The sequence below is a fragment of the Gopherus evgoodei genome, chromosome 21 (genome assembly GCF_007399415.2).
Source record: "Gopherus evgoodei ecotype Sinaloan lineage chromosome 21, rGopEvg1_v1.p, whole genome shotgun sequence".
In the NCBI taxonomy this organism is placed as follows: domain Eukaryota; kingdom Metazoa; phylum Chordata; order Testudines; family Testudinidae; genus Gopherus; species Gopherus evgoodei.
The window spans coordinates 10,243,368-10,296,502 of NC_044342.1; the positions used below are offsets into that span (position 1 = coordinate 10,243,368).

The window sequence follows — 53,135 nt, forward strand, 5'->3', positions numbered from 1 at the left end:
TCCTTCATATGGGAACATATGATACAGCTAGATTCTCACTAAAATGTATCAAGGGAGACTATGCCAGACTGGGGAAGATACTAAAGGAAATCGAAACTCAGGTGATCTACAGTGGGATTCCACCTGTTCCTAGAGAAGGGCAACAAAGGTGTGACAAGATTATGGCGCTCAAGCAGTGGCGCTATAAGGAGGGCTTTGGGATGTAGGGCCACTGGGAAGTATTCATGGACAGAGGACTGTTCTCTTGGGATGGACTTCACCTGAGTAAGGAGGGAAATGGGCTTCTAGGATGGAGGCTGGCACAACTGATTAAGAGAGCTTTAAACTAGGAATTTGGGGGAGATGGTTGGGAGATGTCCAGGTGATCTCCATGCCGGAATTTAACATTGAGAGGGAAGAAAACAAAGTAACAAAGGATACAGCCGTGGATATGAGAATGGACATAAGGAGGAAGGGTAGTGTAGATACCAGTCTAATAGGTGATACTGGTGGTAGAATGTCTGTGCCTAATCTGGTAAAGAATGTGAGAGAAGCCAAACAGCAAAAATTAAGATGTTTGTACACTAATGCGAGGAGCCTAGGTCATAAAATGGAGGAACTAGAGCTACTGGTGCAGGAAGTGAAACCAGATATTATAGGGATAACAGAAACATGGTGGAATAGTAGTCATGACTGCAGTACAGGTATTGAAGGCTATGTGCTCTTTAGGAAAGATAGAAATAAAGGGAAAGGTGGTGGTATAGCATTATATATCAATGAAGAGGTAGAATGTAAAGAAATAAGAAGTGGTGGAATGGATAAGACAGAGTCTGTCTGGGCAAAAATCACATTGGGAAAGAAAACTACTGGAGCCTCCCCTGGAACAGTGCTTGGGGTTTGCTACAGACCGCTGGGATCCGAATTGGATATGGATAGAGAGCTCTTTAATGTTTTTAATGAAGTAAATACTAATGGGAATTGTGTGATTATGGGAGACTTTAACTTCCCAGATATAGACTGGAGGACAAGTGCTAGTAATAATAATAGGGCTCAGATTTTCCTGGATGCGATAGCTGATGGATTCCTTCACCAAGTAGTTGAAGAACCAACAAGAGGGGATGTCATTTTAGATTTGGTTTTGGTGGGTAGTGAGGACCTCATAGAAGAAATAGTTGTAGGGAACAACCTTGGTTCGAGTGATCATGAGCTAATTCAGTTCAAACTAGATGGAAGGATAAACAAAAATAGATCTGGGACTAGGGTTTTTTATTTCAAAAGGGCTAACTTTAAAGAATGAAGAAAATTAGTTAGGAAAGTGGATTGGACTGAAGAACTTGTAGATCTAAAGGTAGAGGAGGCCTGGAATTACTTCAAGTCAAGGTTGCAGAAACTATCAGAAGCCTGGATCCCAAGAAAGGGGAAAAAATTGATAGGCAGGACTTGTAGACCAAGCAGGATGACTAATCCTGAATAATGGTAGGATGACAAATGGGAGGAAGATATTACCACATCTGAGGTAGAAGCCAAATTCAAACAGCTTAATGGGACTAAATCAGGGGGACCAGATAATCTTCATCCAAGAATATTAAAGGGACTGGCACATGAAATTGCAAGCCCATTAGCAAGAATTTTTAAAGAATCTATAAACTCAGGAGTTGTGCTGTATGACTAGAGAATTGCTAACATAGTTCCTATATTTAAGAAAGGGGGAAAAAGGGGATCCGGGCAACTACTGGCCTATTAGTTTGACATCTGTAGTGTGCAAGATCTTGGAACAATGTTTGAAGGAGAAAGTAGTTAAGGACATTGAGATCCACTTTTCACTATTAAATTTCATCCTATTACTACTATTCCAGTTTACAAGGTCATCCAGATCTTCCTGTATGATATATGGTCCTTCTCTGAATGGCAATACCTCCCAGCTTTGTGTCATCTGCAAAGTTTATTAGCACATTCTCACTTTTTGTGCCAAGGTCAGTAACAAAAAGATTAAATAAGATTGCTCCCAAAACTTATCCCTGGGGAATTCCACTAGTAACCTCCTTCCAGCCTAAGAGTTCACCTTTCAGCATGACACATTGTAGTTTCCCCTTTAACCAGTTCCTTATCCACCTTTCAGTTTTCATATTGATCCCCATCTTTTACAATTAGCTAATAATTCCCCATGTGGAATTGTATCAAATGCCTTACTGAAATCAAGGCAAATTAGATCTACTACATTTCCTTTGTCTAAAAAATCTGTTACCTTCTCAAAGAAAGAGATCGGGTTGGTTTGGCACAATCTACCTTTTGTAAAGCCATGTTGTATTTTGTCCCAATTACCATTGACCTGAATGTCCTTAACTACTTTCTCCTTCAATTTTTTTCCCAAGACCTTGCATATGGGTTTCAGGTAGGCAAAAAGGCAAGTGAAAATAAACAAAGAGGCCACAGTGAGATGAGGGATGCAGGTGAAGAAGGCTTTATGACATCCTTGCTCCGAGGGGATTCTTAGTACAGTTTTTGAAGAATTGAACATATGAGACAATTATAAAAACAAAGCAGCTTACAGTTAAACACCCACTAAAGGCAATAACCTCAACTTCTCTAAAGCTAGAATCGTCTGTCAAGTAAATGTAAATGTGAAGTAATTTCATTGAAAGCAGTGGAAGTACTCTGCATTTACATTGTTGTACATGGAAGTAGCATCTACCTCAAAGGTGAAAGGGCTCACTCATGGTTACACAATGACCCAGCTATAGAGTTGGGAACACAACCTAGGAGGAGTCCCAAATCCCAGTTGGCTGTTCTAGTCATGACCAATCACTCACAATAAAAAAACAGAATAAAAGTTTCCCAGGATTCTGAGTGCTTTCACACTTCTCTATCCCAGTAGACCCCACTACTCTCCAAGAGCTGGGACCAGAACTCAGCAACACGGGTGCTGTACTTTCCCCTAATTACTGAGTGTGACATTATTGACATGAACTGTGACCATATAGATCATTGTTGCAACCAGGGACCTATGGTTGCACTAGGTCTTGTAGAGAGGAGGTGAAGTGGGGTGTCTATGGAAAGGTTGTCGTTTGCTGGTTATGATTATGCTGTTTGTCTGTATGTATCATTTCTGTATTCAAAGTTATGAATATTGGCTATGTACTTGTATGTCAGTGAGTTTGATTCTAAATAGCCTGAGGAAAGCTTTTGGTCAGCTTCTTGAGAAAGGACCATGCTCAGTAGGTGTCCAGTCAAGAAACAACTGAAAATGGACTTTGGGAGATGACAATCCACATCTAAGCTTTCCTGGGAACGTTCAAACTAATATATAAACAATGGCGTCTGCCTGCAGAAGGCTGAATCATTCATGGATATGTGGTTTGCCCAGGTGACTATAAACTCCATAATGTTGCTATGATTTGCACAGAGAATGAACAGGTTTCTGCCCACAAGAGAAAGAATATAAAAGGCCCTGGAAATCCCTCCGTTTTGTCGTCAGCTGACTCAGGAGATGGCCTCTCCACCAGCAAAGGATGCCTGAAAGAAACTGGAACAAAGGACAGTAACTATGGGAGTATGAGTGATTGCTGGACCCAGACTAGGAAGGAGTCCAGTCTGTGAAAGAAGCTTATTGGAACATCTCTGGTGGTGAGATTTTATCTGTAATCAGTTTTCTTACTGTATTAGGTTAGACATGCATGTTTTATATTATTTTTCTTGGTAATTCACTTTGTTCTGTCTGCTACTACTTGGAACCACTTGAATTCTACTTTCTGTATTTGATAAAATCATTTTTTACTTATTAATTAACCTGGAATATGCATTAATACCTGAGGTGGGGGAAACAGCTGCGCCTGCCTCTCTATCAGTGTTATAGAGGGCGAACAATTTATGAGTTTATTTGGGTTTTAGACCTCATTGGGAATTGGGCATCTGAGTGTTAAAGACAAGAACACTTCTGTAAGCTGCTTTCAGTTAAGCCTGCAGCTGTTTGGAGTAAGAATTCAGACCATGGATCTGTGCTGGAGCACTCGGGTGTGTCTGGCTCAGCAAGAAGGGATGCTGGGGTCCCGAGCTGGCAGGGGAAGCCAGTGGAAGAAGTAGTCTTGGCACATCACTTGGCAATTCCCAAGTGAGTTTCTGTGATCCAATCCATCACACATGCCATGAAAGGTATCGTGGGAAAGGCTCTGATCTACTGAAATCCATTGTTCTATCTACATACGTATACCATTAGTGCATATGAAGTTACGAGACTATGTTTTATGGCTGTGTGACAAAGTTCCTCCTCTACCGTGGTGGGTCCTGAGCTTATTGGCGGATTTGCTCACCTCACAGATTCACCCTGTAAGTCGGTAAGCAGCCCAGAGACCTTCCCCTCTGGTAGAAGCCACAGTCCAGGTCAATTCCTCCTATGTTTGATCAGGAGTTGGGAAGTTCGGGGGGGACCCGGGCCAGACCTCTACTCCAGGTTCCAGCCCAGGGCCCTGTGGACCGCAGCTATCTAGAGTGCCTCCTGGTACAGTTGAGTGACAGCTACAACTTCCTGGGCTACTTCCCCATGGCCTCCTCCCACCACCTTCTTTGTCCTCACCACCAGACCTTCCTCCTGATGTCTGATAATGCTTGTACTCCTCAGTCCTCCAGTATGCCTACTCATTCTCAGCGTCCTGCATGCCTCTTGCTGCCAGTTCCTCACATGCACTTCCTCTCCTGTGGCTCCGTCTTGCCTGACTGGAGTGAGCCCTTTTATAGCATCAGAGAGGCTTCAGAGTGAGGTGCTTAACTGTCTCACCTGACTCTTAGCAGGTTAATTGGAGTCAGGTATTCTCATTAGCCTGGAACAGCCCCTGCTCTGGTCACTCAGGGAACAGATGCTTGCTTCTCCAGTGGCCAGTATATCTCCCCTTTACTACTCTGCTGTTCCCAACTGGCCTGGGGCTATCATAGTTGTCATTAAAATATGTTGCGAGTTGGGAAATGCACCCAGATATTAGATACCCAGAGAAGAAAATAAGAGAGATAACCAACACCCAGGCGGGTGTCCAACAACCATCAACTGCCATTGTCCAGCAAAGGCATTACAATTTAATGATTCACCTGGACAAGGCCAGACCAGGGGAATTGCTCAATCTTGCCTGATGGCTCTGCAATGCCCACCAGACATGTCTGGACTTATGTTCTCTAAGCACATGGACTAAGGGTATAAAACAGAACACAGTGGCCTCACACTTCATCCTTTCTCTTTTCTCCCATCTACACTGAAGGCAACGAGAATGCTGGAGCTGAAGAGACAGGTCCCGAAGTTAGGAGGGAAAAGCCTGCATATAAAAGACAGTGACCAATCTGCAGTATCCAGTGGGATGAGAAAAACTGTTTAATATAGATGTTGTCCAGTCTAATATGGTTGAGAATTTAGACTGTGTGCTCATATTATATATTCTTTCAGTAACCACTCTGACTTTTTGCCTATCACTTATAATCACTCAACTCTATCTTTTGTAATCAATAAACTTGTTTTACTGTTCATCAGCGAGTTTGCCTGAAGTGGTAAATCTGCTCAGGTCACAAACTCTTATGTATGCCTACTTTCCACTGATGAAGTGGTGAACCAATTTATAAACTTGTACTGCTCAAGAAAGGGTCTTGAGCTGTGCCAGACAATATATTCCTGTGGTACAAGGCTGGGAGCTGGGGGAATTTGGTTGGTGCCTTTCTGTGTATGATTCCTGAGAGACTCTGAAAGCATTCACATAATCTAGCTGGGTGTGGGGTTCCTCGTGCGGCAGTATGGAGTGTTAGACGCCCCTGGAGCGTTTTGCTGCTTGTTACCAGGAAGGCATTGTGAGACACAAACCAGATTAAGGAGTTAAGGAGGCACAGCAGTCTCCAAGTTGCACCTAGGGGATCCCATCACAACATTCATGGAGGATAGGGCCATCAATGGCTCTTAGCCCAGTTGGGCAGGGATACAACCGCATGGTCCAGGTGTCTCTAAACCTCTGTCTGTCAAGTGCTGGGACTGGACAACAGGGGATGGCTCTTTCAATGCCTAATAGGTCAAGCACAGCACCTGAATTCCCACACTGACATTACTAGGCAGCTAGGGTAGAGCCCCTCAGGTGAGTGCCCTAAGCAGTGGAATGTAGAGTGGGTTTCATTCTTTCTATAGCCCGATGCATATTGAATTATTTATTTAATACAAAATGGACCTGCCTCAATGGGATGCTCTGAGAGAGACCCCAACACTGGTCAGGGCAGTCACCACAGAGATAACAGATCCTTATTCAAATCCCTTGAGGATTTCTTTTTCTTCTAATTATTATTATTAGGCTGGGATTTTCAAAGGATCCCAAGGGGGTTAGGTACCTACTGCCATTGCTGTTCATAGAATCATAAAATATCAGGGTTAGAAGGGACCTCAGGAGGTCATCTTGTACAACCCCCTGCTCAAAGCAGGACCAATCCCCAACTAAATCATAGCAGCCAGGGCTTTGTCAAATCTGACCTTAAAAACCTCCAAGGAAGAAGGTTCCACCACCTCCATAGGTAACCCATTCCAGTGCTTCACCACCCTCCTAGTGAATTTTTTTCCCTAATATCCAACCTAAACCTCCCCCACTGCAACTTGAGACCATTACTCCTTGTTCTGTCATCTCCTACCACTGAAAACAGTCTACATCCATCCTCTTTGGAAACCCCTTTCAGGTAGTTGAAAGCAGCTATCAAATCCCCCCTCATTCTTCTCTTCTACAGACTAAACAATCCTGATTCCCTCAGCTTCTCCTCATAAGTCATGTGCTCCAGACCTCTAATCATTTTTGTTGCCCTCCACTGGACTCTTTCCAATTTTTCCACATCATTCTTCTAATGTGGGGCTCAAAACTGGACACAGTACTCCAGATGAGGCCTCACCAATGTCGAATAGAGGGGAATGATCACATCCCTCGATTTGCTGGCAATGCCCCTACTTATAAAGCCCAAAATACCGTTAGCCTTCTTGGCAACCAGGGCACACTGTTGACTCATATCCAGCTTCTCATCCACTATAACCCCTAGGTCCTTTTCTGTAGAACTGCTTCCTAACCATTCGGTCCCTAGTCTGTAACAGTGAATGGGATTCTTCCATCCTAAGTGCAGGACTCTGCACTTGTCCTTGTTAAACCTCATCAGGTTTCTTTTGGCCCAATCCTCAAATTTGTTTAGGTCCCTCTGTATCCTATTCCCACCCTCCAGCATACCTGTCACTCCTGCCAGTTTAGTGTCATCTGCAAACTTGCTGAGAGTGCAGTCCACGCCATCCTCCAGATCATTAATGAAGATATTGAACAAAACCTGCCCAAGGACCGACCCTTGGGGTGCTCCGCTTGAAACTGGCTGCCAACTAGACATGGAACCGTTGATCAGTACTCGTTGAGCCCGACAATCTAGCCAGCTTTCTATCCAACTTATAGTCCATTCATCCAGCCCATACTTCTTTAACTTGCTGGCAAGAATACTGTGGGAGACCGTATCAAAAGCTTTGCTAAAGTCAAGATATATCACATCCACTGCTTTCCCCTCATCCACAGACCCAGTTATCTCCTCATAGAAGGCAATTAAGTTAGTCAGGCATGACTTGCCCTTGGTGAATCCATGCTGACTGTTCCTGATCACTTTTCTCTCCTCCAAGTACTTCAGAATTGATTCCTTGAGGACCTGCTCCATGATTTTTCCAGGGACTGAGATGAAGCTGACTGGCCTGTAGTTCCCCAGATCCTCCTTCTTCCCTTTTTTTAAAGATGGGCACTACATTAGCCTTTTTCCAGTCATCCGGGACCTCCCCCAATCACTATGAGTTTTCAGAGATAATGGTCAATGGCTCTGCAGTCACGTCCGCTAACTCCTTTAGCACCCTTGGATGCAGTACATCTGCTCATCCACTTTTTCTAAATAGTCCCAATCCAATTCTTTCTCCACAGAGGGCTGGTCACCTTCTCCCCATATTGTGCTTCCAAGTGCAGCAGTCTGGGTGCTGACCTTGTTTGTGACGACAGAGGCAAAAAAAATCATTGAGTACATTAGCTTTTTCCACATGCTCTCTCACTAGGTTGCCTCCCTCATTCAGTAAGGGGCTCACACTTTCCTTGACTTTCTTCTTGTTGCTAACATACCTGAAGAAACCCTAATTGTTACTGTTAACATCTCTTGCTAGCTGCAACTCCAAGTGTGATTTGACCTTCCTGATTTCACTCCTGTATGCCTGAATATTTTTATACTCCTCCCTGGTCATTTGTCCAATCTTCCACTTCTTATAAGCTTCTTTTTTGCATTTAAGATTAGCAAGGATTTCACTGTTAAGCCAAGCTGATCGCCTGCCTTATTTACTATTCTTTCTATACATCAGGATGGTTTGTTCCTGCAACCTCAATAAGGATTTTTTAAAATACAGCCAGCTCTCCTGGACTCCTTTCCCCCTCATGTTATTCTCCCAGGAGATCCTGGCCATCAGTTCCTTGAGGGAGTCAAAGTCTGCTTTTCTGAAATTCAGGGTCTGTATTCTGCAGCTCTCCTTTCTTCCTTGTGTCAGAATCCTGAACTCAACCATCTCATGGTCACTGCCTTCCAGGTTCCCATCCACTTTTGCTTCCCCTATTAATTCTTCCCAGTTTGTGAGCAGCAGGTCAAGAAGAGCTCTGCCCCTAGTTGGTTCCTCCAGCACTTGCGCTTGGAAATTGTCCCCTACACTTTCCAAAAACTTCCTGGATTATCCGTGCACCACTGTATTGCTCTCTTAGCAGGTATCAGGGTGATGAAAGTCTTCCATGAGAACCAGGGCCTGCGATCTATTAACTTCTGCTAGTTGCCAGAAGAAAGCCTTGTCCACCTCATTCCCCTGCTCTGGTGGTCTATAGCAGATTCCCACCATGACATCACCCTTGTTACTCACACTTCTAAACTTAATCCACAGACTCTCAGGTTTTTCTGCAGTTTCATACTGGAACTCTGAGCAGTCATACTGCTCTCTTACATACAATGCAACTCCCCCACCTTTTCTGCCCTGCCTGTCCTTCCTGAACAGTTTACATCCATCCATGACAGTACTCCAGTCATGTGAGTTATCCCACCAAGTCTCTGTTATTCCAATCATGTCATAGTTCCTTGACTGAGCCAGGACTTCCAGTTCTCCCTGCTTGTTTCCCAGGCTTCTTGCATTTGTGTATAGGCACTTAAGATAACTCGCTGATTGTCCTGCTTTCTCAGTCTGAGACAGGAGTCCTCCCCTCTTGCACTCTCCTGCTTGTGCTTCCTCCCAGTATCCCATTTCCCCACTTACCTCAGGGCTTTGGTCTCCTTCCCCTAGTGAACCTAGTTTAAAGCCCTCCACACTAGGTTAGCCAGTCTGCTTGCGAAGATGTTCTTACGTTTCTTCATTAGGTCGAGCCCATCTCTGCCTAGCACTCCTCCTTCTTGGAACACCATCCCATGGTCGAAGAATCCAAAGCTGCCTCTTCAACACCACCTGCATAGCCATCATTAACTTCCACATTTCGACGGTCTCTACCCAGGCCTTTTCCCTGCAAAGGGAGGATGGACGAGAACACCACTTGCGCCTCAAGCTCCTTTATCCTTCTTCCTAGAGTCATGTAGTCTGCAGTGATCTGCTCAAGGTCACTCTTGGCATTATCATTGGTGCCCACATGGCAGGAAGGGGTAGCAATCTGAGGGCTTGTTGGGTCTTGGTAGTCTCTCCCTCACATCATGAATTCTAGCTCCTGGCAAGCAGAAGACCTCTCAGCAGATAGATGACTCAGTCGCCCTGAGGAGAGAATATCCACCACCACCCGCCACCCACCTTGAGGTATAAAAAGGAGCCTCTAAAGGAATGTTTTTTGTCCAGCTTAGGGAGAAACAGAAAGTCCCACCATTCACCAAGTCATGTCCATTGTCACAGGCATACATGTGTTAATGTACCCGTAAGCATATATCACGTTGGTAGATGTGCAGGTGAACGAACCCCTGATGGTGTGGCTGATGTGATTAGGTCCTATGATGGTTATTATAACTGATTATAACTCATCTTAATTAATTAGCCTTTAGAGGTGGTATGGCTACTCCCACCTTTTCATGTTCTGTCTGTATATATATAGTCTTACTATATGTTCCATTCTATGCATCTGATGAAATGGGCTGTAGCCCACAAAATCTTATGCTCAAATAAATGTGTTAGTCTCTAAGGTGCCATAAGTACTCCTGCATTCTAAGTCATTGTAGTCCTTGAAATGTAAAAAGTACCATTTAGTTCTTCATGTAATTATTATCAGAGGTAAAGAAAAGGAAGTCTGCACCTGACCAAAAAAGCCAATGGGAAGGCAGAACTTTTTAAAATTGGGAAAGTAACTTTCCCTGTGTCTATGGTTCTCTGGGCTGCACCGGCACTGAATAGAAATGCTATAAGCAGAAATGCTGTGTAAGGTTTGAACTATGTATGAAAAAGTATTTTCCAAACTTAGAAGAAATAATTTGGATTGGGAATGTTGAGTTAGACGCTATCAGGTTTATATTTTATTTTGGCTTTTGCATCTCCTCTGTGCTAACCCCTGATGCTTTTGTTTCCTTGTAATCTTTTAGCTGAACCCCCAAGAAAGCTATTTGGGGTGCTTAATTTTTGTAATTTTTTTTAAATCTAACAAAAACCCTAAGTATTTTTTCTCTTTTTGTTTTTAATAAAATTTACCTTTTTTAAGAACAGGATTGGATTTTTGGTGTTCGAAGAGGTTTGTGCATGTTGTCTGATTAGCTGGAAGCTACAGCTAATTTCCTTTGTTTTCTTTATCAGCTCTTCCTTGGAGGGGTGGTAAAAGGGCTTGAGAGTACCCATAGGGAGGAATTCCCAAGTGCTCCTTCCTGGGTTCTAAGGTTGTTTTTTTTTGTTTTTTTTTGTTTTTTTTGCATTGGGTGGTGGCAGCATTTACCAAGCCAAGATCAGAGAAAACTTGTAACCTTGGGAGTTTATTACAAACCTGGAGTGGCAAGTGTTCATTTTTAGAATCCTTGTCTGCACGCAGAGGCAGCATGAGGATTTAGCCTTGACAACACCGAGTCTCAGAGCCTGAGGCAATAGACTAGTGCCAGCAGGGCTCAGGCTAAGGGGCTCAATATAGCCATGTAGAGGTCTGGGCTTGGGCTGCAGCCTGGGCTCTGAGATGCACCCTCACTGCAGGGTTACAGAGTCTGGGCTTCACCCAAATGTCTACCCTGCCATTTTTACCCCTGTGGCCTAAATCCCCCCAAGTTCAAGACAGATAACTTGGGCTAGCCACAGCTTTGCCTTGGGTCTTTTATTTCAATGTAGATGATCCCCCTGACTGCCCAAGTCTGGATGTGGGTTCCATTGGCTAGAATGGCGCTAGAAGCAAGGCATTGAAATGTCTAAGTCGCTTTGTAGATCCAGCTTTAAGTCACTATTTTACATGCAGACTTTGTTTTAGTCTATGGAATTCATTAAAATAGTATCTACCCACCTTCAGCAAGGAAAATACAGCACAGTTTTATTCCAAACACAAAGATCCTCATTCTAATTGATCTTACAGATAAATCTTTGCACACCCTTCATATGTTATAAACTCACAGTTCCAAACACCTGGCATGAAATAATGGGCTACACAAGATTTAAGCATTAAACTGTAAATCAGCTGCACTCATTATTGTTTTGTCTTGCAAAAACTACACTAGCAATTCTGTAGTCTTCTAAAATCTACACATTTTTCTCTGTGCCTCTTTCACCTCTGTGTTTCTCAGGCTGTATATGAAGGGATTGGCCAGAGGAGTCAGAAATGTGTAGCAGGCAGAGAACACTTTGTTGAGGTCTCTGAGTGTATTGTTTTTTGGTAGCAGATACACAATGATCGGAGTCCCATAGAAAATTGTCACCACGATCAGGTGAGAGGAGCAGGTGGAAAAGGCCTTCTGCCTTCCAGTGTTGGAAGGTATTCGCAGGATGGTGGAGATGATACAAATATAGGACATCACAGTTAAAGCAAATGGGGGCAATGTGAATAAAGGAGACATAATGGTAAGTACAAGTTCCAAATGGTAAATATCAATGCAGCAGTGATTTATTATTTGTGTAACTTCACAGAAGAAATGATCAATTTCATTGGGACCGCAGAAAGTTAATTGTAATAACATACCTGTTACTATGCAACTAGCCAATAACCCACTTACCTAAGACCCAGCTGCTAGCTGGAGGCAGAAACTGCCATTCATAAGGGCTGCATAATTCAGTGGTTTGCATATTGCTAGATATCGGTCATAAGACATCACTGCTAGGAGATAACTCTCAGTGGCTGCAAAGAAACCAACAAAGTAACATTGTGTGATGCAGCCACCAATGGTAATGGTTTTGTCCTCAGTAAGGAGACCGGCGAGCATCCTTGGCAGGATGGTTAAGGTGTAGCAGGTCTCCAAGCAGGACAAGTTCTCCAAGAAGAAGTACATGGGGGTCTGAAGGTGTTGATCAGCCACAACTAGAGCAATTACGAGGATGTTCCCAGCTATAGTCACAATGTAAATCCCAAGGAGCAACAGGAAGGGAAGGGCCTGCAGTTTGGGGATAGACCCAAATCCCAGGAGGATGAACTCTGTGAAGGAGGTTTGATTTCCCTGCTTCATGTTTGCCATGAGGGAAATGAACCAAACCCTGCAAATAGAACGAGAACATTTATTAAACATCAATATCACATTAGTAATTTAAATGCATTAATGTTCAAAAGCTCCCTCTCCTTCAGGCCACCAACCTAAATACTGAGCTCAGCACACAGGCAGACATACACACATACAATGGAGGTTAAGAGTATTGGAGACTGAGTGGGAAAAACTGACACACAAACGAGCTGCTGAAGCAAGCTCAGATTTGTGTAAAGACCCTAATTTATCTGACGGACAACACATTAAGCCTTGCTTCATTTATTCTGCTCCAAAGAACTGACACTAGTGGTTTGCAGTGAGTAAACAAGTTCACCAGGTGGAGCCTGGCAAATGAAGTTGTAGGCACTGGATTCAGGGCTGCCCGGCAGGGGGGGAAGTGGAGCAATTTGCCCCAGGCCTCAAGCCCCACAGAGGCCCCCACGAGAATGTGGGAGGCACCCCCCCCAGCTTCCACCTCCACCTTCCCCAATCTCCCAGCGCCTCAGCGCGCTGCATCCTGGAGCAGCCCTGGACAGCACTGCAGTGGCAGGACCTGAGCTCCTCCCGCTCAGAGACGCGTGGTAAGGGGGCAGGGCTGCGAGCTCAGGTCCTGCCCGAGCCTCACTCCCATAACACGCAGCTCTGAGTAGGAGGAGCTCAGATCCCAGGGCTGTCCAGGGCCGCTCCTGGACGTGGTGCGCTAAGGCTCCAGGAGACGTCGGAGCATGGGAAGCCCCTCTGAGCCGGACACCCCCCGCTACCCCATCCCCTCACAGCCCTGACCCCCAGCTCTGAGCACAGCCCCTTTGAGCCAGGCACCTCCTGACCCCATCACCTCCTGACCCCCAGGTCTGAGCACAGCCCCTCTGAGCCAGGCACCCCCTGACCCAGAGCCCAGCTCCCCACCCAGCCCTGGGCAACAGCAGTGCCACCCCCAGGCAGCGACAGCCCATTGGCACCAACCATCACCATCACCCAGCAACAGCCCATTATGTAATTGCAAATATATTAAAGCATTTAATGTTTTTAAATAATGTATTTTGTGTATTTTCAAATTATTAAAAATTAATTTTTGCATGTATTTCACTGGTTATTTTTTACATTTCTAAATACGTTACTACAGTATTGCACCTTTTTTTTATGGAAGGAGCCCCCAAAATTGCTTTGCTCCAGGCCCCCTGAATCCTCTGGCAACCCTGACTGGATTCCCTGAATTCAGCAAGCCTCGTTTGGGCTGATAAAACACCCCACAATTTAGTTGGCTGAGAATTGGCTTGGTTTAAACTTCAGAAGTTTCCCTTGTCCCCAACAGAAACCAAGGTTCCATGAATGTGGTTGTGCCCTATGCCTTTTTAGGTAGTCATTTGATTTCATTTATACTGTATCACGTGGATCAGTTTTTATGCTGCTTTATGATCAGTCCATCACAACTTTTGGATTTCTCTACCAAGGGATATTGTTGATTCAAACTGCACAGAGACATTGTGATAATTGAATGATAAAAATTTCTATTGACGTCTATGCTAGTAAATCTGTACATTTACAAGAGATCTAAACTAACATGATTCAGAAAATATGCCATCCTTCATGTCTGAGGAATTTTATTTTTGACCACAATTCCTTTTTATCCCCCACTCACATTCCCCTTTCTGAATTTCCACAACTTTGAAAAAGTTACTGAGAAGTAAAAGGAAAAATGAATGTCTTTCCCCTTGCCATGTGGTAATTTTTCAAAAAAAAATGAGGATTTCTTTTTAAATATTCTGTATGGCAAAAAGAAAAAAAAGAATAAGCTCAGAGGAAGATCATGGAGAAATGTCACTGTTCATTTTACTGCACCCATTAGTAAACAGGAAAAAAAAGAGAGAAACAAAATGCAAACAAAATTAATGTCATGTATTCATTTTTTTAAGTAAGCAAAAGTTTGAAAAAATGTAAACTGCTTCTTGATAAATGGAAAAAAATTACAAATGTAAACATTTTTCATTAAATTGAATTTCCACTTTTCAACTAATTCTAATGACTATTTGAAATATGTAAATAGAAACTAGTTGTCATGATTAACAAAACAAAGATAGAATAAAGGGAAAAAATAAAGAAAGGGAAAATTTAGGGTTAACATTAGGTAGTATATCCTGACAGTGAGAAGCTTCAGGCTGTGAAACTGCCTTGCTTGGAAGCCAATAATTAGACAGTGGAACTCATTGCCACAAGAAATTTTGGGGACAAGAACTTAATATGTTTCAAAAAAGAGCTTAACTTTTATATGAAAAATAGGAATGTTTTCTTGAAAAAAGGCTACAGGATAGCTGATAACAGTCTTCAAATATGTGAAGGGTTATTATAAAGAGGATGGTAATTAATTTTTCTCTATGTCACTGAAAGAAGGATAAGAAATTAGAGCTTTATCTGCCATGAGTAAGCGTTTATTATTCACTCTGGAGTTTAACAACAGTTCTGGAAGGGATCTTACACCTTAGAGTTAAGGGTGTACCTCCATCTCTAACTATTAAAGATCAGGATGAAACCTGATTGGTGGAAGGGGGGAGGCAGATCATTCCACAAGTGTTGCTGCAAAGTTCTTACACATTTCTCTGCAGCCTCTGGGGCTGAAACTGTCAGAGAGGAGACTCGGCTGAACAGACCTGGGACTGGTCCAGTCTGGAAAGCCCTGATCCTCTTACTGGGCTATTTAAAAGTAAAGTGGAGCAGACACTAATAAATGTACTCTTGGGGATGGTCCTAGCAAAGAGATGGATTGGAAGGGACAGAGTTTTCCTTTCTTGACTCTAGATTCTATCATTCTGTTCTAGGTTCTGCCAATGATGGTGAGAAATAGCCTGACATTTGCCCTCTCTCTGCTTCAGTCTCCCCATTGATTACATGTTGATATTATCACTGATGGACATATTGGGGGGAAGGCAAGACTGAATCAACTGACTGCACAGGCCTTTGATGGGCAGGTTTTGTCTGAGCGTGTGGCAGCAGCAGTACAAGGCATAACACTCACCTTCAACCGCATGATATTCAGCCTCCAGTTTAGCTTGGATCTCTCTGGGTAGGGTGACCAGGATTATGTTCTCTCTCGTTTGGGCCATGCCCTCGTCCCTCTGTTGATAGGGTGTGGTTGCCTCCTCATAGAATCATAGAAATGTAGGGCTGGAAGGGAGCACAAGAGGTCATCCCTGAGAGGGTTTGTCTAACCTGCTCTTCAAAACCTGCGAAGGTGAAGATTCCACACCGTCTCTTGCTAGTCAGTTCCAGTGCTTAACTATCCGTAGAGTTAGAAGACTTTTCCTAATATCTGCTTGATGCAGTATGAACCAATTCCTTCCTTCTCTTCCATATTTGTATTCTTTGCTGGAGAAGGCTGTGTGTCCCCTGATGCCACTTCTGAGTGGGTTTTCTATTGGCTGACTCTGGGGAGTTCCTGCTGTTTTCACGACACAGAATTGGCAGAAACACCTGTCATGATGAAATCAGCCTGCTTAGCTCAAAGGAGTTCTTTCCTCACTGTGGGATGACTTAATTGCATTACTGAAAGGTTCTGATGTACATAGCAAGGTCCTGATCCTGCTATCCCAAAGCAGATCAATAATCCTTTCTTATGAGAGCAGTCCCATCCCCTTGAATGAGACAACATGCCCCCATAACTGTTGTCCAACTGGGTCAGGTATGATGGACAGTAAGACTTCCCTGATTCCCTTCTGTGATGAGATAAGGTTCTGTGGATGTGGGGAAACTGGTGGATGTGATAAATCTTGACTTTAGCACTGGTTTTGATATGGTCTCCTACAGTGATCTTGCCAGCAAGTTAAAAAAATGTGGATTGGATGAATGAACTATAAGGTGGATAGAAATCTGGCTAGATTGTCAGGCTCAACCAGTAGTGATCAATGGCTCAATGTATAGTTGGCAGCCAGTATCATGCAGAGTGCCCCAGGGACTGGTCCTGGGACGGGTTTTTTTCAACATCTTTATTAAAGATCTGGATGATGGGATAGACTGCACCCTCAGCTAGTTCACAGATGACACTAAACTGGGGGGAGAGGTAGATATGCTGGAGAGTAGAGATAGGCTCCAGAGAGATCTAGACATATTGGAGGATTGGGACAAAAGACTCATAGACTTTAAGGTCAGGAGGGTCAGAAGGGACCATTATGATCATCTAGTCTGACCTCAGAAAGCTGATGGGGTTCAAGAAGGACAAGTGCAGAATCCTGCTCTTAGGACGGAAGAATCTCATTCACCGCTACAGTCTGGGGACCAACTGGCTAAGCAGTAGTTCTGCAGAAAAGGACCTGGTGATTACAGTGGATGAGAAGCTGGATGTGAGTCAAGTGTGCCCTTGTCGCCAAGAAAGCTAACAGCATATTGGGCTGCATTAGTAGGATCATTGCCAGCAGACCAGGGAAATGATTATTTCCCACTATTCGGCCACATCTGGAGTAACTGTAGCAGTTAATAGCATAAATGGGGTAGACAGGACTGAGGAATTTAGATTTGATCTTATGGACATTTCTTGGAGTCTCCAGTCACAGGAGAATAGCTGGCCTCTGGAATCTTGTTGTTTGAGAACTTGAGACCCCTGCAGACCATGGGTAACTATTGTCTGGGTATGCTGTATAATCTACTGTGTTTGTACAAGTTTGAGACTAAATAAAGCAGAGACTTTGAATAAAGGCATTCCGGTGAGACTGCTTTCGACTAATAAAGTGAAGACTTTAAGTACAGTATTTGATTTTATATGATTTATGCCAGTCATATAGCAGAGTGAGGTGCTGCATCTCCCTTGGTTTATTTCCTGATACCGCCTCACAGAGAGTAAAGTTACCAAGTAAGGGAATCCTCGGTAACAGTCACAGCAGGGCTTGGTCCAGATAACAGCAATAAAGATCTTCCTGTTGATGTGTCCAGAGGTCACTGCTAGGGTCTATTAGTTTGCATTTGGCTCATGGGATTGTAGTGAACAGTATTACTTTGCAGTGCCTACATAATGGGGATGCAAATAGCATTATTTCAAGTGTGGCAGATTATGTTGAACCTGGAGTCAGTTTTGGACCAAATATTAATTTTGAATTAAAATGACTTTTTTTATTTCATAGAAATAAACATGGAATAAACATGGAAACGTTGTCTCTATTGCAATTGACTCCTAATTAAACCACCATAATGGGAAAAAAGTAAGCCTACCTCCCACCCTGATCCTTCTCCTCAGTTGGACGACACAGACTTGAGCTCCAGTTGGATTCTCCATTGTGTCTTTAGCAGCATAGGATGTCATTTGTACAACAAACCTTATGATAATATCATGCCTTATTCTAAACTAAATGGAAGGATAAACAAAAATAGATCTGTGACTAGGGTTCCTGGTTTCAAAAGGGCTAACCTAAAAAAATTACGGAAATCAGTTAGGGAAGTGGATTGGACTGAAGAACTTGTGGCAGAGAGACGATTAAGAAAACACAGAAAGCCTACAAGGGGTAGAAGATGGGAGTGATCAGCAAGGAAAACTACCTTACTGAGGTCAGAACATGTAGGGATAAAGTGAGAAAGGCCAAAAGTCATGTAGAGTTGGACCTCGCAAAGGGAATTAAAATCAATAGTAAAAGGTTCTATAGCCATATAAATAAGAAGAAAACAAAGAAAGAAGTAGGACTGCTAAACACTGAGGATGGAATGGAGGTTAAGGATAATCTAGGCATTGCCCAGTATCTAAACAAATACTTTGCATCAGTCTTTAATGAGGTTAATGAGGAGTTTAGGAATAATGGTAGGATGACAAATGGGAGGAAGATATTACCACATCTGAGGTAGAAGCCAAACTCAAACAGCTTAATGGGACTAAATTGGGGTGCCCAGATAATCTTCATCCAAGAATATTAAAGGAACTGGCACATGAAATTGCAAGCCCATTAGCAGGAATTTTTAATGAATCTATAAACTCAGGAGTTGTACTGTATGACTGGAGAATTGCTAACATAGTTCCTATCTTTAAAAAGGGGGAAAAAGGGGATCCAGGCAACTACAGGCCTGTTAGTTTGACATCTGTAGTGTGCAAGGTCTTGGAAAATTTTTTGAAGGAGAAAGTAGTTAAGGACATTGGGGTCAATGGTAATTGGGACAAAATACAACATGGTTTTACAAGAGGTATATCATGCCAAACCAACCCGATCTCTTTCTTTGAGCAGATAACAGATTTTTTAGCCAAAGGAAACACAGTGGATCTAATTTACTTCAATTTCAGTAAGGCATTTGATACAGTTCCACATGGGGAATTATTAGCTAAATTGGAAAATATGGAGAGCATTATGAAAATTGAAAGGTGGATAAGGAGAAAGGGGAGACTACAATGGGTTGTGCTGACAGGTGAAGTGTCAGGCTGGAAGGAGGTTACTAGTGGAGTTCCTCAGGGATAAGTTTTGGGACCAATCTTATTAATCTTTTTATTACTGACTTTGGCACAAAAAGTGAGAATGTGCTAATAAATTTTGCAGATGACACAAAGCAGGGAGGTATTGCCAATACAGAGAAGGACCAGTATATCATACAGGAAGATCTGGATGACCTTGTAAACTGGAGTAATAGTAATAGGATCAGTGATGAGCTGCTAAAATCTTAACAACCGGTTCCCTATAAAAAGTTCTGATTTAAGGGATGTGCCATAGCATGTATTTTTTGTACCAATAGGGTTACCATACATCTATATTTTCCCGAGAGGAATTTTTAAATTTTAAAAATTCCACCCAGACAGCGATTTAAGAACTGAAAAGCCTGACATGTCCAGGAAAATACAGATTTATGCTAACCCAATCTAAAGTTATTTTTAAAAAAGATGGGCCTGAACTAGATATGAGCTCTGTTTCACATGTGTGGGTCCCCACCACACCCTTGGGGTGTGCTAGAGTGACCAGATGTCCCAATTTTATAGAGACAGTCTCAATTTTTGGGTCTTTTTTTTATATAGGCTCCTATTACCTCTCACCCCCGTCCCGATTTTTCACACTTGCTGTCTGGTCACCCTAGGCTGTGCACATGTGTGGGTACCAGCTGCTCCCTGCCCCCTCTCATTGAAGCAGGTGTGCAGGGTTACTGCCCTGAGAACTGCAGGGCACCAGTGGACATGGGCTGGCTGCAGACAGGAGCATGGGGCAGGGCTAGCTGGAGGCAGGGAGTGTGAGATGGGCTGGCTGCAACAGGGGCTGGCTGTGGGGAGGTGATGCAGACAGGGGCTGGCTGTGGTAGGGGCTGTGGCAGGGGCTGCCTGTGGGTGGCTTTGGGCCGGGGGCGGCTGTGGGCAGGAGGTGGCTGTGGGCAGGGGCTGGCTGCAGATGGCTGTGGACAGGGAGTGTGTCATAAACAGATAAGTAAGAGTTAATGGAACAGGAGTACTTCATATCTCTTTTGCCTGGAAAGGGTTAACAAGATCAGTGAGCCTGGCTGTCACCTGACCAGAGGACCAATCAGAGGACAGGATACTTTCAAATCTTGAGGGAGGGAAGTCTTTGTGTGTGCTGTTAGTGTTTGGTTGTTGTTCACTCTGGGGGCTCAGAGGGACCAGACGTGCAACCAGGTTTCTCTCCAATCTCTCTGATACAAGCTCTTGTAAGTTCAGAATAGTGAGTACTAGGTAGATAAAGTGAGTTAGGCTTATGTTTGTTTTCTTTATTTGCAAATGTGTATTTGGCTGGGAGGAGTTCAAATTTGTATTTGCTGAAAGGATTTTAATTTGTACTTGTATACTTAGGCTGGGAGGGTATTCCCAGTGTCTATAGCTGAAAGACCCTGTAACATATTCCATCTTAAATTTACAAAGATAATTTTTACTGTTTTTTTTTCTTTAATTAAAAGCTTTTCTTGTTTAAGAACCTGATTGTTTTTTTATTCTGGTGAGACCCCAGGGGACTGGGTCTGGATTCACCAGGGAATTGGTGGGGAGAAAGGAGGGAAGGGGGAGAGAAAGGCTAATTTCTCTCTGTGTTAGGATTACTTTCTCTCTCAGGGAGAGTCTGGGAGGAGAAGAAAGAAGGAGGGGGGAAGGTGAATTTTCCTCTCTATTTTAAGATTCAAGGGGTTTGAATCACAGTGATCTTCCTGGGTAACCCAGGGAGGGGAAGTCTGGGAGAGGCAACGGTGAGGGAAAGGGTTTACTTTCCTTGTGTTAAGATCCAGAGGGACTGGGTCTTGGGGGTCCCCGGGCAAAGTTTTAGGCGGGGACCGGAGTGTACCAGGCACTGGAATTCCTGGTTGGCGGCAGCGCTACAAGTACTAAACTGGTAATTGAGCTTAGAGGAATTCATGCTGGTACCCCATCTTTTGGACACTAAGGTTCAGAGTGGGGAATTGTATCATGACACACCCTCTCTGCTCTTCTCTTGGCAGGCAAAGTAATTGAACAGGTAAAAGGAGGATCAGAGGGATGGACATTAACATGGAAGAGATCTCTTGGTCTATCAGTAGTGATTAAGTGCATTGAGACCTGATCATGGAATCAGGACTCCTTTCTTCCATTTTTAACTCTGACACTGACTTTCTGTTTGACCTGCTGCAAGTCATATCAATTCTCTGGGCCAGAGTAGACAATCTTGATCATCTAGTCTGACCTCCTACATAACACAGGCTATAACATCCAGTTGAACTATAATCATGCTTAGAAACACAACCAGTCCCAGATTTTACAAGATATTTAGGTGCCTAAAGATATAGATAGGTACTTAGTGTTTTTATAAAAAGTGTCTAGATGTCTACCTCCCATTAAAATCAAGCCACATAGACATGTTAGAAAAGACCACCAAGCAGTTATCTGCTTCTTTGAGCATCTAAACACCTTTGGAAATATGGCCTATGTGCTTAAAAAGTACCTACCAAAATGGGACCCCCACTCTTGTTCGGTGTCTCTAGTTATTCCTGCAATAGAAATTATAAATAAATAGCAATTTTAATCCATAAAAACAGCCATGCTGGGTCAGACCAGAAGTCCACCTAGCCCAGCATCCTGTCTTCTGACACTGGCCAATGCCATCTGCTTCAAAGGAAATGAACAGAACATGTAATCATTGAGCGATTCATCCTGTCGCCCATTCCCAGATTCTGGCAAACAGAGGCTAGGGACACCATCCCTCCCATACTAGCTAATAACCATGAATGGACTTATCCTCCATTAATTTATCTATTTTTTTTAACCCTATTATAGTCTTGGCCTTCACAACATTCTCTGGCAAAGAATTTCCCAGGTTGACTGTGAGTTGTGTGAAGAAATATTTCATAATATTTCCTACTGGAGCATCTCAAATGTCCTTCTAACCCAGTATCCTGTCTAGCCCAGTATCCAGTGGCCAGTGCCAGGTGCCTCAGTGGGAATGAACAGTGGAGGTAATCATCAAGTGATCCATACCTGTTGTTCATTCCCAGCTTCTGGCAAACAGAGGTTAGGGACACCATTCCTGTCCATCCTGGCTAATAGCCATTGATGAAATTATCCTACATGAATTAATCAAGTTCTTGGTTGACCCCTGTTATGGTTGTGGCCTTCACGATATCCTCTGGAAAGGTGTTCCACAGGTTGACAGTGTGTTGTGTGAAGAAATATTTACACATGCTGCCTATTAATTTCATTTGGTGACCATTAGTTCTTGTGTTATGAGAAGTAGTAAACAACACTTCCTTAGCTGGGCAGAGGGATAGCTCAGTGGTTTGAGCATTGGCCTGTTAAACCCAGGCTTGTGAGTACATTTCTTAAGGGGCCATTTGGAGAACTGGGGTAAAAATCTGGGGATTGGTCCTGCTTTGAGCAGGGAGTTGGATTAGATGATCTTCTGAGGTCCTTTCTAACCCTAATATTCTATGATCTACTTTCCCTACTCCAGTAATGAGATGATGTAGTGAGACAGTCATGGAGCTGAGAATAACTCAGACCTCTTTTTTTAAAAAATGGCATCACATTACCTATACTCCAATCATTTGGTACAGAAGCTGATTTAAATGATACGTTACATAATACAGTTAGTAGTTCTGCAATTTCATATCTGAGTGCCTTCTGAACTCTTTGGTGAGTATCATCTGGTCCTAGTGATTTATTACTGTTCTGTTTATCAATTTGTTCCAAAACCTCCTATAAGGACACCTTCATCTGGGACAGTTCCTCAGATTTGTCACCTAAAAAGAATGGCTCAGGATGGGGAATCTCCCTGACATCCTCATCCGTGAAGATCGATACAAAGAATTCATTTGGTTTCTCCGCAGTGGCCTCATCCTCCTTGAGTGCTACTTTAGCACTGTGGTTTTGCAGGTCCCACTGCTTGTTTAACAGGTTTTCTGCTTCTGGTGTAATTTAAAAAATTGGTCCAGAAGGATATTAGCTCCCAGTTCCCAACTCTTGTCCCTAGGAAATATTTTCTCTCTGACACAATAATGGAAATCTGGACTCCTAGAGCATGTCTACACTGCATTGTAAACCCAGGTCTCTGGGATCTGGGCTTGTAGATTTAATGTTTCCAGGCCCATACTTAAGCATCCATACTGCATTGTAAACCTGGGTTTACCTGGGTCTCACAACCAGGATAATGCTTCCATACTACTTTATGCAGACCTTCTGATTTGGGTCTGTGGCTTGAGCTGCATCAACGCTGCAAACTGATAGGGGTTGGGCCCATATTGCAGTGATACTCAGGTGCAGATTCACCCCTATTCCAGACTCTGCAGGATTGAGTCCTGAGGGCTTGCTGACTGAAGCCAAACTGATTTGTGTGTGGATGGTAATGAGCCTTGGGCTTAACCCTGAATCTGAACCTGGGGTAACTATGCAGTGTTGACATACTCATAATATCCTATGCACACTTATCTGTCTATAGTCTATACTTCCATAATCTTCCTTATGGTATTATCTGAGCACTTCACAGTCTTCAGTGTCTTTGTCCTCATCATGCTTTTGTGAGATAGGCAGTTACTGTTATAACCTGATTTATGGAAAGAGACGAAGGGCCAGATTTGTAAAAATGTATAGAGGTGTTTGGCCTATTGGTGCAGGTAGGTGACTAGCAAGGTTTTTAAAAGTGCCTGGTGACCAGATCTTTAAAGGTATTTAAGTGCCATGTACTTCAAAAAATTCCAGTAGGCCCTAGATGCTTAAATTTCATTGCTTTCAAATTAAGCTTTAGAAAACCAGGTGGCTATCTGCAACTTTTGTCACCTAAATACCTTTGAAAATCTGCCCCCATGTGAATTGCTGAACATCACATAGGAGACATATGGCAAAGCCGTGAATGGTCTGTAAGTCTCCCAGGCATCTAGCTAGCTCTGTAATACCCCAACCATCCTTCCTGCTTTACAACACCAGATACAAATTCACTCTACATTATGAGGAAAGAGTGGGTAAGGACTGTCCAGTGGCTAGCAGGTTGAGTCAGATTTCCATCTTTTGCCTCCTTTTGCCTGCAAAGCAAACTCCCTTTGAGCCAGCATTTCACTTAAAATATCATGTTAGTCCAAATGCGTTTGTGCACATAGGGCCACATCAGTTGCATAAGTTTGGGTGGAACGTAGCAGGTTTTTGCAAATTCTGTTCCGCAGAAGGGATCTCAGGGGACTTCTGGGGGTATATCAAGAGAGGGGACAGGGTCAGTTTGTATTCAGCTCCTTTCTCACCCATTCACCCTAAAGTGCATGTGTAAAAACTGAGGAGAGTGAAGATGAAAGTCTGACAGACTTTCCTACCACCACATTTCTCTTTAGAGATACTAGCTCATGCCTTAATATGCAGGCTGGGTACTACCAAGTCCTTTCCAACTCTAAGGTTTTTGATACAGTTCAGGACAAATGCACTTGTGTTCCCCTTCCATGGCCCCTTGAGGGCACCCACTCTAGGCTTCCAGCTCTCTTGGGCAGCAGCAGAGATCCCAATCCTACTTGACAAGGGGTTTTCCAGATTGCATTGTTCCCTGCCTACACTGTGATATTCCCAGCAAGCTGGCCTGCCTTTGTATTTTGCTTTCTCTCCAAAGGCTTACGAAGAAAATAATTGACAGCAGTTGTAAGGCAGCACATCCCTTTCTAAGCACGTACATTTATTCTTACAGAGAAAACACATACAAAAATTAAATTCCCGATATGTATGTTAGTTTACCAGTGGTCACCCTTCAATCTTAAGGGGCCTCAGTAGGCCAAAGTCCTTCCACTCCACATTAGGAAGGATTCAGGACCCCCCAGAAAAGCCCTGAATCGATTAAAACTTAGGCTATTTGTCCAAAAGTCCTTTCTTGGTCTGTTAGTTGGTGGAGAATCCAATTTGATTCAGTATACATGAGCCTTTCCAGGTGGGGTTACCTCTCTGGAGGTGTTACACCATGAGTGAATTTGCCCTAATCACCACCCCACCTCATTCTTAGTTCCTGCAGGGCTGATGTCACCCTCCCACATGGAATTACAGACAATGCCTGGCCCACAATGATGCATCAACTTACTGCAATACAATCTCCCAAAGGTATTGCAGGAAATTGCACAGATATCACAGATATCATTAAAGACAAAAATAAAGTACTTATCAATGAAACTACATAAATACACATTCTCAGTCCATTGCATGAGCTCAGGCTATTGAAACACTCAGTTCTTCTGTGCATCTTTATTAGCTAGCTAATGAACATCACTAACATGATTTGAGTATATTTTCCACAGAGCCATTTTCACTTCTTTATTTTTAAGGCTATAAATAATGGGGTTTAACATAGGAGTTAAGATGCTGTAGTGGATGGAGAAGAGTTTATTTAGAATCACAGAGGGTGCTGCGTTGGGTTTCATATATTGTAAGAGAGCTGTCAGGTACAATAAACACACCACGGTGAGGTGAGAACTGCAGGTGGAGAAGGCTTTACTCCTGCCTTCTGCGGAGCGTATCCTCAGGATGGTGGAGATGATGTGAATATAAGACACCAAAATGGGGATGAAGGAGCTCAATCCAAATATCACAACAGATGTAAGAAGTACCATTTCATTAGTGAAAGTCGTGGTGCAGGACAGAGCTAGCAGTGAAGGGAGCTCACAGATGAAATGACTGACTTCATTGGGTCCGCAAAAATTTACATTTAATAGAAAAAGAGTGTTGACAAGTGCAAAGAAAAAACTCACTGTCCATGCACTAGCCACCAGCTGATGGCAGACTCGCTTGTTCATAATGTTCACATAGTGCAGTGGGTTACATATGGCAGCGTGTCGGTCATAAGCCATCACTGAAAGCATGAAACCTTCAGTACACCCTGACAATATAATAAGGAAAATCTGTGCAAAGCAGCCATAGACAGAAATAGTTTTCCTCTTTGATAGTAAGTTGTCCAGCATCTTGGGGATGGTGACAGAGGAGTAGAAGACATCAAGGAAGGATAGGCAGAAGAGGAAGAAATACATGGGTGAATTAAGCTGAGGATCAGTCCTTATTGCCAGCATGATCACCATATTCCCCACCAGGGTAAATAAATAAATAACTAAAAATACCAGGAAGAGGAAAAGCTTAAGCCATGGGTCATTGGAAAGTCCCAAAAGAATAAACTCAGTCACATTGTTTTGACTTTCCATTGACTGTTACACATGAAGCGATGAGCTGAGAGAATGGGGAAAAAATTAAATTAAATTAATTGATATCCTGAAAGAGGTGATCTGAGCTATAAGAAACCAGAGAATGTGACAACCTGTATGCATTCTATCAAAGGGAATCAGGCATTTTAACACGGATGGTAATCATTTATAGCGACACAGTTCAGCTGGGTAGTTCTCAGACCCTTTCTATATTATGCATCACTTCCTAAGATGCAGCTTTCACTTTGGACACTTCCCAAGTAATGGTCACAATCCCTGATCCCAGAGATTCCCTGAATTGGGAAGAACCCTTGCCCTGCACTCACTTCTCGGAGCTACAGCACCCACATGTTTCAGATACCTACCTTTTCACACACACTTTATCTTTGCTGAACAAAGCAGCATGTTTTTCATTGAGATAGATAACTTGAGATAGCTATCGCCATTTAAAGAGACAAGGCACAGGTAGATCATCATGTAGCTAGTCAAAGTCAACCCTTTACTCCACTCCCCCCACCGAATGACTGCTGGTGTTCACCTCTAATAGCTATGCTGAGGTATTGTGTGCAATGATGTAAATCAGGAGTAACTCCATCAATATCAATAATGGTACCATGGTTTGCGGAATTTTGCCCCATTTGTCAATAGTGCCTAGAGAAGCAGATCTAAAAATAACAGAGACCTCTTTTCATATTGTCTTCCCTGTGCTTGGCATTCCCCTTGGCTACTAGCTAGACATAACCCAGCCTGGCTGTCTCCTGTTCTTTCTGAGCACCAGGCTTGCTTGCTGCAGTTCCAGACTCTCAGTAAATCTGTTTGTTCATCTGTCAGCCTCCAGCATGCTGACCATTCCCACACTTCTGCCCCCCACCAAAAAGGACACTTTCTAGAACTTCAGTGCCTTTTGATCTCTCTCTTCTCATCCTTGGTCAAACAGCCCTCTCCCGAGGGTACAGGCTGAGTGGGTCCCTCTAAATAGGTATAAATCTGGCAGTTGAGTTTGAGGAGACATTTTCTTTCTTTGCCATTGTTGTACCCTCCCTTAGCACCCCGTCCTCTCTATTACAGCCTTCTTCCATTGGAATTCATGCATTCAGGTAGATAATACCAAACTGACCAGGAAACAAAATTATATATAATATTAAAAAGAAACAATACCAATATTTTCCTTCTTTATCACCTAGGAGAAGCCCAACTGCAGGCTACAATGTAAGAAATATATATACTGTTCTAAACCAGATGCCTGTGACTAAAACGCACAGGCCAATGACAGTCAGGTACAGAATCCACACACCTGTCCCAGACACCAGTAGCTCATTAGCAAAATGTCTTTGAAACAGAAAAAGCATTCAGCCTATTAAAAAGTCTCAGACTCACCTGGACTCCATATGAGGATGGATACTAATGTGAAGTTTTCACTCTGACCTGTAGCTTTTGGACTCATATAAATAAATGCATTCTCTGTCTTGCAAATCGATTGTTAAAGGATATGAAATGAGCATAACCCAGAACCAGCGAATCACTGAAGGGACATCACTGATGGTAGACTTCATTCACAAAGCCCTTATATACCCTGGCTAAGAGATTAAGAGGCTCCCTTCCTCTCAGTGAAAGATGTACAATTTATACCAGAATAATGGCTGAGGTTAATGGCTAAGGTAATCCTCAGGTTCCCTTTGGAATTGGTCCCTGAAGTTTCTCATGTGTCACACTTATTTTCACTCAATAACTAATCAAAATGTTTTAACTCTTATGTTTTGCACCCTTAAGTAAAATCCTAGGACAGACATGATTTTAACTTATTTATACATAGATCTCAAGACTCAGATCCTCAGAGGGAGAAAAACTAGTGTATCCATTGACTTAGTTTTCACCACCGCAGTCTGCTCCCAAGTTATTCTTCCCCGTCTGCCCTCCATTTCCTAGGTAGCTTTAACCAGCTCTTGGTTACACTGTGTATATTTTATTGCAGTGTTTGGGGTGGGATCTCTGTGATTTTGGTGTGACAGCACATCCTTGACACTCTAGGTTTTCTATTTAAGATTATAGCTACTCTTCTCCATGGGTGTTCAGCGGAGATGGATGCCATGCTGTTGAATGCTGTTATATTATCTGCTGACAAAACTCATAGATTTGTATTGTCTCCTACCTGTGTTGTATAGGGACACCAGTTGATCATGTCACCACAGCATCTCTCCATTCAAAACAGTATTGTTGATATGTCTGTGTGTGTCAGCCTGTAACAAGGAATGGCTTCTTTCCCCTCTTCCCTGCAGAAACTGTATGGACTCCACGGGCTGTGCCTTCACTGTTATTTTAAAGTTCCCGCCACCATTTCCACAACCATCCCTTGCAACAATATATTTACAGCACCCATGGCACTTTTTGGCCCTCTTCCCAAGACTTGAGGGGAATCAAGGTCTTTCTCCCTTGAGGGTTCAGTGTAACTGAGCTGAGCAGGCCCTGGTTCCTTACTCTCGTCTTCTTTGAGACTGTCTTTCTGACGTTTTAACAGACTTGGACTGATGGAATAATGGGCTCCTTATCCCAGCAAGCTGGCCCAACTGTCTGATTATCCCTGTTGGCTTTCTCAAGGGGAGCTAATTAACATCTGTGATTAATGTGCAGGTTCACCTGCCTGCACCCTGCACTCTGGTCATTCAGCCCTCATTTTTTTCCACCATCAGAGATGGAACCTGAGAGATGGAACCTGAGAGATGGAACTCCTTCCACAGAGTCTGAGTCATTCCTGGCTTCTTGAGCTAACAAGCCACTAGTTTCTAGCCAAAACATATACAACTTTTTCATCCTCTGTGGACTGGACACATTGGGGGGACAGGTAATGTGGACTGATGAGGACCTTACATGTTTCTTCTGAGAAGAGAAATCTCAACCGAGCACCTGAAGACAACAGCAGTTTAAATCCCCCTTGGGTGATAAATGCCATTTTGGCTGACATACCAGGGATTGGACTAGGGGCTTCCAGAGCTAACGAGCATACACTGACAGCTTGCGCTCCGACAGCTGCCTCAGACATTTGCCTCGCATAGTTTAGGTAAAGGGAGGCGCATCACACACATTGACCAGCAGTTAACATGTGCACAGTATAGCTCCACTGACCTCAAACCACGAGGAAACAGAATGGCATTGGGGCTGACACAGAACCCCTGGCTCACCTGTGTCGGGTGCCTGGAGCCACAACTCTAAACTGCGTGAGGTGGAAATGATTCAGTGCCTCCTGTAAGCCTCCATGGAGATCCCTATCACATAGATGAGGATTTGGTGCTTAGTGTGGATAAAACGGTTGAGGGGGGGAGAAGGAAGCATTCCCACTGAGTTTAAAAGGGGAAGCCCCATCTGACACACTTGCCCTGTAAACAGAAGTTACCTGACAGGATCTGGTTGCGTGTGGCTATCTCAGATCTTCATCCCAGGCTGAGGCCCTGGCCGAACTACCTTTTTGGTTTGCTTCATGCTAATCTGAATTCTGAGTGGCCAGATGATTGCCCCAAGAGTCTGAAATCTGATATTTTTCAGTGAAACACACAGAAGCCCAAGCAGTGGCTGTACAATCTTCCCCCATGTACCATTCCCTGGACATGTGCCTTCATGCTTCCCAAGAGGGCCACTTACCATAGTGACAGAGGATTTCCTTCTCCATGTCCCTGGACAGACTACAAGGAAACAAAGTATTGCCAGTAACATTGCTGTTTGGTGATGGGGACGCATGTTCTATGGGAACTGCACAAAGATCCCCAGGCCATTGCACAGAGGTCATCATAAAGTCATCAGGAGGTACTAACTGAGCTTTGCTGCTTGTCTTAACACTACTGCTAGAGACCTAGAAGGGGAATGACTGCAGTGCTGGTAGAGGTGGATGCAAGCCTGGATCATGAGCACCCCAAAGTTCTGTGATGTTTTTATTTGTTGGTCTTGTTTGTCCAATGTTAAAGAGAGGGGACATTTGTAAAATCAGAGGCTGGAGAAAGTGCTCATCTGGCATTTTCAAAGGGGCCTTGTTTTCAAAGGGGCCCAGCTACTACTGAAACACAAAAATCCAGTAAATGGAGTGATCTATAGTCCTCTATCAACCTGCAATCAGATCGTACTGTGTGATCTAGTGGTGAAATAGGCAGTATCGGAGCTGAGCTGGGAACAGCCAGACATTTTGTAAAGCTTATGAGGTGTTGGTACTGGGCTCTGGATTTGTCCCATTTTAAACAGACTGGGCCATCCTTGGAACTCCTAGCTGACCATGATTGCAGTTTAGAAAATCCTTAATGTCTGGGAGGGCTCAGCAATAGTTTTGGAGGTTTTCTGGGGGGACCTTTCTCTAATGTTTTGGCTGAAATTTTCAAAACCATTTAGGGGATTATGGACATTTGGTTCTCAATTCAATAAATGGGAACAGGGAACCTGAGTTGCCTGACAGCTTTGAAATTACCTAGGAAGCTGGACATGCTGCTGGAATACCATGTCCTTTTCTGGCACCCACAATTGAAGAAGATAGTTGTTTAATTGGAGATGGTTCAGAGAAGACCCACAAGACGGAATAAAGGATTATAAAACCTGCCTTACAGTGATATACTCAAAGAGCTTAATGTATTTAGCTTAACAAAGAGAAGGTTAAAGCTAATTACAGTCTATAGATAGGGAAGAAATATTCAATTATGGACTCTTCTATCAAGCAGAGAAAGGTATAACATGATCCAATGGCTGGAAGTTGAAGCTACACAAATACAGATTGGAAATAATGTGGTCATCTTTAATGGTGAGAGTAATTAACCATTAGAACAATTTACCAGAGGTCCTGGAGGATTCTCCATCACTGATGATTTATAAATCAAGATATTTGCTAAAAGATCTGTTCTAGCAATATTTGGAGAGGTTCTGTGGCCTGTGTCCTGCAGGAAGTCCAACTAGAGGATCAAAATGGCTTTGAAGTCTATGAAAAATCTTAGCCTTAGTGATCTAATGAGAAGCTATGACATGGGCAGTGGCACTACATGCTCTCCATGAAGGCCCTTGTCAATGTTCATCTCGCTCTCTATTCCACTCATCAGCATGGTGTGTAAAGTAAGGGACACATCCAGGTCCCCAAATCCTAATTGTTGAATGAGGTCAGAGAAAACAGCTGAACAGCTCTCCCCCTCTACCAAAGGGTGGTAGTATAGGTGCTGTAGTCCTTGGAGTGTCAAATCCAGCTCTTGTGTACAAGAGCACAACCCTACTGTAGGCCTCTCCCCTTTTCATTTATCATCAGAACATGGACCATTGCTTGACCAAAACATTCGCCCTCCTCCAATGAGAAGTTCCATATCTTTTTTTTCCCCATCAACTTAGTCATTTCATATCCTCAATTCACCTCTTTGAGGACAGCTTGGGAGAACAGATAAGCCATTGGACACAACTTGCAAGTCAGCAGACTTTGGCTATCACATGAGAAGACCATTCCACTGTCAATGAACCGTGAGTTGTTTGCTCAGTTGCATCTGCAGATTATGGTTGTATTGAAGTATAGATTACTAGATGAGATAAGACACTCAGTACCTTGGTGGTTTTAACAAGGCCTAATTTCTGGAAGTGTTACTGTTGTGTAGGCAGGATTTCGCCCTAATTGGTGACTGGACATTGGTGTTTAATGAAATATACAGCATAAATTTGCAATATACAAAACTGGTGATCTGCATCTTTATTTAAGTCTCCCAGAAGCCTGAGTGAGCTCCTACCTGCTGTCCATTGAAGAACTGAAAGAATACAGGAAAAACAAATTTCTGTGAATAGTCATTTTATTTTTTAATTACATTTCTATCAGCTGAATGGATGTGTTTAGATTCTCTGAATACTCCAGCAAAGAAGATATTCATGTTCATGGAAACAGTGAACTTGAAGCTGCTGGTCTGGGATTTTCAAAGGGGCTCAAGAGGAGTTGCTGAATTCCTCTGAATATGGATAGCAGTTGGATGCCTAATCACTACTGGCCCAGATGAAAATCTCATTCATACACCCTAATCCAACAAACAAACAAACAAACAAACTCTTTAGCATGTTTAGAGCCTTTCAGGGGACAGACCCCTTTATTAAATTTAAGGACTTGCTGAAGTGATTGTCCAGATCAGTGCCTTAGTTCCGAATATTCAAAGGTGTTGAGTTTTAAATTAATAATCACTGTATTTGGACCAGAAGCTATGATAATCTAGATCAGATGAGGAGCTGCCCCTTCATTTATAAGAAACTTGTTTATAATTTATCAGTGTATCCAGCCAGGAAAGAGAAACAGAGCCTGTTAAAATATATCCAGTCAAAAAGCAGTGCTTTTCTCTCTCATATATTTAGAATTTACTCCCATGCACAAATATGGCCTTCTTATAATAACAATAATAATAACCAACCTCTAGGGTCCAGACACACTGGAACCTTGTGCAGGTAAGAGGCCATTGGCCAAATCCAGACCCCATTGATGTGAATGTCCAAATCCCAACTGTTATAGTATAGAGTTAGCTGCACTTCTACCCCCTTCTCTGGTCTCTCTGAGTGCACCTTTCAGGTTTTGTCCTTGTGCCTGTCCCACTCTTCATGCAGAATCTTGCAATTAGCCCCTTCTGAAACTAAGTCCCAACCACAGCACTTTGTGGACTGGCTGTAATTTCCCAAAAACTATTCTTCTTCTTAGTGTATGTGCAATGTGCATCAGGTGGCATTTAACTAACATTCATCAATAAGTTTGGTTCACTGGTTGGGCACTAACTTCCCCATCCCAGGCCAGGTACAGATGGGGAACGAGATGTGAACACTGATCCATGCCCCCGCCGCACCAAAGGATATGACTGGGTTTGATGACTGAAGTTTGTCCCTGAGGAGGTGTGACCAGTGCTGAGTTGGGTAACCAGAGAGCCTTCTCTCAACAAATCGTTCCTTTACCACAGAAGGACCAAAATAGCCCACAACAAAACAAAACCTACTGAAAAGATAAATGATTACAGCACAACTCCATGTCCATCACACTAAAAATCCCAATGGAATAAAACATTTGCCTCATACTCCAGGCTCAGATTATTTTATGAAACATGGCAATGCATTTTACTTCACAAAACCCTTTTGACAATAGCAAGAATTACACTTTTTAATTTATTTAGATAAAAATATTTTAAAATATGCCAGTGCACAGCTCTAGATGCCCTAACACATTATTAATATCACTCTGAAATCCCAATTTCATTAAAATAATTATCAGAACAGGAACCCAGGCATTATGACACTTACAGAAACTCTTTTCTGCCCATCATCGTTATGGGAAACAAAATTGCAGCTCTCTAAGGAAAAACCTTTCAAATAAATTGTGACATTGATTCCCCAAATACATGGCCAAAAAGAACCAACACCCAGCCATCTAATCATATCTCTCCTTTCAAAAAACAAACCAAATTTAGAAAAAAGTAAGCAAATCAACAAACTAATAAACAAAACATAAACAAAAGAAGAAACAATCAAGCAAAGAAACAAAATCATTCATACCCCAAGTAAAAATTTTACCTTGAAGTAGGAGGAGAGGCAGACACAACATGATGTTCACTAGGGATTCAACTGTAGCTATTGATTTTGTATGAAAGATGCTCAGCTAGCATGGTGATAATGGCAGTATAAATCCTTAAAATGACAAAATGTGTATGGAAACACAGAGTTCCTGTTCTTATTTACATCAAGCAGATTTTCTGGGTGGGAATGCAAATGTTCGCAGTGATCCTTCGAAGCATATGGGCTGGTCGGAGGGATGTTGGCTTCCACATACCAAATCCTACCGGGTCCGTGGGGAGGATGCATGTGGAACTGGATAATTCACCAAGACATTTGGAAAATTAAACCAACTGGTAGGCCAAACCAATTTATAGTCAGTGGTCCTGAAATAACATCCGATATCTGGATAGGAAATCAATGAACACTCTGGCCATTATCAGGGGGGTGGCCATGTTAGTCTGGATCTGTAAAAGCAACAAAGAGTCTTGTGGCACATTATAGACTAACAGACATTTTGGAGCATGAGCTTTGGTGGGTGAATACTCACTTCATCAGATGCATTTCATTAGAGCCCCACAGCTTCAGTATGTACGTAAACTGAAGCCAGGAAAAGTTGTCACAGCTTATGACAGCATTTGTTGGGAGGGTATAGGACAAAATACCCTAACAGGACATCTACTTTCCCCAGCAAATGACATCTGTATGCTTGTCGAGGACACCATTAATATGGAAGTGTGTGTAATTTGTCTGTGGTTTTAAGCTTTAAAAAGCTTCTGTGTTCCTTGAATCAGGGGGCAGCTACTGAGATCTGTTAACCCCCCTGCACTTGTATCAGTAAAGGAGCCTCAGGATTAACTGATCCAAACTCAATGTGTGGTCAGTTTTTCCACAACATCTGAAAACATCCACTCAATGTGCAGCAGCAGACAAAAAGAAGAACAGAATGTGGGAAATCATTCAGAAAGGGATAGAAAATAAGACAGAAAATATCATATTGCCTCTATAGAAAACCAGGGTATGCCCACATCTTCAATACTGCATACAGATGTGGTCTCCCCTTTTCAAAAAAGATATATTGGAATTGGAAAAGGTTCAGAAAAGGGCAAAAAAATGATTAGGGGTATGGAACAGCTGTCATATGAGGAGAGATTAATAAGACTGGGACTTTTCAGGTTGGAAATGAGATGACTAAGGGAGGATATGAATGAGGTCTATAAAATCATGACCGACATGGAGAAAGTAAATCAGGAAGCATTATTTACTCCTTCTCATAACACAGGAACTAGGGGTCACCAAATGAAATTAATAGGCAACAAATTTCAAACAAACTAAAGAAAATATTTCTTCATACAAAACATAGCCAAACTGTGGAACTCCTTGCCAGAGGATGTGATAAAGGCCAAGACTATAACAGGGTTCAAAAAAGAACTAGATAAATCCATGGAGGAGAGGTCCATCAATGGCTATTAGCCAGGATGGGAACAGTTGGCGGCCTTAGCCTCTGTTTGCCAGAAGCTGGGACTGGATGACAGGGGATGGATCACACAATAGTTGCCTGTTCTGTTCATTCCCTCCAAAGCACCTGGCTTTGGACATTGTCAGGAGACAGGATAGTGGGCTAGATGGATCTTTGGTCTGACCCAGACCTCTATCATATCAATTCCTAGTTGTGACTTTTCCAAGCTGAAAAGTTTCAGACCTTTTAATCTCTCCTCATTTGGAAGCTGTTCCATTCCCCTAAACTTTTTTGTTGTTCTTTTCTGTACTTTTTCCATTTCTAATAAATCTTTTTTTTAAGATGGGATGCTCAGAAATGCATGCAAAAATCAACATATGGATATAACATGGATTTATATAGTGGAATTATGATATTTTCTGTCTTATTATCTATCTTTCCTAAAAGTTCAATGGAAAAATGGATTTTTGATCAAATCAGAAATGTGTCCAGTTTTTCATTCTAAATGAAGAAATGGAAAAAAAATTAAAATAAAAAGTCTATTTAAATAATTCCATTATCAGAAACATACTTTTTTAAAAAAGCATTAAAAGGTTTTCAAAAAAACATTTTTTACTGAAAATTGGACATTTTCACAGAAACCTGAAACATTTTACCCAAAATGCCTTTTGACACTGAACATGTATACAAACATTGCATGATTTTCTTGATAACTCAACATTTCTACAAAAATGTTTGTATGTTTTTGAAAAAGAATTTTTGGAGTTTTGTTTTGTTTTTTTATTGCAAAAATCAAAACAAACAAATGAACAAAAAGACCCAAAAGATTCTTGTGGGAAATTTTCTTACAAAACAAAACTTTATGTATTTATTTACTTCCTGTGAAAATAATGGGCCTTTTTTTAGCTAATGATACAGGTTTCTACAGTTAGCAAAACAGATGCACTAGAGTATACGAGGCACACAAGCTATGGATTTATCACCATGGGGTCCTTGGGGAGCATGTTGATTGATGTTTCCCAACTATAAATTCCAGTAACTAAGGCAGGAACAAGAAACAAGGTGTTTCAAAGCTCTGTTCTACCAATTTCTTTCCTAAGTGGGAAAACTACTCCTCAGAAATTGCTGATGTTATGTTAAGAAACTGAAAATTGACTTCTGAATTGTTTTAAGCTTTTCAGTAAAGAAAAACCAAGCTTTTATATTCCCCAAATGTTACACCTAATACTGCCGAAAACTAAAAAACATTCAGACAAAAACAGAGAAATCTTTGACACTTGGAATAACAATCCCTGTGTACACACACGCAGAGCCTTTCATTCAAATGAGTATGGAACCCATGAGTCCTAACTCCCACGTTCTACCCACTAGACATCACTCCCATCCTAGAGCTGCATATAGAACCCAGGTGGCTCCTAAGCCAGTTCACTATAAATTAGAAGACAATGCCTCCCCTTCACCTGCCTATCTCCTGCCCAAAACTTTTCGGAGTGAGCCTTTCACCTCCTTATTCCTCAGGCTGTAGATGATGGGGTTGAGCATGGGGATTATGATGCCATAGAGCACGGGCAGTGCCCGGTCCTGCTCCTGCAAGTAGATGGAGTTGGGGCGTAGGTAGGTGAGGAGGATAGTGCCAAAGTAGAGGCTGACCACGGTCAGGTGGGAGGTGCAGGTGGAAAAGGCCTTGAGGCGACCTTCCCTTGTGTGTATCCTAAGGATGGCCAGCGCGATGTACACATAGGACACCAGTGTCCCCAGCAAAGAGCCTGAGACAAGGCGACCACCCAAGGCAAAGGTGGCAGCCTGGTCGACCTGCGTGTCAGAGCAGGAGAGCTGTAAGAGTGGGGGGATATCAAAAAAGAAGTGGCGGAGGATGTTGAACCAGCAGAAGAACGAACAGGATGGACACCAAGCATGAGTGCACAGTTGAGTTGGCCAAACTTATGGCCCAGGCAGCTGCAGCCAGCAAGGCTCACACCTGCCATCTCATGAATGTACAGTAGTGCAGTGGGTGACAGATGGCTACATAGCGGTCGTAGGCCATACCTCTAGAATCAGGCACTCAATCCTCCCAAAGGAGATGAAAAAGAACATCTGGGAGAGACAAACAGCCCACGAGATGGACATGTCCTGCGACAGGTAATTGGCCAGCATCTTGGGCACGGTGGAGCTGATGTAGGCAATGTCCACCACCGAGAGGTTGCCAAGAAAGAAGTACGTGGGTGTGTGGAGTCAAGAGTCCAGGCTGACCAGCAGTAAGATGAGCATATTGCCCAGCAGAGCCACCAGGTAAATGACTGTGAAGACCCCAAAGAGTGTGAGCTGCTCCTCTGGGTTGTTGGTGAGACCTAGGAGGATGAATTTGGTCACCGAGGTGCTGTTTTCCCGCCCCATCAGCTGGAGGAGGTCCATCCCCTAGAAGCAGAGGAAGGGCAGTAGTGTGATAGCTGAGCTGAAACATTTAGCCTTATTATGAGCTTAACTGTAAAAAGTATGTGAAAGTTAAAAAGATATCATAACCTACAGTAACAAATGGTGATGGGAAAAGGTATGAACAGGAGACAGAGACTGAGTTAGTCCAAACAAAAATGTCTCCTGGTAGAATTCAAGGACAGTGTTCAGACCATCCTTGTTAAACAAGGAACGCGTGGGGTGGGAAATCAGTGGAGTGTGGGAAAGTAGGCCTGATTGGTGGACAAAATAATGAGGGTATGGGCTATTCCCTCATCACCTCCTTTTGGGGTTCTTCAAGAAAGAGATTTGTTGGAAGAACAGACAGAGACTACTGGAATGAGGTTCACCAACATGACTGCCACCCTGACCAATTCCTGGGACCCCAGACCTTTGTCATCCTGATTCAGGGCGATGCCCTGACCAGACTGGGCCAGAGATATGGACCAAGGTGACATCACCACCTCTAACATCTCCGACTGAATCCCAACCACCACCTGAGATGAAAATAGAGCAGACAGCAGCAACAACAACAATTTCAGCCCATCTCAACTGACTGCTTTTCTTTTCTCCAACAAGAATTATCATCTTTGATGCCATCTAAGAGATAGCCAAACAAGGGAGTTTGTTTCTTCTGAAACTCTCTCCAGGGAGCAAGGGCTGTTCTTACAATAAAGGACTTATTTAATATTTTATATTTAAAATTCTTTAACTGTTTTCTGTATGCTGTGCTAGTCCCAGGATATTGGCAAGACAAATGGGGAGATGTGATATCTTTTACTGGACCAACTGTTGTTGGGGAGAGAGACAAGCTTTCAACCCATGCAGAGTTCTATCTCATCCACCTTGCTTCTTTGACTGTTTTTCCTTCTTTTCTGTATCTTTAATAAAATGATGTTTAATGGAGTGTCTGCTATAGCACTAAGGTGTCTGAGGCATCTTTACCAAACACTGAACTTTGTTTAACACTGTCTAATGTTGGACAGTGGCTGGGTTCTGTTAACAGATTTTGCCCATTTATTCCATCTGTATTAATACAATATAGTCAAACAGTGAGGAAGCTGGTGGGTGTATAGATAACTCAAGTTGAGTTACTTGTGCTGCTACAGAGTGACTTAGGACCAGATTTTCAAATATGTTTAAGAGCCAGATTTAAAAGCTTTTTGGGCATCTACTGGGATTTTCAAAAACAGCCACTGACAGCAAAGAGAGTTAGACACCAAGATGTGTTTGAAGATTTCAGGAGGAACCTAAATTCTTTACAATATCTGACCTTAAGACCCTAGTTATAGCAGGTCAAACCCTCCCCCATCCCAACAAAAATAAATAAATAAATACATTAATTAAGTTGGCAAAATTTTTTCTATAAAAAAAGAAGTTATTTTGTCAAAACCACAGTTTCCCGGCCATGGAACAGTTTCAACACAAAAAGTGATTGAGAATGATTCTCCTATCCAGGATGCAGTTTCAGATGACAAGCAGGTACCAGAATAGCAAGGTAGCCGGAGTGCTTTCCTGGGGTGTAGGAGACACAGGTACAAGTCCCTGTTCTGTCTGTCTCCCAGCCCTCCCTCCCCAACTCTAACCCACTAGTCCCGATTCCCTTCCCAGACACACAACCAAGGAATCCTGATTCATAGCCCCAGTGTTCTAGCACCCATACTCTCAGGCTAAGAGGGAGACCTCACATCAAACAATGTTTGTCATTTTCCCCAAAACTGGATTGCCAGCTGAGCAGTGGCTTAATATTGGAACTGTAGCCACAGTGCAGGGAGGTGAAAGACATTGGTCCTGACTAGGTATTTATTGGGGAACAAGCCAACATAAAAACAAAAGGGAAATATCATCTCCAAGATGGACAGCTGGCATCAATGCTGTTCTCTGTTATAATTACTGTTGCCTGCACAGGGTGCCCGAGGCAAGCAATAGCGAGGTTCGTCACCCAGAGTGCGTAGCGCCAATAAACACACCAGGGTGGAGAAGCAAACCAAGTTTATTTGAGCTCAAATAAGGTGCAAAGGAGAAATAACAATCTCAAATCCTGCACACCTAAAACAAGCAGTTTCTTCCTTTTATATCCCAGTTGTTTACTACAAAACTTTTTCTTGCTAACTAGCTGATCTCTCATTCCCCTCTCCTTTCCCATCCAGCTGCAGATTCTTTTCTCATTCAATCTTTTGTCTTCCCCCTTCCTCCCCCCTCTCCGCTGAGACATGTATACAGTATTCAAAAACGACCTTGAGTTCGCTTCAGCGTGTTACAGCAGAAAACTGGCTGTTACAAGCAAAAACTAACTGCTAACACTACATTTTTGCAACTATTAGTACATTAGGTTACACTAGGTTACACAAAGTGTTTAATATGGAGGAACAATGGTTCATTGCGGCCTGAGCAGGAGGGTTTCATCGGCACTCGTGATCGTCCACCCTCCTGAGCTACCTAGATTTATGCCTAGTGACACCAACATTGCCATAATATAGATTGCATTCAAAGGGGAGTGGAGTCTAGTGGTTAGAGTGGGAGGGGCTGATGGGAACCTGGACTCCTGAGTTCTATCCCAGCTCTGGAAGGGGAGGTTGGAGAACAGCCAGTTGCTCCCTTCACTGCTCCTTAAGGATTCTGGGGCATTGGAAAAGCTCTAGTGAGAGAGTCTGAGGATGGAATAAGATGCGCTATTGGCTCTGGGCTCCTTCTGTTCTGCCTCTGCCGCTTAATCCTGACCAGCAACCCCTGCTATCATACCCCAGGGCTCCCCCTTCACTGCTCTGATGCTTCCTATCAATCCCAGCCTACATTCTCTGCTCTTCCATCCCAGGGACCCCCCACACACTCTGGAGCTCTCCCTTTGCCCCTCAATCCTAACCCGCTGCCCTTTCCTGTCCTGGGCCTGAGCTCACCATCTCCGTAGCTCTCAATCCTCATCCTCCATGGCTGCAGAGGTGAAACTAGGCTCAATGGACAAATTGTCCCAGCAGAGACAGGGTCATGATTAATGGCTGCAATATATGGACTGTGGGTCTGTTTTGGTGAAGCATATATCAGGGGGTTGCTAGCTGGGGTAAATGGGCTGGATGGTCACACAGGTCTGTTCTGGGGTCTAAGGTAAAGGGGTGGGGAGACAGCAGGCTAGATGCACACAGGAGTTTGATCCAGCATAGCAGGGAGCAGGGAGTACCGAGCTGGATGGATTGATAATCCAGTCTGGTAAGTATGTTCCTGTGGAAGGAAATTGATTTGAGATTCAAACTTGAAATCCTTAGCCCATTCGTTGCAGGAATTGTCTTCTCTTGCCCTGGCTGCCTGCCTCACTGTCTCTCTTCAGAGCTTTTCTGCCGTCCTGCCCTGAAGAGAGCTTTGGAAAGCAAGCATTTCCCTGCCCCTCACCCACCAACATCCACAGCCCCAGCTCTGTGCCCAGCTGACAGGCAAATTCCATTCAGAGAGACTCTGGGCTCAGAAGTTATTGCAGAGCCATCTCCCAAGAGAATCATTGTTTATACTCTGTAAACACTGCCTCAGGTCTGTCCCAAGTGTATCAATTTTCCTTTTACAACCTGCACCCTTGAGCAAGAAAGAAAGCGAAAGCCAAATCTGAAATCAAAACAGAAGCCAAGCCAAAACGAACTGCAATGTTCCATTCTCAGGGCCCCTATTTAGGGGAATTCTATTTCAGGAATCCCTGAGCCAAGTGACTCCAAATTTGCACCACTTACCCTAGCTCAGGCAGCAAAGACAGACAGGAATTTTCCAAGACAATGTGATTCAGCAGGTGGATTTTAGAGCACTTAGAAAAATTGGCTGTGGTTGAATCCTCAGCTGATGTAAATCTAGATTCCAGGGGTTTATGTTTCACCATTTTCTACATTGCTTAAGGGCACAAAGCAGCACTGGACAACCTGATTTCTCCCTTAATCAAGTTTTAGGGCAGTTAATAATTCATAGGGTCAGATCTTCCACTGGTGAAATCAATGTCATTTAAATTAAACCAATGGGAATTGGTTTAAGCAACTCTGTCTATTTAAGGCCCGTTCAACAAAACAAAACTTTCTCCCTCGTAAGCTGTTTTTTTGTGACAAACTGTATTTTTGTTGCAATAAGGAAGTTCATCAAAGATGAAAATGTTCACGAAAAAATGAGAGAGACAAGGTGGGTGGGGTAACATCTTGCATTGGACCAACTTCAGCTGGTGAAAGAAACAAGCACAGAGATCTTTAGGTCTGGGCTGAGACTGTGTATTCATCCTGCTTAACCATATGGACTGTGTTTAGTAAGTGCTGCTCTGCCCTTTGGAAGACCAGTGAATTCAAAGACTCATACATTCAGCCTCTTTATCCCACTCTGATTTATTTTAACAGCAGGAACAAAGCATCTCAGCCAAAGCCATCCCATCCCATTGTGGACACCTAAGCAGGCCAGGCTTGTTCAGATACCCCCAGAGGGTCTCTGTGTGTCAATCTGGTTCCCCCAAACCTGTGTCCTGAGGGAAGGACCCTTTTGAAACTCCTCCATTCCTTTGGTTCTGTTGCCTTCCTGGGCTTTGGCTGTGCTGAACATGAGTTAGAACATAAGAATGGCCATACTGGGTCAGACCACAAGTCCATCTAGCCCAGCATCCTGTCTTCCAACAGTGGACAATGCCAGATGCCCCAGAGGGAATGAACAGAACAGGTTAGCATCAGTGATCCATCCCTTGTTGACCATTCCCGGTTTCTTGCAAACAGAGGCTAGAGACACCCTCCCTACCTATCCTGGCTAATAGCCATTTATGGACCTTTCCTGCATGATCTTATCTAATTCTTTTTTGAAGCCAATTCTAATTTTGGCCTTCACAACATCTCCTGGCAACGAGTTCCACAGGTTCACTATGGGTTGTGTGAAGAACTATTTCCTTTTTTTTTTGTTTTAAACCTGCTGCCTGTTAATTTCATTGGGTGATCCCTAGTTCTTGTGTTATGAGAAGGAGTAAATAACACATCCTTATTCACTTTCTACACACCAGTCAAGATTTTATTGACCTCTATCATATTCCCTCTTAGTCGTCTGTTTTCCCAGCTAAAAAGTACCAGTCTTTTAAATCTTTTCTGATAGAGAAACTGTTCCATAACTTTAATAATTTCTGTTGCCCTTCTCTGTACCTTTTCCAGTTCTAATATATCTTTTTTATCCATAAAGATTCCAAGATCTCTTTCTTGAGTGGTAACAGCTAATTTATACACCAACATTTTGTATGTGTAGTTGGGATTATATTTTCATAGAAGATTAGGGTTTGAAGAGTCCTCAGGAGGTCAACTAGGCCAATCCCCTGCTCAAAGCAGGACAAACACCACCTAAATCCTAAAATCCTAAAAAACCTCTAAGGATGGAGATTCCACCACCTCCCTACGTAACTCATTCCAGTGCTTTACCACGCTCCTAGTGAAATAGTGTTTCCTAATATCCAACTTAGACCTCCCAGGAGCGGTGCGACGACTCACCCCTGTAGGGCCTCCTGCTGGTCATCCAGGGAATTAACTCACCAGCCTCCAGAGCACCCTCTGTAGGACGGAGTCTCGCCTTGTCGCTGGTTCCGGTGTCCCTCCTGCACCAAAGTACGCTTTCTCTTGCGGTCTGCCTCCTGCAGTACCCCACAGTCTCGCTGGGTCTCCCCTCCCCTCCCTATCACCACCTTGCCTCAGCCTATGGGGTACTGCTAGTCACCATCTAGCCACCTTTCACTGGGGCCGAGGGCAGTCTGTATAAGCCAGTCATCATAGGCAAGGGAGGTTTTGACCTGCTGCCTTTCCCTGCAACCCAGTACCTCCAGGGGCCTTGCACAAGGCCTTGCAGCCTGGAGAATTACCAGCCAAGAGCTTCCCAGCTCCTCTGGCCTTTTCCCAGCCCTGCTTTACTCCAGTACCCTTAGGCTTCCCAGGCAGCCAATCTCTTTCCCCCTCCTCAGCTAGAGGGAGACTGCTCCTGGATCACTGCCCTCTTATAAAAGCCAGCTGGGCCCTGATTGGGGCATGGCCACAACTGAGGCTGCTAGGCCAATCAGCCTAGCTGATTAGCTCACCCGACCACAGCCCTGTTTACCTAGGGGTGGGGCAGCCACCCCACTACACTCCCCCATTGTAATTTGAGACCATAGCTTCTTGTTCTATCATTTGCCACCACTGAGAATAGCCAAGCTCCATCCTCTTTGTAACCCCTCTTCAGGTAGTTATAGATCCTACCTCACTCTTCTCTTCTGCAGACTAAACCCCAGTTCCCTCAGCCTCTCCTCATAAGTCATGTGCCCCAGCCCCTTAATCAGTTTTATTGTCCTATGCTGGACTCTCTCCAATTTGTTCACATCCCTTCTGAAGTGGGGGGCAAAACTGGATGCAGTACTCCAGGTATGGCCTCATCAGTGCCATACAGAGGGTAATAATCACTTCCCTCGATCTGCTTGCAGTGCTTCTACTAATACAGCCCAATATGTCGTTGGCATTCTTGGCAACGAGGGCACACTGCTGAGTCATATCCAGCTTCTCATCCACGGTAATCCCCAGGTCCTTTTCTTCAGAACTTCTGGTTAGCCAGTTGGTCCCCAGCCTGTAGAAGTGCATGGGATTCTTCCTTCCTAAGTATAGGACTCAGCACTTGTCCTTGTTGAACCTCATCAGATTTCTTTTGGCCCAATCCTCCAATTTGTCGAGGTCACTCTGGACCCTATCCCTACACTCTAGTGTATCTACCTCTCCCCCCAGCTTAGTGTCATCTGCAAACTTGCTGAGGGTGCAATTAATCCCATCATGTAGACCATTGATAAAGATGTTGGACAAAAACGTCCACAGAACCAACCCTGCCAACTAGACATCGAGCTGTTGATCACTACCCATTGAGCCCCATAATCTAGCCAGCTTTCTATCCACCCTATAGTCCATTCATCCAGTCCATACTTCTTTAACTTGCTGGCAAGAATTCTGTGGGAGACCGTATCAAAAGTTTTGCTAAAGTCAAGGTAGATCAAATCCACCACTTTCCAAAGAGCCACAGAGCCACTTATCTCATCATAGAAGGCAATCAGGTTGGTCAGGCACAATTTGCCCTTGGTGAATCCTTGTTGACTGTTTCTGATCACCTTCCTCTCCTCCAAGTGCTTCAAAATGGATTTCTTGAGGATCTGCTCCATGATTTTGCTGGAGACTGAAGTGAGACTGACCGGTCTGTAGTTCCCCGGGTTCCTTTTCTTCCCTTTTTAAAATATGGGAACTATATTTGCTGTTCTCCAATTGGCTGGGACCTCCCCCGACTGTCACACATTTTCAAAGATAATGGCCAATGGTTTTGCAATCACATCAGCCATGTCCCTCAGCACTCTCAGATTCATTAGATCTGGACATCCAGCTTTTCTAAATAGTTCTTATTCTGTTCTTTCACCACTGAGGGCTGCTCACCTCCTCCCCATACCCCAATGCAGCAGTCTGGGAGCTGCTCTTGTCTGTGAAGAGTGAGGCAAAAAAAGCATTGAGTACTTCAGCTTTTTCCACATCATTTGTCACTATGTTGCCTCCTCCATTCAAGAGGGATCCCACACTTTCTCTGACTTTTTTGTTGCTAACATACCTGTAGAAACCTTTCTTGTTACCCTTTACATCCTGTGCTACCTCCAACTCCAGCTGTGCCTTGGCCTTCCTGATTACACAGCTGTATGCTTGAGCAATATTTTTATACTCCTCCCTAGTCATCTGTCCTAATTTCCAGTTCTTGTAAGCTTCCTTTCTGAGTTTAAGCTCACCAAAGATTTCACTGTTAAGCCAAGCTGGGGGCCTGCCATATTTGCTATTCTTTCTGCACTTTGGGATGATTTGTTCCTGCACCCTCAATAAGGTTTCTTTAAAATACAGCCAGCTCTTCTGCACTCCTTGCCCCCTCATATTAGCTTCCCAGGGGCTCCTGTGACAGATTTTTGTTACCAGTCTGCCTGGAGCATCAGGTAATCAGGCTGACACTGCAGGATTGTTTGGGGAGGGGATGACATAACACACAGAGAGTTTAAATTTTAAAGCTTTATTAATAAAACAATAAAATACACCAGAGAGTGCTGGGAATGTTCCCACATCACTCAGGGGAAGAAAGAAAGTGTTAGAGCCCCAAGCCCTAACCTACTTTCATACTCACACACACAGAACCCAAAGCTGGTCAGGCCTGGGTGTAACATAAGAAGACGACGGGAAGGGATGGACTGGAGGTCTTGCCCTGGGCCCAGGTTGTCTGGGGCATCTGCTGTAATCTCCGAATTGCTCCAGCTCTCAGGAGGATTTAAGTCCTGGGCTCCTTTGGGTGTGTTCCATTTCACGATCTCTCTTTCTGGTGCTCCTCGTGCCAGTCCAAACTGCTTTCTGTGGTCTCTTTCCCTTTCCCAAAACATCCCAGCTCCGGAGACTGTTTTCTTTTCTGTTTTGGACTCCACTGGTCTCACTGTTTATCTGTGCAGCTCTGTGTCTTAGTTGCTTTCACTGTTTTCTCTGTTATCTTTGCAACTCTGTGTCTCCTTTAGTTCTTCTCTTTTCATGGCCACTCAGGCACATTCAAGTCCCCTTCTTTCTCAGCTGTCAGCCAAGTGTTGACTGTGAGCAGTGGCCTTGGATGGGGGCCAGTGTCTTATTTTCAGACTGAGCTTGCTAGGTGAAGTGTTGAGTTAACCCGTTCTCTGCTTTCTTCTTTCTTCTTGGCCTCTCGTACTCCTGCAAAGGAATCTTCCATTCCCCACTCACATACCTTTGACTCTCCTCAAAATGCTTTGCGATGCTTGCAACAGTGTTAGCCACATACAATGCTTATCTGCCTTCCCCAGGGACTCCCTGAGGGAGGGGGCTATTGGGGTGTGACAATCCTGCCCATCAGTTCCCTAAGGGAGTCTAAGTCTGCTTTTCTGAAGTCCAGGGCCCATATTTTGCTACTCTCCTTTCTCCTTTCTGTGAGGATCCTGAACTCAATCATCTCTTGGTCACTGATGCCCAGGTTGCCACCCACTTCTACTTTCTCTACCAATTCTTCCCTGTTTGCAACAGCAGATGAAGAGGAGAACGGCCCCAAGTTGGTTCCTCCAGCACTTGCACCAGGAAGTTGTCCCCAATACTCTTCAAAAACTTCTTGGATTGTCTGTGCATTGCTATATTGCTCTCCCAGCAGATGTCAGGGTGATTGAAGTCCCCCATTAAAACCAGGGCCTGTGATCTGGAAACTTCAGTTAGTTGTCTGAAGAAAACCACATCCACCTCATCCTTATGATCTGGTAGTCTATAGCATATACCCACCATGACATCACCCTTGTTGCTCTCGCCTTTAAACTTAACCCAAAGACTCTCACCAGGCTTTTCTCCAGTTTCATACTGGATCTCAGAGCAATCATACCACTCTCTTACATACAATGCAACTCCTCCACCTTTCTCCTGTACCTGTCCTTCCTGAACAGTTTATACCCATCCATCACAGTAATCCAGTCATGTGAACTGCCCCACCGAGTTTCTGTTATTGTATTCTAGTCACATCATAGTTCCTTGATTGTGCCAGGACTTCCAATTCATCCTGCTTGTTTCCCAGGCTTCTTGCATTTGTGTATATGCATCTAAGATAACTAGCCAAGTGCCCTACTTTCTCAGTATGAATCTGGAGGCTTCCTATCTTCTACTCTCCTCCTTGTGTTTCCTTCCAGTATCCCATTTCCCCACTTACCTCTGGGCTTGGTTCACCACCCCCATGTGAACCTGGTTTAAAGCCCTTCTCACTAGGTTAGCAAGCCTGCCTGCAAAGATGCTCTTCCTTCTCTTTGTTCGGTAGATCCCATCTCTTCCTAGAAATTCTTCTTCCCGGAATGAAGTATTTTTGTTAATAATTTTCCTTAATGGTTACACAAATAGATGTGTTTTTATCCTTCCTCCAGATGTTTCCCCATTGTTCCAACTGATATCTGCTTTTAGATTATTTTCCCATTTTCCATAAATGAGACCTCCTTTTCTTGGTGCATTGGTAATAATTCATTGTACTGGAGTCACACATTTCATAGCTTCTGCAGGCTGAGGTCATTGCATAAGCCAGGGGCTCTATGCATTCTCCCAAGTTCCCTGTGTGCAGTCCTTCCATCTCACTCTATTTCAGGTCTCTCTGCAGCTTCCCCTAGTCCTTTTCCACCAAGTGGGCTTTCTGCTCCCCACACCCTATCCTCTCTCCCATTCCCACCATGTTCAAACCCCCATTCCTACCTTTCCCCTACATTGTACCTCCTCCTAGTTATTTGTCTCCTTTCTCTATAGCTAATAAGCCAGGCAGGGTATCAAGATGTTAAACTCTATTCGGTGGATGGGCAGAGATGAGATAGAGTGTTGTTATGAGAGAAGGCCCTGAAGTTTTGGAATTGATCACAAGCAGTATTCATATATTGCCGCATTACAGACAGACAGTTTAAGTTTATGAGTTTAAGCTAAGCTAGGTAACCGAGGCCAAATCAGGCTCTTTGAGGTGTCCTTTCCCTTAATTACTGGTTCTGTCATTGTTAACAGTCTGTTAAAACCTGGACTTCCCACATTGGAATGGAAAGCTTTAGTTGCCTTTTCCCCTAACCCTGCAATAAAATGTTATTGTAGACATGTTGCTCCCAGGACATGAGAAAGACAAGGTAGGAGGTCTTGAAAATCTGTCCCTTCCACAAACATTAGCTCATCCAATAAAATGTATTGCATACCTTGGCTCTCTCATACAGTGTATTTAGCTGGTCAAATTCTTTGAATGATTTTTTTCTTTGAAAAACATCTTTTCAGTTAAAGTTGAAAAACGTAAGATGAGATACAGCTTCACGCTAAGGTCCCCAGCTGAGCTCACAGGATAAGTAGTGTGGAAGAAAACAAGTCCTCACTCTGCGTTTGTTAGCAACTAGTCAAAGACAGTTTATTACGAGCAATTGCAAGGGAAGACTGGTCTGACAGGGCCCCCCCCGAACTTGGGCAGATCTTCCCCCTACAAGCAGTATAAGACAAATATTTATACCTTTCCATTACATACATCAATGGCTAACGGTTATTCTTTGTTTATACAAATTCCCTTCAGACACTACCTTATCTCAAGGTGTCATAGGTCTCACCTCTATTCTGAATTTCAGGGTACAGATGTGGGGACCTGCATGAACACCTCTAAACTTAATTACCAGCTTAGATTTGGTTTTGCTGCCACTATCCAGATTTTTGAAAATACTTGAATGATATTTGAAAAACTCTCTTCCCCCCCGCAAGCCTTCCCCCCTTGGGTAGCCTTGAGAGACTCCTCCACCAATTCCCCGGTGAGTCCAGATCCAATTTCCTTGGATCTCAAAAACAAGGAAGAATTAGTCCTTCCCCCTCCCTTTTCCCCCCCACCAATCCCTGGTGAGTCCAGATTCAATTCCCTTGGATCTAAAAAACAGGGAAAAAATCAATCAGGTTCTTACAAAGAAGGCTTTTAATTAAAGAAAAGAAAGGTAAAAGAAAAAAAACCTCTGGGAGACAGCATACAAGCTGATCTCACACACAGCAGATTTAAAACACAAGATGTTTCCCTGGGCAAAAACCTTAGTACACACAAGAATACCCAAATTTAATTACTCCCTTAATTGCACAAACATGTTACAAAAGAAAATAAACATTAACCTGTTTATTCCTTTCTAAAACTTACTACTCTGATAAAAGGCTGGTCCTTGATCTTTTTCACTCCGGCTGAAACTGAAACTGACTAAACAAAGGAAACTTCCCTCCTTCCTTTTGAAACATCTTGTTCCCCAATTGGTTCCTCTGGTCAGGTGTCAGCTAGGCTAGGTGAACTTCTTAACCCTTTGCAGGTAAAAGAGGCATTAACCCTTAACTATCTGTTTATGACACAAGGTTTCTGCTGAAATCTGCATTCCATTCTTATCAACTAAAAGCAAGGCAAGAAGCGAGGCAAGAGACAGCAACGCTCGCGTTGTTAGGGTTAGGCCTACCTTTCATTCTATCCCTAAATTGACTAAAACGTTTACCCTGCTTGTAATTCTGCTTCCAGAGTAGGCAGGGAAATAAAGTCTAATTTGTAAACAGAGACAGTTTCCAAAGAGCCCAGACATTGTCATTTTTACAGACACATTTCAAAAAATTGTTCAATGGAGAACAGAAAATGTCCTTAATAGTTAAGATTTCCAAAGACATCTGATGGATTTCAATATTTTCCCTACAAAAGCCAATAATTGTTACTGCTATTATTATTGTTGTTATTTTTCTTGTGTGTCAATGCTCTAGTGGCTATGAGCCCCATTCATAGACCAGAACCCCATTGTGCCAAGTGATGCTGTAGAAACAGAACAAAAACATGGTCCATACCTCAACCCCAAGGAGTTTAATCTCACTGCCCTCCAGAAACTAGCCTAGAACCCAGTGCACTTGTGTGCTTTTCCCCTGCACTAACCCCTTGATCACATTTCTCTCCAAGGGCCAGCAATAAAAATCACTGGGATTTCTGCTGCTTCACAGTCCCCTCTAATGTCCATTTATTTCCATGCATCTCCAATATCCCCTTTGAATCCACCCAGACTGGTAGGGAAACTTCAGCACAAGCTGAGTTTGGGTGGCTAAAATGAACACGTAACTAAACTGAACCACTCCAGTAATTTCTTAATGATTCTCCCCATGGCAGACTCCCTTAGTCTCTAAAGAGGCAGCTCTTTTGATCCTGCACAGAAAAAGCTGAGGGAGATTTCAGAGAGTCTCTGATCCTAGCACCACTCTTAGTGCAGGGGCCAGATATTGTATTTTTGGAACCAGGTCTGTTTTCCCTGCCTGTCAGGTGAACCGTGATCAGTTCTGAGATGTGACTTCCCTAGGGCTTCCTCACTCATTTGGAGGCCGCTGGCTCTGTGATTATGCTCCGTGAGTTATTGAGTCTTGGTTCATAAAATGTGCTATGTACCACTGAGGATGAGCATGTTATTTCAGGTGGGATGCTCAGAGACCTTGGTGAGAAGGAAGGAGAGGTCTGGTTTGGGACATAATGCTGAGAAAAGAATGTGCAAATTAATTGCCCGATCAAGAAACACTTAATGAATAGTGGATTATAGAAGGCTCCAATCCACAGAAGACGTTTTCCTGGAGACAGTCAAGATAGCAATGGCTGCTGCCTGTGAAACCCTGAGTCATGCATGGATATGTGTCTTGCCCATGTGACTCCAAAACTCCTTCTTGGAGCTGGACTTGCATAGGAGAGAGGAGAGGGTCTCCACACACAAAAGAAAGTCTATTTAAGCCCACGGGAGAACCCTCCATTTTGTCTTCAGCTGGCTAAAGAGAGAGTCTCTCTACCTGAAAGAAACTGGAACAAAGGACAGTAACTACAGGGGGTGTGAGTGATTGCTGGACCCAGACTAGAAGAAGACTAGTCTGTAAAAGGAATCTTACTGGAACACTTCTGAGGGTGAGGTTTTATCTGTATTCTGTTTTCTTACTGTATTAGGCATAGGTTTGTGTGTTTTATTTTATTTTATTTGGTAATTTACTTTATTCTGTCCACTATTACTTGAAACCCCTGTTTGAGAAACCCTGGCTTATAGTAATACACTCAAGGAGTTCAGTCAATTTAGCTTAACAAAGAGAAGGTTTAGTTCACAAGTATCTACATGGGGAACAGCTATTTAATAATGGGCTCTTCAATCTAGTAGAGAAAGATATAACATGAGCCAGTTACTGGAAGCTGAAGCTAGGCAAATTCAGACTGGAAATAATGGATACACTTTTAACTCTGAAAGTAATTATCCTGTGAAAAGCTTGGTTTTTACCCAGGGTCATGGTGGATTCTCAATCACTGACAATTTTTAAATCAAGATTGGATTTTTTTTTCAGAAATGTTCTAGAAATTATTTTGGGGAAGTTCTATGGCCTGCATTATACAAGAGATTGAAACAGATGAACACAATGGTCCCTTCAAGCCTTAGAATCTATTAATTTCCTTCTTGTGTCTGGATCCAATGACTTTCACTCACTCAGCCAATGGAGGTTCTCCTATAGTTGAAGTGTTTTTGCTGCAGATTATTCTGGATTTGATCTCTTCTGTTGATAGGGATGATTGTATGTATCAGTACACACCCATTATTTCTTTATAAAATGGCAACCAGAGCTCTGATGTTCAGGTGAGTTAGACATTAGTGTAAATGAGGAGAGAACATGGCTAACTGGGTGTATGTCTAACATCAACATGTTTAGTCAGATTCCTTTGAAATATAGTGTGCCCTAAGAGGGTTCAGGGTAAAGTTAGTGATCCAAATTTGGAGTCATTTGTGCAGGGGCTATCAGAGATATAAACCCTGGAATAAAATAGCCATTTCCCCAAAACAGTATTTATTTTTTTGATGTTTATTTATTTATTTTTGCACCATGCTAGAGATCAAGCCATTGATGTGGTGCTGGTCAAAATGGTCCCAACCTGTTGACTTTTTCCCAAGTCATGCATGTCCCTATTAACTCTTTGGCGGATACAAATTTAGAATGGTATTAAGAAAAGGAATAATGCACAATCAAACTACTGTGACTGAGTTCCTTCTCCTGGGATTCTCTGATGTTTGGGAAGTGCAGATTTTTCATTTTATGGTGTTACTAGTGATTTACCTGACAGACCTGGTGGGGAACCTTCTCATCATCACGGTTGTAGCCCTTGACCACCATATCTACACCCCCATGTACTTCTTCCTAATGAACCTGTCCATCCTAGACCCCAGCTCCATCACTGTCTCTGTTCCCAAATCCATGGAAAATTCTCTCATGAACACCAGGTTGATTCCTTACTATGGATGCATTGCTCAAGTGTTTCTGTTTTTCTTCTTCGCTTCAGCAGATATCTTCTTACTGACTGTCATGGTGTATGACCAATTTATCTCCATCTGCCAGTCAATGCACTATTAGACTGTGATGAACAGGAGATCTTCTGTCCGAATGGCAGCCAGTACCCAGATCAGTGGTCTTTTCAATTCTGCAATGAACACTAGGAACACCTTTTCATTAAACTTCTGTGGAGGCAACATGGTGGATCATTTGTTCTGTGAAATCCCCCAGCTACTTAAGCTCGCCTGCTCTGACTCACAACGCAGTAAAGTTGTGGTTCTTGTATTTGATGTGTGTTTAGCCAAGTTTGTTTTTTTTTAATAATTGTGTCATATGTTCAGACCTTCAAAATGGTGCCAAGAATCCCCTCTGAGCAGGGCCGGCATAAAACCTTCATCACCTGCCTCTCTCACCTCATTGTTGTTTTCTTTTTCATTTGCACTGGCAGCTTTGCTTACCTGAAACCCTCCTCCAGCTCAGCCTCAGGACTGGATGTCACGGTGTCTGTTCTCTATTACATGTTGCCTCCAGTGATGAATCCCATCATCTACAGCATGAGGAACAAGGACCTCAAAGCTGCCCTGTGGAAAATGATTGGCTTGAGACTATTCATCAAAAATAAGATGTCTCCTGTTCTCCCATTGCTACTATCTCAGGACTTGGCTACACTTGCAGGTGTGCAGCGCTAGGAA

General features: G+C 43.3%; 1 protein-coding gene and 2 pseudogenes across 1 annotated transcript; all 3 read right to left on the reverse strand.

Annotated features, from left to right (window-relative positions):
* Positions 1–11,685: 11,685 nt before the first annotated feature.
* Positions 11,686–12,369, reverse strand: LOC115638028 (annotated as a pseudogene).
* A 12,885-nt stretch (positions 12,370–25,254) lies between these two features.
* Positions 25,255–26,190, reverse strand: LOC115638030 (olfactory receptor 8S1-like). Its single transcript, XM_030539627.1, has one exon. It carries the CDS (start codon positions 26,188–26,190, stop codon positions 25,255–25,257), a length of 936 nt encoding a protein of 311 aa, XP_030395487.1.
* Positions 26,191–36,625: 10,435 nt separating this feature from the next.
* LOC115638031 lies at positions 36,626–37,555 on the reverse strand (annotated as a pseudogene).
* Between the last annotated feature and the right edge of the window lie 15,580 nt (positions 37,556–53,135).

Coding starts and splice junctions, on each gene's coding strand:
- LOC115638030 (XM_030539627.1), bottom strand. CDS start 26,190: ATGGAAAGTCAAAACAATGTGACTGAGTTTATTCTTTTGGGACTTTCC.